Below are 70,217 nucleotides of genomic sequence, written 5' to 3'. Positions count from 1 at the left end.
ACTGTTGCTGGCCCCACTGATGGCTGTGTTCGTCCTCCTGTCCTGTCCGGTGAGTAGATGGTCAGGTGGACCTCCCAACCTCTCTGCTGCTGGGCCTCTGGACGCTGCCGACAGAGAAGAGCTGGTGACCTATCCGTCTCTCCTCCAGCCCTTTCCTCCTCGTCCCCAGGGGGTCCTAGGGACAGGAAGGTGACACAGAGCTCTGCTTGTCTTGGTCATCTGTGTGGTCGTCAGAGCCTGTGTTAAGTAAGCACCACAAACTTGGTGGCGTCAAACAAGAGATGTCGAGCCCCTCACATTCTGGAGGCCAGAAGGCCAGAGCCAAGGTGTCCACAGGCTGTGTCCCCTGAAGCCCGGAGAGAGTCCTCCCAGGCCTCTCCCAGACTCTGCCCCGGGACACTCCTGGGTTTGCTGGGCGCACGTCTCTGCTCCATGTCCCCACGGCCAGCTCCCCTTCTCTCTGGTCTCCCCTCTTCTATTCATAAGGACAAGTGTCGTTGGATTTCGGGCCCACCTGGTGGTCCCCTCTTGAGGTCCTTGACTTAATGACATCTGCAAAGACACTTTTCCAGGAAGGTCCCACTCACAGGGTCCAGGTGTTGAGACGTGGACGTGTCTTTTGGGGGCCATCGTTCAAGGTGCCGCAGGGCGTAGAAGGGCGATGCTCCAGGTTCACCTCGGGAACCAGCCGCTCCCCCTGGGCTCCTCGGACCTGCCCCTCATCTCCAGACTTCCATGTTGGTGGCTTGGTCTGTCCCATTCCCACTGAAGACCCGCATGGGGGCCCCGGCCGGTTTCTCTCGGGCACTGCCCCACGCACGTGGCAGGAAGCCGGGCCACCCAGGGCCGAGATGAAGACTCATGAAGTGATAAAGCTGCTGTTGTTCTTCAGACATCTGGAAGTCAGAGGAGAAGGTTCTCAGCCCTGTGCCACATCTGGGTGTGAGTGATTCACGAGGACACTGCCTCGTCCTGGCTCTCGTTCAAGGGATGTTTACCAGGAGTCTGAGCGGCTGCCTCTCCCAGAGTCTTCTTTAATATACGGCCGCTTGCTTCTCACAGAGCCCACTTCGCCGTTTAAAAACAGAATAACATTTTCCACAACCGTATCTTAGGAAACATTGAGAGGATTAACAGATTCCTATTTGCAAATCAGTTTCAGACCTACCGGTCTGCAAATATAAAATGTTATTTTATTTGCTAATTAAAACCATTTCCCTAAAATTTTGTTTTCCTCCCTAATTTAAATAACAAAGAGAAACAGAGATAGAACCACATCTGTTGAATCTTCTCAAATATTTCTGAGTTTGGGGTGGAGGGAAAACATGAGACACCAAGAGCGTGACGCACAGTCACTGAGGAGACGTCGGCATGCTGACTGGCAGGCCGTCCGAGCCAAATGAACAAATGTGTTTCTATTTCTGCTCTCAATTAAGCCTCAGCCCTCCAGCCTCCAGGGCAGAGTCGGACCTTTGTTCACTTTTCCTCCTTGATGACAAAAATTGAGTCCGGGTCTAGGTTCATTTTTAAATCTGCCTTCTTCCTTCTATCTGTCCCCAACCCCAATTTTCAACTCAAAAATGTTGATTACATTCAAAAAGCAAATGCAGTAAGTAGGTGAATGATTCATGTGATGTTTGATGAGAGGCCCCACATGCCATCCTCCACCATCCTGAATTCAAACCATGCAGTTTGGGGTTCTAAAGGAGCCAGTGAGGGCTCACCTGTCACTTCTCCTTGGCCACTTGGCACCTTAGACACCAGGGGCCCATCTGACTCCCAAGGTCTCCGCTCAGTCAGGCCATGGACCTGAGCGGGACCACAGCATCTTTGTTCTGGGGACACATCTTGCATGTTTGCAGCCCGGGAATCGTCCTCCCCGAGGCCGGGGACCCTGGGTAGGCTGCCCCGCATGGGGGTTGGGGCTCTGAATTGCGTGTGTGTGTGTGTGTGTGTGTGTGTGTGTGTGTGTGTGAAACTCTGGGTGAGGAGCCTCCGAGACACACCTCTAGAGGAGCCTGAAGGCTTGGGATGTGGTGACCAGGCTCAGAAGAGGAGCACCCCTGGGGCTTGGGGGACAGGGCGGAGGCTGGGGGTCGAGAGCCTGGGATGCCTGACCTTCTCCTCCCTGTCCTCAGCCCAGATGAGCTGCCTCTGCCCCACCCTGGGCATGACTGGTGCTGTGTGTCCATTTTTGATTCCCTCCTCTTCCAACCTCAAGGGCAGCTTGTCACCAGGCCCCACTGAGGCCCACCGTGGTCATCACTGCCACCCCGTTCTTGGTGGGTGCCTGTGGTATGAGGGCCACACCCATGCTCTGAACACTGGGGGACGCGTCACAGCAGGAACACGCAGCTCCCCGCAGGGAGGAGGCTGTCCTCACCCCCAGCCCTGGGGCCGCCCTCCCGTGCCCTGGCCTGCTGTGGAGCCCCAGCCGTCCTGCCCCTCTGGGTCCTCGCGTGCTGCTGCTGACCCCAGCCTGACCACCTCCCAGGGGTGTCTCCAGGACACAGAGACCCTCTGCATTTGCCACTCCCATCCTCTCGTGGCCCCGGAGGCCCCTGTGTGACGCTGCCTCTCCCCCCACTAGCCGCGACTGGCTGAGGCCAGGGCCCACGTCTGCCTCCTGGTCCCCCACAGCCCTTTCCGGCCCTTTTGCTGACTGACTAAACCCTTTCTCACCCTCTGCCGTCAGGGTCCCGGCAGCTGGCTCAGAGGAACGTCCCCATGTGAGGGGACACACTGGCTGCTCCTGGCGGGCTCATCTCTCCTTATCACTGTCCCGGGAGTTCTAGACTGTGCTCTCCGGGGGCCCGGCAGGAGGGCTGGGGCCCAGGTTGATAGGGGGTCTAGTCTCCGTGCCCACCCCCCACCCTCTGGGGCAGGAAGCCTTCTCAGCCCCCCTCAGTGAGAAGATGCCACCCCCCGCCCCGGGCACACAGCTGCTCCAGAGCTCGGCTCTGCCTCTCCCTCCACCTGGTTTTTGGGAAATAAAGTCCTCCTCTGTGATCCAGAGGGACATCAGCCCACCCCAGGGGTGCTGGGGCAAGGGAGCCAATGCACAGGGACCTCAGCTCCGGGATGGACGAGCCCGGGAGGCCCCCACCGTCCCCCCTCCTCTCAGAGCTGGGACTCTCACGGAGGCCACAGCACGTCCTTGGCCGGAGTTCTGAGCCAGCTGAGGCCAAGGCAGTGGCTTCCTTCTCCGTGGCTCTGATGATGTGTCCTGGGTCCGTGGAGACCAGCAGCGCCCCTCCCTGAGGAGGCACCTGGCCGGGGGGCAGCCTTAGGAGAGCAGAGTGAGCGCCACAGAGCCCGGCACCCAGCCCGCCACACACACCCCCTGTGAGCCAGGTGGCCCCGGAGCCTCGTGCTGTCCCCGACGAGGCCAAGGCCACTGACACAGCGACAGAATTGAGCTCCTGCCCAGCCCCTGCCTGGACCACCATGGTCTCCAGCAAGATGTTGACTTCCCCCCCGAAAAAAGGTGGAGCAGAGAGAGCGCGTGCCTCTGGCACCAGCCCCACCAGGAATCGGATGATGCGAGCCGCGAGGAGGTCAGGAGCACGCGCACAGGGTGGGGCGAGCAAGACCGCGCTCCAGCACTGGATCTTTCTTGGCATGGAAGCAAGAAGACTCAGACTCCAGCCAGAGCTCGTTGGCAGATGAAGCCAAACAGCGGAGAAGGACGATCTGACCACGGTTGGGGTTCCACTGACAAAATATGTCCGTCATCTGCCAGGAACAGGGGACAAGGCCTGAGGCAGGACCAGGGCTGCCCAGAGCAGGTGCTTGTTCAGAGGGACCTAGTCCAGGACCCTGAGGATGAATTTTTATAGTTTTTTTTTTTTTTTGCTTATTTATTTGTACCCTTTATTATTCTGTTTTCTTAAAAATTTGGAAATTTTTTTCTCTTCCAAAAGTTCTGAAAATTTTAATTCCAGCAACTTGTGTGGTCACTTTATTCTCTAAGGCTCACTTTCTCTGCTCCTTTTCTGTATCCTCTTGTTCTTGTTGCAAAGATGAGGCTATCAAGTCACTCTGAAGGGACAGGTAATTTGCTGGAATAGTCTTGTTTCTTGAATCCTCTCCATTCCTCCTCAAGAGCAGCTCAAGAGTCGCTGCTCAACGTGGGGCTCTGCCTTCCTCCTTCTCCACCACGCCTGATCTTCCAGACAACAAGTCCACATTTAAAGTCTGGGGCTTCATCATTTTGTATTCCTTATGTAGCTGGACCTAGTTCCAAAAAACGGTCTATGCCTTAGTTAATTGACACATTTCCAGGGGAGAGCCCCCTTTGTCTACAGGGGACTCGTCCTGAGACATTTCTCAAGAGCCTGGAAACCCAGAAAGGACCAGATCTATGTGCATGATGAGTGGTGAGGTCTGTGAATCAGGCTGTAAGAGGTTACAACAATAAAATGGATCAATAACTGGAATACTCTATAACTAACGTGTTGTATTATAAGACACGAAGCTAGATCAGAATGGCGGGGGAAAGAAGTGTGGAATTCCATGGAAGAAAGAGAGATCAGTGGGCTGAGGAAGGAGAGGGGGCAGGAGGGACCGGGAAAGGGAGGGCGATGGAAGGAGACTGAGCCACCTACCTACGGAGCCACACTCCTGTCTCCGGGGTCGCCCCGACTCACCTGGTTCCACCCGCCTGCCACCCTCCTCTCTCGCTGACTTTGAAGAGAATGTTTTTTGAACATCTTTATTTGCCCAAAGTGGAAAGAGTGACCTCACTGGAGCAGAGCCGTGATTTCACCCTCCCTTCAGTGGGAAGGATAAACTGGCTCCTTGGTAACAAAGCCCGTTAAACACACGTTCGCTCATGGTGGTGGACGCTGGCGGCGCCTCTGTCATTCAACTCCACGTAAACACGTCCAGGGAGCGCCTGGCACCTTCCCACCAAGGACCTGTGTCTGACCCCTCCAGGGCTGGGGTCTAATGAGCCTCTCCACGGGGTGTGTGCCTCAGCCCCCATCACAGTCCAAAAGTGTCCATGTAGAACACACGGTGTGTGAGGAGTGGGCGAGGCCCCTGCAGGGAGAGTCCAGTCTTGTGGAGAGGATGCCTCGTGTCCGGTCATCAATAGCAGTGATGGTCTTCAGCAGGCCAGCAGCTGCACTCACCAGGGCTTCCTGCCCCAGTTCTGCTGCAGGCACACTCCAAGGACACCCCAGGACCCCTCTGTGAAGGTCAGCACCACGCATCGGACTTCCCTGCTGCTCAGTGTCTGTGCAAGGGGCCTGTCCTGATTTGGCCTGGAGAAGGGGCAGCAGCTTCCACGTGGGTGGACTCCCCGTGCCCTCCCAGACTGACCTTATCACCTGGACACTTTAGCTCCCAGGGAGGGCAGCCCAGCAACACAGCCAACCTCTGTGGCCGAGCCCGTTCCCCTGAGTGTCCCTCCAGGCCCATCTGCCAGGTGCCCAGGGCCTCAGAGCAACAGGGACAGCTCAACCCCATGCGTTCAGCTTCCTGAAACGGCAGCTCGCGGATGATGGTCGGTGGGGACACCATGGGACTCCGAGACCACCTCTCTGGAACCCGACTTCAGTTCTCTCCTTGCTGTCCGCAGCTCTGCAGGAGCTGGCTTGCCCCTCCTGTGCCTTGCTTTCATATCAGACAGAAACTCTGGCTGTCAAACCAGAACAATTCAAAGTGACTTTAAATGAACATAAACCAGTCAGCTGGAGTGTCATGATTTTAGGAAAACAGTGGAATGAGGACATCATTACTCTAGCTACATATATGACTACACAGATGGTGTGACTGCATCGTGTACAACCAAAGAAACAAAAAAAGTGCTCCATTGTGTACAATGAATCGAAATGCACTCTGCTGTCATGCATAACTAATTAGAACAAATAAAAATGAATAAATCAAAAAACCCAATAAACCAGTTGGATTTCTCTGCCAGGAGAAATGTCACAGCTTCCTTTACCCCAGGTCCTAAAAGCCACTAATGTTCTCCTACATTGTTGTACCCGTGGCCCTGGGGGCTGGTAAGTTGGGAACTGGGCCACAAAAAATGTGTTAACAACGTTGAGAGAATCCCGAGTGGGACAGCGCAGCCCAGGGCACCACGCACAGGCCCCCTGCCTCCTGCTGGGGTGGGTTTTGTGGGTGGAAGGACAATTCTTGACCTCAGAAGCTCCCACACATCCATCAGGCCTGTTGTCACATCTGGTCAGAAACCTCACGCGGGCGCAGGCTGGGTGAGGCTCAGAAGGAAAACTGAGCAAGTCCGACAATTAAGCAGAATAAGCAATGAAGCAGATCCAGCTGCTGCAGACCAGACTCCTACGGCCCAGGGAAGAGGAGCGTCTTGCCCTCAGCCTCATGCCCGGCCAGAAGGAGCTGGGTCAGCTTCCTGTTGGTGCTGCGACCCTGCTGCAGGCTGGGCTGTGTAGGACAGCACGGAGGTCAGCAGTCCCAGGTGGGTCTAGGAGCCAAAGCTGGAGTGTCCACAGGGACACTGGTCTCAGAGGTCCGAGCTGAGGTCCGAGAGTCCACAGGTCTGGTGCCTTCTGGAGCACCCATGTCCTTGCCTTCTCCAGCGTCCCCCAGCGTCCCCAGGTCTTCTGTGTCCTCCAGGTCAGAGCCATGTCACATCACCCAGTCTCCATCTCTCTGTCCCTGAGCCTCCTGCCTCTCACTTTTAGGGAACCTGTAGTGACTTTGGGCCCAGCCAGGATGACCCCCCTGCAATCTCAAGACCTTTAATTCGCTCACATCTGCAAAGTCACCTGGGCCACATAGAGCCACCCATGTTCTGGGACCAGGACGTGGAAATCTCGAGAGCCAGGTTCTGCCTCCACAGGGGCACCGTCCTAGAGCCTGTGTTTCTCCACTGCACAGGCCGGGACAGGCACTGCTCTGCCCCAGTGTCCTCTAGGTGCATGATGCATGATGGGGAGCCCTGAGGGGATCAGGCTGTACAGGGGAAGGGTCACACATGGAAAACCCCAGCAGTCTCACCTTTAAGAAAGCGCACGGCCGCTGCCCTTGGAAGATGGGCATTATGACTGACGGAGACTCACGAGCTGCAAGTTCAAGTCCTAATTCCTAGTTGCTTTATTTGGCAAAATGGTCTCTGCAGAAACAATTAAACTGAAGATCTCGAAATGAGGCGCGTGAGAGGACACGGCCCTGCATCTGGTAGAAAATACCCCTGAGAGAGACAGAGACACACACATGCGAGAAGGGTGGCCTGAGGTGGCTGAGGTCAGCGGGAGGGGCCACTCACCAAGGAGGCCCGCACGCTCCAGGAGCCAGGAGAGCCGCTCTGTGGTGTGTGGCCTCCCGAGGCCTTGCTGCCAACCCCTGCCCCACAGAGCGAGAGCAGCAGCCTAGTAACTGCCCACACAGGGGCTGCGTGAGAAGCAGAATCCTGGCGATTCTAGACGCAAGGGCTGTCGCACTCACCCACCAACCGCTTTCCCTGGGCTTCTACCAAGCTCCCGCAAGAAAGATCAGAAACAGAAAAAGACTCAAGAGTCGCTGGAGGACACAGACACGAACCCCACAGCTTCTCGATCCTTCTCCCCAGTGCAGCAAACGGCATGCTGGGGAGGGCCAGGCCCAAGGACCAGGGGAAAGGCTCTGCCTCTTGGGGCTGTCCTCCCACAGAAGGGGCTGGAACCCAGCGTAGCGCCCTGCACAGAGGCAAAGCAGACGCCCACTGCCCACCGCTGGGGGATGGTCAGGAAACTCCAGCACCTCGACTTCACCTGCCCACGGAGCCGAATGTGGCTTCATGGAAGAAATGCTGAGAAGCCCCATCCTGAAGGCGCAGAGGCCCCCCAAACTGAGGCTGGAGTGAGAACTGAGAGACCTTCTCGGCCTTACCCCAGGGCACGCACCCAACAGCAGCCCATGTTAGGCCCCCTGGTGAGGCTCCAGGATGTGGAGAAGCCCCTCACTATGGTGCAGGTGCCCAGGAGCACGAGGCCCAGTGTGGCAGAGCAAGCAGAAACCTCTGTGCATTCCAGTCCAAAGCAAACCCAGGGAGCGACTCTCAGCCAGGGAGGAGACGGGAGTCCAGGGACACCAAGGTGATTCTAGCAGCAAAACTTCCCACCCACCCACAGCCCATCAGAAGTCACAGGGCCATTTCCTCCACAACCACTGTTTATAATCAGTCCCCACGGTCATCTTCTGTACAAAGGCCCATACTCAATAAATGTGCCATGAGACACACAGACTGTATTAACAGATGACCACCGTCAAGAGAGAGGACCATCAGCAAAGCCAGGCCCAGCCATGATCTGGGTTTCGGAACTCTCAGCCAGGGATTTAACCTAACTATGATCAACCGCAGATAGAGGACAAAACGAACAGAATAGGTAAACACAGAGAAATTGTAGCAGAGAAATAAAAATATGTAAAAAGAATAAAATAGAAATGCTAGAAGTATTTTTTAAAAATCAGAGATGAAGAATTCCTTCAACAAACTAATCAGATGTTTTGATACAGCAGAGTTAAAAATGTCACTGAACTTGAAGTTGGGCAATTAAAACAACCCAGGAAAAGACAAAAAGAAAAAGAGACTAGGGGGAAAAAAGAAAAACAGAAGAGTTTCCAAGAGCATGTCAGACACTGTACTGCATGTGACTGTAGTCCCAAGAGAAGAGAGGGGGTGAGGCCCTGGGCAGAGGGTCCCCCACAACACAGCCGCTGAGAGCAGACCCAGACCACCACCCCGGGGACCACAGGCTGAGACCAAATGAAAGACACTGAACACATCCTACCTGGCCAAATATTAGAAACCCAAGAAAACAACGAGACCCCGAAGGAAACAGAAGAAAGGTGTTCATTGCACACACAAAACAAGAGTCAGAGCCAACGTCTTATAGGAAACTCTGTGGGCCAGTGGGCAGTGCAGGGCGTCCATGCTGTCCACCCAGAATCCCACAGCCTGCGGAAGTGCCTTTCAAAGCAGAGCAAAAGAAAGACTTTTAAAGATGAATAAAAGCTAATTGTTTTATCCTAGGTATTAGGATGAAATACCATTACTGCAAAATATATTTAAGAAAAGTGAGTATAATTTCAGGCAGAAACAGTATGATACTCATGATAACGGAAGCATCTTTGAATCCACACAGATAAACGAGGAATGAGGAAAATCACCGAGAATCTTCACACACTCTCCTAGAACAAGTCAGTGAGGTCATGTGACCAGGGGGTGCAAGGTTAGTATGCAGACTCAGTGTAATGTTGTATACTTTCAGCAGAGTCAGAAATAAAGAAACTAAAAAGTACTATCTGAAATAGCATAAGCTAAAAACAGACAAAAGTAAAGGCCTATATCTAAATCTATCAAGACATATTCAGGATCCATATGCTTAAAACTGTAAAATACTGATGAGAAAACCGATGAAACCTTGTAACTGCAGATACACCAAGTGCATAGATTCAAAGACTCTCTATTTCTTAGATCTCGGCTTTCACCAAACTGATCTATAGAGCAATGCAATCCACAGCAAAACATCAGCAGACTTTTTTTTTTTTTTTTTTTTTTTGTAGAAATTCAGATTCTAAAATGTAAAGAAATGAAAATGCAAAGAACCTAGAGGACCAAAACGAGACCTGGAGAAGGAGATGCAGGAGATTTTTTTGAGAGTGAGACAGTCTTCTTAGATATGATATCAAAGCACAATTCATAAAAGAATAAGTGATAAATTTGACTTTATCAAAATCTAGCAAGAGCCAGATTGGAACACTCCTACTCTCTTATTCAGATTGGAACCTACGAGAGAGCTACAGAAATCTCGACTGCGGGCTATTGCTGTAGCCGGAGGTGAATACCTTAGCAGAACAGAGGGGACAGTTCAGAAATAGCCCTGACATGTATGGTCAACTGACTTTGGGCAAATTGGCAAAGAAATCCAATTGGTAAAGAATATTCTAATCCACAGAACAAAATTCTGAAGAGAGATGAACCCCAGCTCTGACTCACACTGCATGTAAACATTAGCTGGAAATTGAATTTTCAATTGAATTCAGACCTGCAGAAGAATAGGCAGGAGATCTCTCCACAGGTGAGACAGTCTTCTTAGGTATGATATAAAAGCATAGGTCATAAAAGAATAAGTGATAAATTTGACTTTATCAAAATCAAAAATTTAGTTCTTTTAAAAACACTGCTAAGGGGCTGGGGATGTGGCTCAAGTGGTAGCGCGCTCGCCTGGCATGCGTGCGGCCCGGGTTCGATCCTCAGCACCACATACAAACAAAGATGTTGTGTCCGCCGATTACTAAAAAATAAAATATTAGAAAAAAAAGACACTGCTAAAATAACAAAGTGACAAGCTGCAGCTGAAAGAAAATAATTGCAAGATTTGTACTGAATAAAGAACTTGTATAAAGAATTAATAAAGAGTGCTAATAATTCAATAAGAAGAAGACAAAGTATCCAGTTTAAAATAGACAACTATTTGAACAGACATTTCATCAAGGAGGACATAAAATAGCTACGTTAAAAGATGTTTCACAAGTCTGTGCTTGTTTAATGCCCAAGGGAAGGCAATGTTCCAAACACGTCGGGGGCATGTGGAAGGATATGGGCATCCACGTGGGGTTGGTCCCAGGGATCGAGCAGAGGCAGTGACAGCAGTAAATAATGATAGTTTTGGAATGCAACCCATCATGTAAAGTAATACTGTGTGCATAGACAGTCAAATAAATAAACTGAAGACAAAAAACCCACTCTTCCTTAGGGTAGGATTCCCACTGAATGAATGTAGAAGAAATAATGCAAAGAGAAAGATCAGCACTGGGCAAGTGCACCAGTAGTAGCTGCTCGAGGAAACCTGACTAGATAGGAAATGGGGAAGAGGAACAGGATGGGACAGGCTGTGCCTGGTCTGCAGGAACCCACAGGTTCTTATCAATGCCGGCATGGATGATCTCCTCAGTAAAGAACCCTCAACCAAGGCATCAGGGAGGCCTCCCAGGTGACAGGACAGGTCAGCACCCGGCACCCTGAGGGGACAGATGGCCTCAGAAGCATTCTCATGCAAAATGCACAACCTCAGTCTATTTATAAAGCACCAGTAAGTTCTTAAAACTGACTGACTGCAAGTCTTCAAAGGCCTGAGACTAAGACCTGTTACAGATTTGAGGAAATCAAGGACATTTGACTCTTAGAATTAGATCCTGGTCCAGAAAAAAGAAGTTGGTGGGAAACTGAGTGAAATTTCCTGAGTCTGTAAGTCAGGTCATTGCACTGGGTCAGTGTGACTTTCCATTGTACCTTGGCTTTGTAAGATTCGAGGACACTGAACGAGGTGCTTGCAGGAGCTCTCTGCACGAGTTCTGCAACACATATGAATCTAAAATCATTTCAGAATAAAAATGACACTTGGAAGAAAAATGCTAGTGTGATGAGTCATTGGGGAAATGCGTATTTAAACTACAGCAGGATGCTAGGCACCTACCCACCTACGGGAGTGGCTCGCATTGGTGACACAGTGATAGCAGAGATGACAAAGGTGGGAATAAGCTGAAGTTTCAAAGTTTCTGTATTGTGCTCAAGGCACAGAACACCCATTTACTCTTGGAGACATTCTGCACATCCGCAGGGCTGCAGCCACAACCAGCAACTGCCCAGCTCCAGGCCACCTATCAGCCCAAGGGAAGTCCCACACCCATCCAGCAGCTGCTCCCGGCTCCCCACTTTATAACCCGTGGGATTGTCCTAACCAGGCATAGCACGACACTAGGCACAGAAGTGACAGTCACAAGGAAGCTTTACAGTCACGAGTCCCTGGATCCAGCAGGCAGGGATGCCAGGCAGGACCACATGGGGAAGCCCCAGGAAGAACGGGAGGCAGAGGAAAGTGTGTCCGTCCGAGTCTGTGGTTTTCCTGGGAAAGAGCAGGGAAAGCACGGCATGCAAATGAGCAGCTAGGGTTGTGACAGTCTGGAAGATTCCGCAGGCTGGGGGAGGGTGGCCCTGCTGCAGTGCTCTGGGCTGCAGGAGCCTGATAAGCGGAGTGGGTGGGAGTCTCGGTTGGCGCATATGAGGCATGCTCTCAGGCAAGCTGTGTGCTGTCTGGAGGAATTAGCTAACTCTGGGAGGGGCAGTCCCTCCCTGGGTCTGCAACAAGCCAAGATGTCAAAGCATCATATGATACAGAATAGAAAAGCCATGATTAACACAGTCCCTTCTCCAGCTCCTGCAACCGCTAACCTGCTTTCTGTCACTTTGGATTGGCCTATTCTGGACATTTTTGTAAATGGAACCATACAGTCTGTGGTCTTCTGTGTCTGGCTTCTTGCATTAACCCAGGGTTTTCAGATCCCAGCCTCCTTGTAGCGGCATCTCTCCTGCCTTTCCATGGCAGCATAATACTCCTCTGGGCAGCTGTACCACACGTGGCTTATCCGTCCAGCCACTGGTGGGCATCTAGGGGCTTCCACATTCCTCTGTAAGGAATAATGCTGCTGTGAACGTCCCTGTGCACAGTGTTACCTGGACACCTGTTTTTGATTTGGGTGTGTGCTCCATGTTGACCTTTGAGGCACTGCCCACGGGCCACCTCGTGGCTGTTCCACTCTGCAGTCTCGCCAGCAGGTATGAGGACCCAGGTTTCCCACGTCCTTCCAGATTGGTTATGTTCTGATTTCATTTGTTTATCATTCATAGCCATCTGTGGCCATACTTTGTACATTGCTGGGAGAAGGACAAACGGTCCCGCCATGTTGGAAAATAGCTGGGTGGTTTCTTCTCAAGTTCAGCATATGCGTACCCAGGGCTGAGTAAAGGCCCTCCTAAAGAGATGAGATGAAACACACTTGAGAGGGGCCCAGCAGAGATAAAATACATGTCTACACAAAGACCCAAGTGCAGTTCTACTTAAAATCACCCCAACCTGGAAACAACCCAAACACGTCCATCAGCCAATGAAGGGGTAACAGAGCCCCGGCATCCAGATGGCACGCTCAGCCACAGAAGCCAATCAGCCTCTGCACACCAACCATGGGAGCGGGTCTCCAACATGGTTCTGAGTGTGCGAAGGAGGACCGGTGACTTGATTCTTTGGACCTTCTGGAAAAATCAAAACAGAAACAGAAATCCTATCACTGATGGCCAGTGGCTGGGGAGGAGCAGGACTGGACTGCCCAGGGGCTGGCTCAAGAGGACGGGCTGGAGTGATGGAAATTTTCTTGATCGTGGATGTGATGGTTACTTTGAATGGTCAACTCGATTGGATTAAGAGATGCCAACGGAGGCTTCTAGGTGTGTCAGTGAGGGTGTGCCTAGGCATGATGGCACGTGGGACAGGGGGTTGCAGTGGAGACCCCTGGGCTGTGCCAGGGCTGTGGAGTGTGCACTGAGGAAGGCTACGGGAATGGAGCAGAGACAAGCCAAGAGAGAGGCAAGGCTGGAGCTACCAAGCCAGAGATGCCCGACATGGAGCTACAGGACATGCTTGCCCAGCTGGGGGTCGGGCATGTTTCGCCCCAGCCCTTCTTTCTGGGCCCCTGTTTTTGTAGATGGAAATGTTCACTCAGTACCTTCTCATACTGGACCCTTGTCAGGCACTTCTGATCTTTACCGGAGCTCCCCCTGCGAGCTTGTCCTGAGTCTCAGAGACGACTTTGGACTTGAACTTTTAGGCAATCTTGGAACTGTTGAGACCACGGGGACTCTGCAAGGCACAAAATGTATTTTGCACTGTGAGATGGTTGTGAGCTTTTGGGGGCCAGGGCAGAATGTCATGGTTTGGATGTGAGGTGTCCCCCAAAGCACACATGTGGGACAATGCCAGAAGGTTCAGAGGAGAAACAGTTTGGTCATGAGAACCTTAACCCAATCAGTGAATTAATCCCCCCATGGGATTAACTGAGTGTGACTGAAGGCAGGTGGGTGTGGCTGGAGGTGGTGGGCACTGGGGCATGACTTTGGGGTACATATTTGTATCTGGCCAGTGGGTCTCTTTCTCTGCCTTCTGATCTCCGTGTGAGCTGCTTCCCTCTGCCACACTCTCCGCCATGATATCCTGCCTCACCTTGAGCCCTGAGGAATAGAGCCTGCCTTCCAGGGACCTCTGAAACTGAGCCCCTTAGAAAACTTTCCCCTCTACGGTTGTGCTGGTCAGGTCTTTTAGTAACACCAGTGAAAAAGTTGGCTTAAACAGTGGAGATAGTTCTGTGTTTATCAAAATGTACCGGATCTTAAAACGGGTGGATTTTATTGCAGGTAAACTCCCCCACAAAGGTGCAGGAGACCCAGCTCTCTATCCACACTCTGGAAGGATCTGTGCCCTGTTGCTTCTCCCAGAGGATGGGCAGCTGCTCGCTGGCCGAGGCTCTCACAGTGTCTGGAGATGTCCAGGGAGTGCAGGGACCGGGTTCTCAGGGGGAAACCGAGTTAGCGCCCACAGAGACAGCAAACACACACAAGGCTGCTTTTTAAATTTGGTGTTATGAGTCACCTTCTCCCTCCCCTCTCTTCTTCCACCTCCCTCCTCATCAAATTGACTTTTTCCCCTCTAAATCTGAACCCAAAGAAAAATGATCTAGTTGTCTGAAGATCCCCGGTAGTTGTATGGTTATTGATTATAGAGCAAAATATTATTCACGGAAACCTCCTAGAAGAAAATACAGTATTCCAGGCTCCTTACACAAACATTTTTAAAGAAGAAAGATTAGCGCAAACATTTTTCCCCTTAGGCATTTCAAGCCTCTAGACCTCCACGTATCTCCCCTGGCCAGGGTGTGTGTGGCTGTGCCCAACCGCTCGGATTAAGTACAGATGGATTAAGCCAGTGGGAGTCAGACCCGCCTACGGCCTTAGAGCCCTACGTGGCCCAGGGCGAGAAGCTGACTCTTACCCTCTGAAGCTGGGGTCCGTGAATGTTCCTGGGGGCCCGGGGTGGGGTGGGCTGGGGCAAGTATCTGTCAAAATAAATAATAAATAAATATATAAAGCTAGTTTCACTTTATTCTCAGAGTTCAGACAACATCCCCCGGGGATCAGGGTGAAGGACTTTGGAAGAGGAGGGAAGAAGAACCTCAGTGTAGACGAGGACAGAGAACTTGGGAGGAAGCCTGTGTGGCCCCTGAGGCCCTGTGCACTTCTGGCCAGATGAAACCCCGTCCCCTCGGCGGCCAGTGTGGGGGGAGCTAGGTACCCCTGAGCTGTTATTAATTCTCCCCTGGGAGACACTAAGAGGGAAAGTGGAGTAATTAAAAGATTTAAAAAATGTAAAACCTGGGGCTGGGTGTGGCTAGGCAGTAGAGGGCAGGCTCCGCCGGGCACTGGGGGAGAATGAAGAGATGAAATGAAAAGCACAGCCCGGAGACGTTGCACAACCCCACGTCTCTGCACAAGCACACATGGGCACGCGCACGCACACGCGCGCGCGCGCACACACACACACACACACACACACACGAGTGGGCAAGACACACACGCCTCCTCCAACCAGGACATCCAGTTGAGCCCTCTCTTGGTCCCTTGGGAGGGGCCTGCAGCCCGCGCCTGCCTGCCCTGGTGACCTCCATAAAAGAGAAATTTGCCATGCGTCCAGAAGGGCTCCCCGAGCAGATGTCTTTGATGTGTTTTTATATTCGAGATACAATCAGAGTTTTGACACACAAGTTTAATTCCAAGTTTATTGCTTTAAACATGTTAGGTCAGATCTGTGTGTTTATTTAGATACATGAGGAGGAATTTTCAAACCAAATTCTCAACTCATGGATTTAAAGTTTTCTGAAGAACATTTTGAAACATGTATAAAGTTTTTAATTTAAGATTTGCTAAAGCTCAAAAATTTCATGGGGAACAGAGACCACAACTTGTAGTTATAAAATATAGGGACAATAAATTCACATGACCTTTTCAGAAAGTTTTGGACGAGGTCACCAAGGAGCAGGTCCTTTATGAAGGTTGGGCATTTGTGGCCACCGAAGACCCCTGCACATGCTCAGAGCACAGAGGATCACTCTGCGTGTCCTTCAGGGTCCCTGCCTTTTAAAATGCCACCAGGCACGGGAGTGTGACAGGCACTATGTCCCTACCTCCCTGCCAGGGGCCTGGAGTGCTGAGACATCTTCCTGTTGGGGAAGGCTGAGGGTCCTCACCCAACCTCACTTCACAGTGAGAAACTGAGTGTCCCTCTGGACAGGGCCCTGCCCAGGGCCACCCTGGTAACGGCAGACACAGGACCCAGCTCTTGATGCCCATGTGTATCCCCTTTCTGCCCTGTTTGCAGACCTGCTGTGACTGGTCCTGTGAATATTTTTTTTCCTTGGGTGGTAAAACAGCGTTTAAGTTGCTTGCCTTTCTGTGCTGTGCCGGAGCCACGCTAGAGGATCTGGTCCACCACCCCGCCCAGCAGAGCTGGCCCCTGGTATGCTCTGTGCCCTGAGTTAGCGGGACCTGTAGCACCCACATCTATTCCTATCCAGTCAGTTAGTCTCCACTCTCCATCCGGAACGTTCCACAGAGGGGGCATTTTCCGCATAGCTACCCCACTACTTGAGCCATATTCAGTAAGAAAGGTTGGTGTTTGACTCTTCTCCTTCATTCGCCAGTTCTCAAAACCATGAGTCAATTTCCTAGCAACAGCAAAAAGTGACCATTAAGATTTTTATCTGATTACCATGAGAACCTGCAGATTTTACTGTTGGACACGTTCCACCCGGGCAGTTACTCTTCGCGTAGATGCTCAGCACCCCCCATCTCTTTGTGTCTCTCCTGGTCCTTCTGACGTGACCCCATAGGCACTGACCTCCGCCCTGCCCTCCCCAGGAGACAGCTGGGGTGTGTCTGGTTCAGACCTGGCCCCAGACCTTAAGCCGACCATTTCCTCCAGGAGAGAGTGGGAGCCCCACCAGAGGCGAGGTCAATGTTCAAGGTCTGCTCAGGGATCAAGACCAGGAAATCACTGTTTAATAGAAAGTGCATCCCGAGTCTAGATGGATGATCCAACACGTTTAGAATTACATTTTTACTTATTTTATGTTTGTATCCATTTTCCTTGAGCCGAAAAATCTTAATTTCCAAAGTCATGAACAAAATTACTTAGCTTACGACATCGTCTCAGAACAACTAAGACTATTTCACCTCTTTTGCAGTCACTTCTGCCTTGGGAGGGCACCCACGAGGGTCTAGATTAAGTGACAGTGCTTTAAAGCTATTTTGCAGTATTCCTATAAGTACATTTGATTTTGATTTCGACTTTTTAGGGATTCCTTTTTTTTTTTTTTTAATTTTGAACTAGTTTGTTCTGATTATGTAAAATATTCCTATGGTTCCAAAGCCAAATCCACAAAACAAAGGAGCCAGCTTCTGTTCCAAACCTCTACACCCTACTCTTCCTCCCACTGCTTAATGTCTGCTTTAATCTTTCCATTGTTAATTTTAACTGAAATCGGATAAACATTGCAAATTTAAAAATCAAATGAGTTTGTTGCAAGAGCAACTTTGATCGGATTAAAGACATGAATGTGTGTGCCCAAGGCTACTGTTTGTCCCACACTGCAAGTGGCTGTCAGTGAGGTCAAGAAATCCTTGTGGTGTGGGGGACCCTGGTATTGGCCCCGCTGACCAGGCTGTCCCCATCAGGTTCCATTACAGAAGAGCACCCATGCTGGCTAGTTCAGCAGGAGGTGACTTGGAGGACGGGAGGGAACCTTCTATGGAGTCGCACTGATCTCAGTCCTGCTGTGGAATACTGCCTTGCGCATCAGGAAAATGGTGACTCTGGACCCACTCGGGGTGGGGGAGCTTCCCTCTCCAGGAAACGGGCACCCATGCCATGCTGGCCAGTAGACACACAGTGCTGGATTCCAGCCCCCAGAAGACCAAACAGCTCTGCCCTGGGCTGGCCAAGGGCAGCTCCCCTCCCCCTTTCCACATGCCCAAGAGTGCCCCTCCCAGATCAGGGCTGCCAGGGCCCAGGAAGATCGTCCTGAGCTTCCATCTGCTGCAATTCAGGAAGAAAGGGGGAAAGAAGGATGGACAGGAGGCTGGGGCCATGGGCATGGGGGCGGGGTTTGCTGTTAAACACTTGTGATGGCAACATGAGTGGTATGATGACAGGACCCCAAGGTGAAGTCATGTCGTGTGTCCCGAGTGAACTCTGGGGGACATTTCAAGATGATCTATTTCAGGTGAGTCTTGCCTGCATGTGATGTGGGCCCTGGACACTAGGTTCTCGCCCTGGGTGAGTGCAGCTCCGTCCTGACGCTGCTCCTGCTGGGATTTAGGCAGGGGATTGGCTCTGGGTTTTGACTTCCAGAAAGTGTTCTGAGGCTTGTCACCAGGAATAAGTCGTGTTGTACACCAGACTCGAGGAGCCCCTTCATTCTTAAGCCCTGAGTTTTAGGATCGAAGACGGTTGCCTTTTCAGCCATGCCCCCCCCCCCCCACTGGTGGCTTCATGGCCCAGGGAGCACAAAGCATTGCAGAAATAGAGACGGAGAATAAGGCGGGAGCTGTTTGTCCACGCAGAAATGTGTTTCCCACATTCAGCAAAGCAACACAGGGACCCCTGCTATTAATACAGTCATGCTACAACTTCCGCACGATTCTCGAGATTCTCCACTCCTGGAACTTGGGGCTCCTGAGAATAGTGGGCCACATTCACTGTCACTGGACCTAAATAGAACAATTCAGATGAAGGTGCTCCGGTGCCTGCTGTGCACGTGTAGTGGGGCTGGGTCTGTGGGGGACTACTGCTAACAGGGAAGCAGAAGAAGGTGCCTCACTGAGGAGGGGCTGCTTGGGGTCCATCATTAGCAGCCTCTAGACACATTTATCTAGAGGACTGATTCCGTCACAGGAGTGCAGGCTTCTGTCATCAGCTGAGCTTTGCAAAGTTCTAAACTCAAGAGGAGATAACAGCCCACCAGATCATTGGGGAATGCACACTGGAGCCTTGTAAAATTCCTGACTTACGTCTCTTGGCTCCATCGAGAGCCTCATACAGCTAAACCAGACAGCGTCTGCTGGAGAGCACGGGAGCACTCACCTGGACAGGTGTTTTGACCAAAGGTAGCAGCAGTGGTATTTGAGTGGATTAACATGTGGTTTTTACATAGCTCCTGAGGTTTGTAATTATTTTTCTGATTTGATAACTACATATTTTATTATCTTCATTAAACCCAAGGGCCATGTAATCCTGTCCTAGTATTGAAGACTGTCCCTCAGTGACAACTCAAACAGTGTCACATTTTAGCACAGCAAAATTAATGCCAAGTGAATAGCTGTCAAGTTCACATGAAAGCATGCCAGCTCCTCTCCCTGCTGCTCTGCGGACGACAGGCACAGGGGGATCTTTCAGAATAACAGATCATTTTTTTTTAGAAAGTCCCATGAAATAAAGTACTTATTTGAATACATGATTTTCCACACACAATAAAGAATAAATACACCAAGAAGTGCATTTCCTCCTGAGTCCTCACTGAATGGCATTCCACACAGGTCAGAGTGAGCCTGGGTGTCCTACTATAGATATTCTCGTACAAGCACAATTTTGGTGCTCAGGTTATTAATACATCAGTTTTATTAGCCTCATCTTGATTTTTAAAAGAAAAAATCCAAACTACATCAACAACATGAGTATCATTTCCTACATTTATTACTTTTTCCTTTGCATTTCAACTCTGCCAACCCAGGAACAGGACTGAGCACTACCTCCCCTTCCCCACTGCTGGTGGCCTCCGAGGTACTCCTGAATGTCACCGCCTCATTTACTTAGGGAAGTGGTCATTGGTGTCCAGGTAAGGACCTTGAGGAGCTAACCAGCAGCAGACAAAGGCATTCTAAAATCCTCCAAGGAAGGCTTTCCCCACCTGCTCACCAGCATCCCAAACTCATGTTGTAATTTGCTGAAGTATTTAAATCTAGAAAAGATGGGACACTGAAGGTGACCAAGAGTTAGGCTGAGCTTCTGGCTATGAAAGTCACAAGGGTCCACTGAAGTCTCAGATGGAATCCTCCACATCCATGTCCCCGGGCAAAAGAGAGCACCAACCTGTTCGGAGCTCTACTCTCTAAGGCACCCCGGCCTCTGTCCCGTGGGCAGGGGACCCCTCAGCTGCTCAGGCTTCTGGGCTGGGCTGCTTTCCTTTCCTCTAACTCTGCCTGGTGGAGCTGGAGGAGAGACACAGAGCAGCACACAGAGGCAGAGGGGTGCGGTGGGGCGGGGGCGCAGCAGACCACAAGCTCAGCTCTTCCTGAAAGTGCCTTCAGTCTGGAGAGGGGAAGGTGCACCCAGCTGACTTCACCCAGGCGGACATGTGGCTCCCGGGATTCCCCAGCCTGACCGCAAGGTGGTTGGTAAAGGAGTAGCAGGTCCCTGCCCTGGGGCTCTGAGCCAGCGGGGAGAGAGGGCAGCTGGGGAGAGAGGCCAGCTGCCGAAGGTGCAGTCCCTTTCCATCCTCCGGGAGGCTGTCCCCAGCATGGGACGCTGGGGACTTGGCTGCAGCTCTTTTGTTCTTCAATTTTTTATTTGAAAAAACTGTAAAGAAAGGGAGGAGGAAAGCTACTTTGCTGCTCTGGATGAGCTGTGGAGTGGAGGAAGGAGTGCCATCAGGCCCGGTGGGGCTGGGTGGGCTACTGTAGAAGGACCCTTTAGTCAGGGGATTGTGAAGCCCTGGGTCTCCAAGAATCTGCAAATAGCGCCCTATGAGGGCCTGCTCTCCACAGAGCGCCCCTTCCTTGAGGCAAACGTCCTTACCGCTGCCCGAACCCTGGCCCTTGGAGAGGGGTGCATAGGGCCTGCACAGAGCCCTCCACAGGTTCCCTTCTGCTGGTCTCAGCCCGCGGGCCCCACCTCGCGGCCCGCTGCCCGTCCCCAGGACCCGCCTAGGCCGAGCACTCACCGGCCCGGGTTCAACCTCAATAAAAAGGCCCAGTCTGCCCTGGATCGCGCGGCTCGCCTGACAGCCCCGCTTAGGCCGGGGCCTAATTGAGCCCGGGTCACCTGGGAATAGGTTCAAAGGCATCGACGCTGTAAACCACCTCCAGGCCCCGAGCCAGAGGGCCGGCGAACAAAGAGACCCCGAACCACTTCAAAAGCGCTGGCGCTCGGCATCCAGATGGCGCGGGGCCGGGGTCCACGGTGTCGCCCTCCAAGGCAGAGCCCTCAAGCTCCGCAGCTCTGCGCTCTCTACCCAGAGCTGCCCCATGGCGCCGGCGGGCGTAGGGGACGCTGGGCCCTGGCAAAGCGTCCTCTTGCCGACAGGCGAAGTGAAGGGAGAGAGCAGAGCCAGGGCGGGTCAGGCAGGCCGGGCGGGCGCCCCAACAGCGCCCAGCACCGTGCCAAGACCCCGTGGGCCGCGGCTGCGACACCGCGCACACCCGAGACCTTCGCTGTGGCGCTCAAATTCTGAAACATTTAAGGGGGAAGCTCGGGAAGACGTCGGGGACTGATCGGGGTAAGAAACGGTCCCCAACACGTGGACTGGCCCTAGCGGATGGCGTCTCCAGGGATCCTGAAGTTCGGTCCGTGGGGGTGGGCTTCTCTGGGGGCACCCGAGTGTCCGCACCGCCCGGTGAGCTCCGCTCTATCCAGGCCCCAGTGTGCGGACCGCGGCGAGGACTCGCTGCGCGCCTGGGGGCAGCTAAGACATACTGGAATCTGGGCTCCCCACAGGCTCCGGGTGCGTCCTCACGTCCCTGGAGCGCATCTGGGGTTGGACTTGCCCCCTGAGCCTCTCACAGAACTCTCTCCACGTTAAGGGGCAGACAAAGCCAGGCCTGGCTGGGCCTAAGGCTCAGGGAGGCTGATGAGTGGCCCAGGCCCGGAGTCGGGGCGCGGGCGGTCGAAGGGGATGCCGGCAGCTTTCAGGGAGGAAAAACGGCAAAACTGAAAGTGCCGCGCCGGGGGGCGGGGAAGGCCGGCGAAGGCCCCAGGACTCGTCCTGCCCCCGGCCCTGGTGGCCAATCAGCGCGCCGCTCTTGCTCCTGACAGCTATTTAGCAACCCAGCCGGGCTAGAGTTTCCAAAAAAGTTAGAATAACTTCCTCTCCCGGAGACCTCGGTTTTGCACCAACCGGCCCGTAATCAGAGCCTTTCCAGCAACCCAGAGCGTGTGCTCGGCGGCCGCGGGCTTGGCCAGCGGCGCCCGGCGCCTCCAGCCCCACGCGCGCCGGGCGGGCGTCATGGAGGAGGGCTCCAGCTCGCCCGTGTCCCCCGTGGACAGCTTGGGCACCAGCGAGGAGGAGCTCGAGCGGCAGCCCAAGCGCTTCGGCCGGAAGCGGCGCTACAGCAAGAAGTCAAGCGAAGATGGCAGCCCGACCCCGGGCAAGCGCGGCAAGAAGGGCAGCCCGAGCGCGCAGTCCTTCGAGGAGCTCCAGAGCCAGCGCATCCTGGCCAACGTGCGCGAGCGCCAGCGCACCCAGTCGCTCAACGAGGCCTTCGCTGCACTGCGCAAGATCATCCCCACGCTGCCCTCGGACAAGCTCAGCAAGATCCAGACGCTCAAGCTGGCCGCCAGGTACATAGACTTCCTCTACCAGGTCCTGCAGAGCGACGAGATGGACAATAAGATGACCAGCTGCAGCTACGTGGCCCACGAGCGCCTCAGCTACGCCTTCTCCGTGTGGCGCATGGAAGGCGCGTGGTCCATGTCCGCCTCCCACTAGCGCCGAGCCACCCACCTCGGACCGACGCACCAGGGTAGGTGCTGCGCGCGCGATTGGGCGCCCTCCGTGGCAGGGGCGGGCGGGCCGACCCCCGGGTGTCTGGGGTCTGAGCATCCCTCCTAGTGGAGGCCCCGCGGGCCGCGGCAGCGTGAATGGGGTGCGCTTTCTCTCCTAAAGATGGATGGGGGGGGGCAGCCCAGCAGTTTCTAAGACCCAGAGGCACCCTGGAGGCCTTTTGCCAAGCGTGTCAGTTGGGGACCCACAGACTGGTGACTTCCAGCAAGGTCCAGGAGTACCTAGAGGAACTCTTGCATTTTCCATTCTTGGTGGTGTGTGTGGATGACTGTAGGGGAGACTCTTCTAGGGCCGGTCAGGGCCGGGAGATGGAGATCCTTTTCACCCCTCCGAGCCAGGGTGGCCAGCGGAGCTGCTGAGAGAGTCGTGTCGGACTTGTTGCTCTGCCCTTGTCGCATGGAGCGGCAGAGTGCGCTCTTGATGCGGACACTCAGAACTCGCTGGCTGCTCCTACGGGGAGTCCTGGCCTGCGCTTTGGGTGGCCCGTCCAGTGGGTGCGGAGATGCGGGCCTGAGGCACTGGGGTTGACCCTCGGTGGACAGGAGGACGCTGTCCTGCGCTTGCGCCTCGGGTGTCAGAGGGGCTCAGGGCGGGAGACAGGCTCTAGCCTGGAGCACAGGAGACCCGGCCTAGCGCGCAGAGCCGAGGGTGGAGCAGACCTGGCGGCTGAGAACGCACGCCCGGCCCGCGGATATGCAGGTGGAGGGGAGCTAAGAGCTGGGAGCCTCGGGGTCCGACCTTGAAATTTGGAAAGGCGGGCGGGCAGGGGATCCGTGTGTGTGGGTTCAGCGTACTGACCCGCAGGCAGGCGCTAGGGCTCCAGGCTGGGAGATGGGTCTGGGGGAAAAGAGGCAGTGTGCGCCTGCCCTGCGGGGGAGAAGACCACCGGGATCGGGGCAGAGACTCAGGTCTGGTTTCTTTGGAAGAGCGCTCAGGGCCCGCATCCGCCCCTTCTCACCAGACACCTACCTACCCAGGCCCGGCGACAGACTCCAGCCGCGGAGGCGCCGTCCTCTCGCCGAAGCTGTGAGGCAGCGGGCACCTCTTCCCAGGGCCTTCGCGGTGGAGAGGAGCAGGCTCTCTTCTTGGGGCGCGGTGGGGACGGAGAACGAGTTGAAAACCTTCTCACCTAGTGTGTCTTAGTTTTCGGCCTTTGTGATACTTTTATAAAATTCTCCGCTTCACCCAGAAAGAACTAAGACGAATCTAGAGCAGGTCATCCATTCTCCCAAAAGTATCCATTTCTTTTTCATGTGGTTTTGTAATATCAGCGGGGGTCCTGCTGTGGCAACAAAAGGGTCCAACTTTTGCAGGTTGGTTTTCTTTCTTTTTTCTTTTTCTTTTATTTCTGCATCACTGAAAATTTTCTTGACAAAATAGCCCCCTAAGACAATGACAGTTTTATCGTTTTAAAGAAGAATTTTTAACACAGAATAACTGCGGGAATCTTCTGTCTTTGTCAAAAACAGATGGAAACTGTCTCAATCGCCTATTTCTCTAGGAATGAAAGTTTGGATTGGCCAAGTACTAAATGCTACAGAAGGATAATACATTAATTCTGGTTTTTGTTGCCTAAATTATGAGCTTTCATTAGTGACTTCCATTTACCCTTTATACCATCCGCAGTTTACACCACATCTGAAATAAGAACAGACAGATGAGGAATGTCATCCTTTAAACACACACACACACACACACACACACACAGCTTTGTTTAAGGAGAATGTCAACAGCTTTATCCTTAAGACTACCCTCCAAAAATTACTGAAAAAAAAATGCCAGGAGATACTGTCCCAATGAAAAATTCTGCAGGAACATTTAAAATTTATTTAAAAATAATCTCACTCTGTAAGACGTAAGAGAGTCAATCACAGACCACAATTAAATATTAGATAAACGCAAAGCACAATACCTGTGATAAATAAGTGAAAACTGTTCAAAGCTTTTTGGACAAAAAGCCCTTCATGTATTAGATAACACACTTAGTTGGAGAGCAACCGATCTTTATGTGGGTATATTTATTTTTTATATAATTGAATGTAATGGCTAAGGCAGATAAACCCTGCTCTTTGCATAGTTGATACTTCGTACAAGAGGAGAGAAGGGTGCAAGGAACCGTCTGAACCCTGCCTGCTTATCACCAGCAGGCGAGGCAACAGCTTCGTCTTCTCTCCTTTTTTTTTCTTTTTTAACTCATTTTCTCTTTCAGCATACTCAGTACTAATTTGTTTGACTTCTGGAAATGTTGTTCAGTGGCATGTGATTTATTTGTAATATTTCCAAGAAGCATTTATTACATGTATCAGCAAAACGTGTCTGGATATTTCCATACTTGGGGGGTGATCTTATGTCTGGTGAGAGATTTTCACGCACAGGAAGGCTGTGTGACCAACAGCAGGAGCAATGAAAGCCGAGGATGGGAGAATCTGCAGGTGCCCCCTTCACCTCTCTCCTGCTGGTGCTGCCCAGTCAGCTGGACTCAGGTAATTGAAAAGTCCCCAAAGGAGTGCTGAGCGTTCTGGTGAAATGCCTGAGCCTCTGAGAGGGTCAGAGCGCCTGGCTTGGAGGGCGCGTGGAGGCCACCACTACTTACCAGGCGGAACACGCTTGTTCTCCGCTTCCTCATTACAGAAAGAGTCTTCTCTTACCTTCTGCTGAGTTAGACTTGGCAGGCTTTCAGTATGGGACGCACTCAACGAACTCATGGCTTTTCCTTTCTGACAACTCTTCTCCTTTGGAGAAAGCACCCGATCCTCTTACCACCCTCCTTGCCCTCAGACTTGGCTTTTTGGAGATGCTGGTTAACTCCTGTATTTGGGATGCTAGCTGGTCTCAAAAGAAATTTAATTCCCTGTGGAGAAGAATGGAGACGCAGATCCCAGTGGAGCTTTTGACTGGGAAGAAGTGGAGTGCACGGCCAAGCTGCTTGGGACATGAGCAGTGCTCCGCAGTGAAATGCCCAACAGTGAGGTCTGGAGGAGGGATCGGCCTCCGCTGGGTGCTTCCTGGCCCCTTAAATATCAGTAGATGTTTTCCCAGTCTGGTGTCAAGGAAGTCTTGCTACTTACACCTCTGGCCGAGTGGGAGCTGTGGGGAAGGGACCTGTGGGTGGCCGTTTGAGGCCATTTGAAATAGAAACCTTTACTGAGGTTTTTCTGAAAACACCTATTTTTCTGACACATCATGAGCCTGAAAGAACTGGTCTTGTCGGCCTTGCTCGCCTGTGTCCCGAGTTGCCGGCATGGATGCCGGATTTCTTTTGCCTGGCAAAAAGATCATAAAGTAAACTCCTTCGGTGCAGAGTACTGGAGTACTGTAACGCATAACTTGAGTTTAAATCAGGGCTTTAAAAAAAAAAAAAACAAATATTTTAATAAGCCAATTTTAAAGGCTGAGCTTTTATGACAGTTTTTGAGCTGAGTATTTATATCAATCTATTCTCACTGGTGTCTTTAAGAACTCTGGGCATGGAGGCTGGAATGTCTGTTTATGTTTGTGTCTTTCCTGGGAAAGGATAAATGTGCTGCAAAAAGCAAACCAAAAGCAAAGCTCTCCGCTAGCAAAGAGTTCACAAAAGAGGCCATAAAATTCAAAGAAGAGATGGATAAGTCACTGTAGCCAAGAAATGGAGAGAGCAATAAAGAAGAAACAGGATCTGAGAGATACACACAGGGGTGTTTTTTAAAGTAAAGCCAAGACGAAACACTAAAATCAGAAACTGCTGGCAAAGATGTTCCATGTGGTCACCTGAGTCTGCACGTGTGCTGAGAACGCATAGAACTAAGCACGCACGCACACGCACATGCACCCGCGGGACCGTGGCACCCGAGCAAGTTCTGGGAGTGTGTCAGGGGTGGGACCTTGTGCTCTAGTGTGGCGAGATGTTGTGAACACGTGAAGAGGGAAGGGATGTCTGCATTAATTTACCAGTAGCCTCAGGAGAATCTACAACCATCTCAAAATTAACATTTTTAGAAAAAATATTCCATAAAATTTTAAAACTGTATTTAAATGAGCAAATTTCACAAAGAACTGTTACTGTGCTTTATTTAAGAGTAATTAACTAAAAATCTACTTTAAGCAAAATTTCATGCTTTTTTCCCTGATAGCATTTGCATACATAACTGTACATCTCTTCAAAATGTGGGAACTCTTGATGAATTCTCAATAAGTAATCAATTAGAAGTGGTTTCTTACATTCTTAAACAAGGAGTGGCATCCCAGAAACATGGATGAAGAGGCACGGATTCCAACAGGCATACGTTTGTTCCTATTCCAATAGAGAAAGCATTCCGCAAACACATGGGGAAATACTCACCTGGAACTGATATACATTTTATTTTAGCGTATTGAACCTGTGTTCACTTTTGCCAAGTACATACAAAATTCTAAAGCAAATGGTGTGTAAAAATAATTCTCCAAGTAGCGTAGAGATTGAAGCTTTTGTATCTGGAGTCGCACAAGGTGAGAGGGAGAGGGCAGGGTGCGTGGCAGGGAGAAAGAGAACAGGCCCCGACCTCAGTCCCAGGAATGTATTCTGCACCTCTGTCCAGTAGTGAGCCTTTGAATGTGTCTTGATGGAACGTTTGCTTTGGAACGGGAACAGTGACAGTGTCAACGTGAGTTTCATGCTGATGTAAACTGAGGCACAATGGATTTCTTTTCTTCAGCGATTACTGACGGTTGTCACATCAAAGGGAGACTTGGATCTGAAACTGGAAAAGCCAGCACGTAACTTTATTCCAACAGGAGGGACATCTTTAGTGGTTAGTTGAAGGGTCGTTTGAACCCAAGCCATGTTGACATGCTTAGGGCGTCTGTGTCACCTCAGCTGGGGCTCCGCTCTTTGGAGTAGGTGAGGATCCTGTGACTACCAGTGGGAGGGACATGGTTTTGAGAGGGCTGCGGCTGCTGCTCAGGGACCCTCCCTCTGCCGTTGATGGGACGAGGCTCCGGATACCCAGGTGCTCCTGTGGAGCTGTGGCTTCCTTCTCACACCCCAAGAACACTGACTTTAAAAGTGGAGAGACTCCTCCTTTGGTGCAGCGTCTTCGCATCTGTTACTTAAGCTCAGGGCAGGGCTGAGCCCAGGGCTTCCAGCTACCAGAGTCACTGTTGTGAGAAGGGCTTCTGTCTGTCTGCTCACAGCTGGCCTTCAACGTGACTGCCAGGGTCTATCTTTGGGGGAGAAATAGTCCAGTTGGTTGCATTGCCTGCATGAGATTCCTGTTTACCGCGGTTTAATTGGACAGCAGGTTTGTCTGTGTTTGTGGATGTGTAGGTCAGGGGCGTCCCCGACAGGAGGATTTGGACAGACCCCCTGGTTTGACTGTGACCAGGTGTTAAGACCCGCCCCAGCCCAGGGCTGAAGAAGGTGTGTGGTCCAGCCTGAGCCTTCCTGCAGCACCAAGCAGGGTGGTGCAGAGAGGGGAACAGGCAGGGTTTCGCCTTTTGCTGTGAGAGGGCGGGAAGGGCAGGGAGAGGGCAGGGCCCGGGGTCACTGTGCTGCCTGCAGTGGAGAAGGCAGTGCCCAGAGTGCCCGCGGTTATGCTGTTCTCTGTCGCTACACAGACAAAAGCCCCCAGCTTCCGTTACCTCCCTGTGACGGTCCTGTTCTGCAGGCTCCAGAGAGTGCCTGCTTCTGAGGCAGGTGTGGGCTCCTGGCAGGGTGGCTCGTAAAACAAGCAGACTCCCTGGAAGGCAACTCTCCTGAGGATTTCCAGGCCATGGCTCTGCTGTGTGCAGGGTGTTTCTTTGTGTCTCACTCTGATTTAACATGCTGTAGCGGACGTGTGGGGCAGGCAGCATTTCCTTGCTATCTCAGATCTAGCAACAAATATTCCCTTAGTTCCTGTCCAGCTGATTTGGTTTGAGGGGCATGCAGAGGGGTCAGAAGCCCAAGGCTAGTTTCATCTTTGACTCTCTGACCTGGAGGTGGAAGAGCCTGCCCCTGTCATTTACTCCCTGACTCCAAGGTGGGGCGTGAGCCAGGCCAGCTACTGCAGGTGGCAAAATCACACTTCTGAGTCCCTTCCGGTAAGCGCACGTGAATTTTTTTTTTAGTTTAATATTTATTTTTAGTTTTTGGCGGACACAACATCTTTATTTGTATGTGGTGCTGAGGATCAAACCCAGTGTAGGCAAGCGCGCTACCTCTTGAGCCACATCCCCAGCCCTAGGCACGTGAATTTTAAATCTCATTCCTAAGGATTTTGTCTTAGTAAGTAAACAGTAAGGTCATCCTCGTTTCTTTGGGACATGCCTGGGTGGCTGGGATGAGAGGGGGTATGGCTGCTGTTTCTGTCTCAGGTTGGGCATCCGCGTGGCTCTGTGTCCAGCAGCGGAACCTCCTGAAGTCAAGTCCTGGTGAATCACAGGCCGTGCGTGCGCTGGTTCCTTGCTGGCCCAGACCCTCAGTGTGGGCCCAGCCTGTGTCCTGTCTCCTGGGTGTGATCTCTGCGTTGTTCCAGGGCTGGTGACTGTCTTCTTCAGCTGCGCTGTCCCTCCGTCCCCAGCCCAGCCCAGTCTGTCTCATGGGCTTTCTGCTGCTTCTCTGAGACAGCATCTGTTCGAACATTGATCTCAGAGGACCACGTGGGGTCTCCCACCCCCAAAGCCCATGGTCAGGCCCCAGAGCAGCACTCACAAGGGTCCTCAGTGCTCTGCCAGCTCTCTGAGGCACAGAGGGGTGCACCCCATGCCCCCACCTGTGTCCCCAGCCACTGCTCTCCTTAGATGTCTTCACCACTGTTTTCTAGAAAATTTGTCATTTATCCTAGAGCAAAAATACAGTGAACCAACATCTGTGTCCCGAGAAGCCTGACGTGCCCTGTGTGCAGATTTGTCCCTTGTGAAAGGACTGGCTTGGACTATGCCGAATCTGCAGGGACTTGGGTGACCTGCCAGAGCTGCCCAGGGCCGAGTCTGTGGTGCTCTCGGGTGGGGCTGGGGTTGCCGCGTGGTCTCTCTGTGTGTCCACCGGGAGCCGCGAGCAGGCCGCGATGTGGGGCGAGTTGTGGCCGGGCGTCCCACAGTGCAGGTCCGCGGACTCTGGTCTGGACCGTCTCCTGACAGCAGAGATGGTGCCGTGGTCGGGCCACAAGCGGAAGATGAGCGGGCACGGTTGGCTCCTCTGCTCCTCCCGATGTCCCAGAGCCTTCCTCACGTGTTTTGTTGCTTTTCAAGGTGGAAACTTTGTGCTGTTCCGGGGTTGGATGGTTTCGCGTCCTCGGGAGTCCCAGCAACTCCGTACACGCTGGCCTGCTCTTCATGAAGAGAAGAGCTTTTTCAGGAATGGCAAAGCAAAAGAGAATATGGGGCCATGAGCAGGAAAAGTGATCTAGGAAGAATTTCACAAGAATCTGGGGCAAGGGGGGGGGGATTGGGGCCTCTTCCTAAGGAGGCAGCAGAGTGCAGGCTTGTGTGGGGCTGGGGGCCCCTCCACTGCTGGCTATGGAATCCCGTCCTCTCTGCCCTCAGAGCTCCTCAGAGACCTAGAAGAGAAGAGTTTATCAGAACAAGCCTTCCCAGAAAAACAAGGCTTTGTAAAACTCCAACAGGGCCACCTCCATGCCGCTGCAGTGCTACGCAGGCAGAGGCCAGGCACGGCAGAGGCCAGGCACGGCAGAGGCCAGGCACGGCAGAGGCCAGGCGCAGAGGCCAGGCATGGCAGAGGCCAGGCATGGGCAGAGGCCAGGCGCAGAGGCCAGGCACGGGCAGTTCAGCAAGGCCCTGCCACGTCCGTCTCCCGTCTGCTCCAGACTTGAATGCTGCCTGTGACAGGGCATCCAAGAGACCACTGCAGTGCCTGCCTCTGGGGACCCTGCCAGGATCGTAGGGGCCTCAGGTGCCAGAGAAGGCAGAGGTCCCTGGAGCCGGGTGGGCAGGGAGGGCATCCGGGAGGAGGGTGCCGAGTGGCCTGGGCTGCTCGAGGGAGCTGCAGATCCCCTCCTGATGGTGGAGGAAGAGGAGGGACCCCGTGAGCTGCCCTGGAGCAGCTGGCACAGTCACCTCTGGTGGCGCAGTGTCTGACTGTGAGCCCAGCCTGACTGGGCCCTACTCAGGCTCAGTGTCCACCAAGGCCAACAAGAGGTCAGAGGTCACTTTAAAAGCCTCCTGGATCTGAGGTGGCTTCCAGAAGATTGGGCCCAGCCATTGCTGAGGTTTGTGGAGGAAACGAAACCAGCTCTGCTCTGAGAGCAAAGCCAGCGCCAGGGTCGGGCAGCACGGCCCGCAGAACGCAGGACTCCTGAGGGCGGCCAGACGGGCTCTTGGCAGCGGGCAGCACACAGTGAGGGGTTCAGAGATGCCTGGGCGGACAGCTGGGGCCTGCAGTTTTCTGAAACTTGCAAGTATTGTTTAGTGGTCGTTACATAACCCCAGTGTTTCTGACCAAGGAGGAAAGAGAAAGCGCGGGACGGAAGGGCGCTCCCTGGCCGCCGCTCGGGGCGCCTGCTCCCGCCCTCCTCACTCCAGCCTCTCAGTGAGGATCTGAGAACATGTAAATGCTGCGGCTGCGTCCAATCAGCAGGACTCTTCACGATGGCTTTGGCCATTAATTTAAGTCACTGTTTCCAAATCAATCATGTGTGACTCTTCCCCAGAGGGACATCTCTGACGTGGTATTTTTCTAATTTGAGAAATTTTAATTAGACAGAGACCAAAGGCCTTCGTCTCTGTAGGGGGTCCCCTGGTTCCCAAGGGCCTGTGCTGGGCAAAACCCGCAGTCTGCGTCTGGGGTCAGGCCTGGGAAGACCTCACTGCAGCCAGAGCCCCTCCTGCTCTCGGCCCTGATTCTCCGTGGGCCCAGGGAATGGCCTCTCTGGCTCTCAGCTTCCCATCTGTTCGCTGGTGGATGAGGTTTTGATGATCCACCCACTACCAGATTTCTAAGCACTGGGTGACCCCCGACACTGCTGTCCACGCACACCCAGAGCCTGAGGACGGTGTGCAAACAACCACCTGTGCACGCTCACGGTAGCACTGCTCACCGCAGCCAGCGTGCAGACACGGCAGGGTCCCCGCTGAGGACCGACAGATCAGGGGTGCTCCATGCCCGAGAGAACAAGACTGGGCCACAAAGGGCAGCACCCGTCCTGCTTCCTCATAGACAAGCCTCCAAACACTGTGCTAAGCTCGAAGCTAGTGGCAGAGAACAAGTCTTGTACGAGTCCACTCCTAGCAAGTGCCTGGAGTGTGACCTGCAAGGCTGGCAGCTGACTGGCGGCTGCCAGAGGTTGGGGGTGAGAAGGGCATCAGGTGCGGCATTTCTGGAGTGACCACGAGCACTCAGGAACTTGATAGCAGTAATGTTCTCACAAGAATGTAAAAGCACTTACTGAATCACATTCTACCAAATGGTTCAAATGATAAATTCTATATTGTGAATATTTGTGCCACCTCCACCAAAGATCTTTCTAAAAAATCCACTGACCCAGGCCGCAGGCGCCTCTGGTAACCCACAGGTCCTGAGGGTGAGGCAGGCCTTCAGCTTGGCTGCCTTCCCAGAGGCATGGCCCAGGTTACCCCGGGAGTCAGTGCTCTCCAGCGACTCTCACCTCCCCTTTCTAACTCTGCCTCCCCACGTGTTCCTTAGCGCACACACGCGCACACCAGCACCTCAAAGCTTGCCAACAGCACGTTGCTTCTTTGCCTGCCCTCTGGTTCTAGTGCCTGCCCGGTGCCTCGAAGCCCCTTGGTGGCTGGCTGAGTTCTCATCCTCCAGGGGGCCGGAGCTGAAGGACAGTGGCCCAAGGCTCCGTGCTGCTTGTGACCTACCTGCTGGACAAGAGCAGGGAGCATTTCCACATCAGTGGTGGGGTGGCTGGGACCTGTCCTGCCCGCCTCAGTGACCGGGAGGACCCCTGGGGTGGCAGGGAGCGTCATCCACACGTCCCACCCAGCAGTGAGCTCTCCAGAGCCTGTCCTTCTGGGGCTGAGATGGTCTTGGGCTGGTCCACGGGCTCAGAGACCATCCAGGGCTGGGGGCCATCACCACAGAGGTGAGATTCCTGCTGTTCTTGTGTGTAGGTGCTGGTCCCAGGAGAGAGGGACAACAGAGGGTGGCACCAAGTCATTCTGGGTGAGTGGTTGGTTTTCTCTCTTTTCATCTTTTTCTTTTCTTCCATCCCTGGTCTGTTAACCCTTCATGTGCTCTTGATCCACCTGTGTCTCCAGGACATTGTCGCAACCACCCTCAAGAGGGGCAGGCGAGGGGTTTGCTCTCAGTTTTCTTGGCCTGGATTCTACCCCGTTTCTCTTCATCATCACCGCCTTGGTGGCACCATGCGATCAGGTGCCAAGGTGCCACAGAGGCCCAGTGGTAGCGTGGGCTGCAGGAGTGTTTGGATGTGCGGATCCAGACGGAGGCTCAGGAGCTCTCAGAGCGAGTCCCAGCAAACCGCGACGGGGTGAGCCAGCAGAGGAGAGCCTTCAGTTTGGGGTGGCTGTCCCCATTCCTGGCCCTCTGCCCCCAGCTCAAAGAGAAGCCACCAGGGAGGGAAAGACAGAAGAAGCTGGTGGGAGGGCTGGAGAGAGGGGTGGCCTGGCTCCTGTCCTCTCCCCTGGCAAGCTGTGCAGACTGCTGGACCAGGCTGGGCCCCCCACAAGCCAGACAGGGCCTGGTCTCTCGGCCTCTACCTTCCCGTGGCCTGGGCTCCTCCCCTGCCGTGCAGCATAGAGCCTCCAGCAGAGCACGCCGCCCAGATCCGTTAGCTACTCACACATCAGCACAGCACCCGACTTTCCCTGGGGACCCTGCTCTGCTTTCTGACCACCTTTGCTCCCTCATAACTGAACCAGAGGCTCTGCCATGTCCTCCCACTGGCAGAGAGGACAGAAGGGATTTCTATCCTGTGACGTTCCCACTGGTTTTCAGAAACACCCTCCAGGGAGCGTGAGCTAAGTCGGTGCCTTGGGCTCAGAGCGCCCCTGCTCCCCTCTGTTCCCTGCTCCCAGTCCTTCTCCCTGTCCCCAAAGCAGGGACATTTGCCTCCACAGAACAAATAGCGAAGTCCTGCTTCTGGGCAGATCCCCGAGGCATGCATTAATTATGTCCCTTTGAGGTCCCATGGCTCTGTCCAGCACTGATGGCCACCTACAACTGTGGCCACACTGTGGACAGAATGCAGAAGCAGAACATGGACCACTGTCCTACAGGTCCTGACAGTGACCTCCATGAACTGAGTGGTGTGGGCTGAAGTGGACTCTGCTTCCGGTTTCCCGAGTATGGCGAGGGCGAATCCACAAGGAAACAGTGACTCCAACCCAGTTAAAATCTGAGCTTCTCTGTGCGGAGATCCCATACTCTGAGACTTTTCATGAACTGGGAAGAAAGTGTTTGCAACCTATTTTACAGCAATGATTTTCATAGACTAAAGAGACCTGAAAATTTTTTCAGAAAACAGTTACATAGTAGCCTACACGGGCAGAGAGTGTGAATTCACAAAAGAAGAGAATCCTTTGGCCTTGAAACATGAGAAGTGTTGAACTTAACAACAAAAACAAAACCGAAACAGGAGGACACTCTGTTACCCAGTGTTGAGGGCGGGGAGCCATCGTATCCCTGCCAGTAGGAAGATAAACTAAGACTTTTCTAAAAACACTTCCACAATAGATAAGAGAAGGTCTTAAATTGGAAATGCCCTGTGAGTGGGCAGCTGTCTCCAGGAGGCCCCTGAAGTGAGTCTGGCAGGTTCAGCAACAGGGAAGCTCATGTCCACTCCCTGAGGTCAAGGGGGATTTGCAGTGTCCAGGAAGCGCTGCGTCCCCGCACTGGGGCCAGGCAGCAACTGCTGGAGGAGCAGGCCTCACCACGGGGCAGTGGCCGCAGCACCCGCCTCACCTGCTCCAGGTGGAAAGGGAAGGGCAGGTGCTTCCGGGGTCGGGGTGGGGGTTGGGGGCGGGTCCAGGGGAAACCGAACTGCCAGGGAGGGCTTCCTGTCTTCTCCGTGTGTCACTGCAGCGCCTCCCTCATCTGTAGGGGACACGCCCAAGACCCCAGCCGATTCCTAGAACTGCGAGCTCCTAACCCCACACACACCATATGTATTCCTGTGCCCAGGACAAGTGTACTTTAGAAACTAGACACCGGAGGGGGTTAACAACAACATCCTTAGCAAAAACAATGATTCATTGACATGAAGGTCGCCTGAATGTGGTCTCTCTGCCTGTCTCAGAACACAGGTAGCTCTCCTCTTGGCCCACGGCACAGAGGGGTACCAAGGCGCAGAGTAGTGTCATTGTCCAACCGCGGTTGACTGCGGGTGACTAAACTGTGGAGACTGAAGTCCAGGATAAAGGACTGCCATCTTTTCTAGATTTTTCACAAATGCCTTGCAAACTTTTGCAACTTGACAAGACAAACGCAGAGGTGGCCCGTGCATTTTAGAGGTGGAGGGGCACAGGCACATGCTAGTGCCCATCTCCAGGCCCACCTCCACCTGCACAAGTGCGCCCGCGAGCCCTGGGAGTGCCCCTGGAACTTTCACTCAGTGTCACACTCTGGATTCGCCTGAAGCAGCACAGGAGGGTGGCTCGGTGGCAGGGCACCTGTCACATGCGGAGGCCCTGGGTTGAAGCCCAGCACTGCAAAGAAAAGAAAGGTCCTCACAGAGCACGCCCTGGCACCTTCTGCAGTCCTCTGCCACACGCCCGGGCCCGGTCCTCCTGCGGGGCCTTTCCTGCCAAGGTAGGGGCATGTGTCGTCCAGAGGGTCCCAGCAGGGCCTGCTCAGCTCCCTGGTGGAAACTGTGGGCCCCCTTTGGCCACGAGGGCCATGCATCTTCCAGCCCTTGCGATGGGAAACTGCTCAGGTGCAGGACTGAGCTGACCATCGCTCCCAGCACGCGCGTCCCGGCAGAACTCAGCGCCTCCCTTTGTCTGTCTCTGACCCTCTGTGTATTTGGGGACAGGTGTCTTTGATGATAAGCCAGTCCAGACCTGTGGAAGCAAGGGGCGAGAGTGCAGTGAACTCACCAACTCTCCTCTTGACTGGAACCTGGAAGAGGTGCCTTCATGCCGACTCCCTTGCGGGAGCAGGAGAGGAGTCTCTCACCTTCTGCGGGGACCCTGTTGACTCTGTACTGCCCCCCGTGATGCTCAGAGAATGCTCAGGCCTGAGGAGAGGCTGGCCAGGCGCGGACCAGGCATCCTATCCTGCCCTTCTCCAGGACCTGGTCGGGTCGGCTGTTTGCAGCCTCCTTCTCATGGAGTGAGTCACCAGCTGCGCCTCTCTAGGGGCTGTGGACCAACCCGGCTCTGCGTTCCCCACTTCCTTCAGATTCTTAGCCATAATCTAATTTCTGTTAGGCCTTGTCTTCTTTCACACTCTGGGCTACATCTGACACATATTCTGGCAAGTTCTGGGACCACACTTGCCAAATGACCAAGTCCTTTTCAGAGTGATGCCTGACACATTTCTGGTGGGAGTGGCCAAAGGTGAGGGAGTCCGGCACACTCCAGCCCCCTCTTCTCGGCAGCCACCGCAAACACACCGGCTCGGCTGATCTGCACGTCAGCCCCAGCTCCAGAGCACAGAGGCCTTCTGCTGCGGAGACATCAAGAGACCAAGAGGTTAACAGCCCAGGGTCAGTCCCCACATCGGGCCTCCATGAATCAGAGCCGGCTGGGAGCAGGGGTGACTCAGAGCAGGGCTTTTTGTCTCTTGGCTGTGTGGATAAACAAAGCAGGAAAGTTTGAATGGGTCACCCTGAGCACAGGAGGGAGGCGCTCCCAGCTCCAAGGGCGCCCACCCCACCCAGGGCAGGGCCCCTCTGGGGAGGGGAGAGGGAACCAAGGCTGGCCTCACTGGGTCCAAGCCGGCAGGACAGGGCAGAGAGGCTGGTGCCCAACGGGTGCTGCAGGCTGAGAAGATGGAGTGGGCCGTGTGCGGCCTCGGGTGCTCAGGGGAAACCGACCATGGGGTCCCCCTGCGCTGTGGCCTGCCCAGGTCAGACTGCATGGACGGGGCAGGAACCACCCTGGGAAAGGCCCCTCCAGGATGCCCCCTTCCTTGAGCACAGGCCTTGGGACCCACTGAGGAGCAGAGGGCTCCTAAAGACAGGCACAGAGGTGTGAGGCTCCGGGGCCTGGCTTCCCCCAGCTGGCCACAAGGTCCTGTGCACCCTGATGGGGAGTGTTGGGGGAACCGGGTGAAGGGCCCCTTTTCTGCTGAGGGAAGTGTGCTGAGCAGCCGGACGTGAGGCCTGAGCACAGCAGGGCATTGTCCCCTAGGCTGCTGCTGCTCCTGTTCCACAGGAGGCCCCGGGTCCCCCACTACGTGCACAAAGTGGGCAATGGGCAGGGCAGGAAGGGACCCAGGCAGTCTCTGCCTTAGCCATTGTCTAAAGGTGACGCTCCCTTGACGTGGAGCATGGCCAGCCTCTATTAAGGCACCTTGCTGTCTCAAACATCAGACAGCCATCCCCAACAGGGCAGGGGCTCCCCGAGGGATGCGGAGAGGACAGGTCCCAGCCACCTGCTGGCATTTCCTGTACTTTTACCAATTACTTCCAGGTGGCCAGGCTTGCACACCGCCGGGTGGAGGCTGGCCCCGCGTCCTGGCCTCTGCTGGGATCCACCTGGGCAGGACAAGCAGGCGTCAGCCCAGGCATGGGAGGCTCCCGGTCTAGAAATGGGCAGAGAACCCCCACCTCCCCTCTTGGCCTGGAGTCCCCCGATGCCTGCACACTGAGCCCTCAGTGGGGGACTCCAGGGCTGGAGAGGCCTGGCGTGTCACAGGTGGTCTGCTGTTGCCTGCTGTGGTCAGTATGCCCTCCTAAAGCCCTCGCTTCCCTCGATGGCAGGCCGTGGAAATGAGTGGTGTCAATAAAGGGGCAGATTTCCATCCCTCAGTTGGTAGAGGACACTTCCCATGGCGTATGTCACATCCGCTTTGGTGATCAAGATGTCCTTCTCAGGCAGGGAACATTCCGTTTCCGCAGCATCCTGCAGAGCCCAGCAGGGCACAGAGGGGCCTTGTCCCTGGGCCCTACTCTTGCTGTTCTCGGAATAGTCAGCCAGGGTCCCTGTCCAAACGCCACTCTATCACTTAAGCCGTCAGTGCAGTACCATGTGTCACACGCCCCGAGTGTCGGGCGTTACCTGGGCCTGCCAAGTGCCTGCTCCCTTACGCCCTCTATCCTGCGTGGCCCTCGGCTCTCCTGCTCTGCCGCTCAGTGGCAGCTGAGGCCTGGCTTCCAGCTCTGTGGTGCGCTCCTGGGCCAGCAGCGTGTCTGCCCCCTGCCCAGCTGCTCTCTGGAGCAGGAGCTGGCATGGCCAGGTGCCAGGGACGGGAGGTGGTGGGCAGACCCAAGGGCTTGCCACTCCAACATGACCGTCTCACCTTCTGTGTGTCTGAACTGCTGTGCCTCGGCAACACGCTCCCCCAACCCTCCTTCTGCACCCGCCTTTGGGGCTGCCTCCTGGGGCAGCCTGGTGCCATTCCTCCTGGTGACATTTGTGGTGGCCGTCCCCTGTTCCCTATAAATCCCCTAGTCACGGGTTGTTAGCCATGATGTCTGGTGACCTCCTCTGAGCCCACCACCTCTGAGCACCGTCAGGACCTGTCTTGGCCACACCTGGCATGTCCTCTGCATGTGGGAGTATTTGTTAGGATGTGAAAATTCAGGGGTGGAGATCCCAGGGACCCTCTGTTCCCTGCCAAGTACACAAGGAGACTGCACGGCACTCAGGATGAGAAAGCACGTCCTGTCTGATTTATAACTCCCTGGCTGCTTCCGAGGAGAGCAGGGGCCTTGTCCATTCTACACACCAGTGACCACGGGAGGGTGGAGGCTGCAGAGGTGGAGGACCGCAGTTCCTGAGTTTTTCTCTACAGAGAGGAGGGGGAGGCCACAGTCGGCCCAGCAGGGGGCAGTGTGTGGGGAGGTGAGGCGTTTGGGCCCGGGGACACAGAGAGTGAGGCACTGTGGGAGGTGTGACATTATCTCCCCTGCCCCCTTTCTCACACATCGTCCTCAGCCAAACACGGCTTCTCAGCAGGCTTTGTGCATTGGTGGCTTCGGGGCTGTGGGCCCCACTCTGGGCAGTGTGGGCTGAGGGAGAGGCTGTGGAGGGAGCGGCTGTGGCTGGGCACTCTTCCAGGCTGCAGAGTGCCCACCCGAGTCCTGCTTAGGCCTGGCACCAAAGGAGCCACCAGCTGATGTGCATCTGAAGGTTGGCTGCGGGTGCGAAGGTCGGCTGCGTGTGCGGAGGGCAGCCGAGTGTCCCACACAGGCCGGCCACCAGGCATAGGCTGCATGTGACCTCCCACAACCAGGAACCAGAACGCAGTGCCCCTTTCCTAAGTGTGAGCTGGGAGGGCAGGACGGAGGCTGTTAGCCTCCCCATGGCCTGGCCGTCCTGAGAGGAAGACGCAGGGAAACCAGAAGGCAGGGCAGGGCCAGGTGGTGCTGGCACCAGAGGAGGCTCAGCAGAGGCTGCTGGGGACATTGGGCCAGAGATGCTGGTCAGCATCAGAGGGCCTACCAGAGGAGACTGCGCAGGTGTGTGGAATGAGTGGATGGTGGGAGAAACGGCCTGTAATGGAGTGCCCAGCCTGGGGAGATGGCCGGCATTCCTGAGTCACCAACGAAGACTGAGCCCCATGGACACCAGGCCCCAGGCCCCCTAGGGTCATCCGCCCAGTGCTGGGCTTCTTGCACACGTCTCTGCAGGCCCCCGTACCTTCTAGGGGTGGGGCTGGAGCTGGTGGCCTCTAGCCTCCAACCTTCCCACACCCAGAGTCACCCCATGGGCTCCGGTTCCCATTGGGCTTCCACCCATAGTCCGCAGTCAGGCAGGACTTGAAACCTAGAAGACACAAGCTGTCTTCTTTGATGGGGGTGGGCAGTGAGTCTCAGGGGGGGCAGGAGCCATCTCCGTCACCACACCTAGGAGCACACTCCAGCAGACCTGGATCTCCCCGACTGCACCTTGGGAAGCAGAGCCAAAGGGTGCCATTTGCTGGGTGGCCTTCAGGGAACACTGGCTGTGACTGTCTGTGGGGTGAGCCACATTCTGAGGCTGGGGACCCTCCGGGATCACCCCCACGCACCCAGTCATCGCTGGAGGGCACTGCTGGTGGGGGAGGGAGGCCCATGCAGCACGGAGGGCACATTCCCACGTTCCCACGTCGGCCAGGTGCAGTGCAAGGCTGGCAGCCACGACCCCACATTCCAGTCAGGGGGCAGGTGATTGGCGGCATTTTCTAGAGGCAGGACATGACTCAGAGGGGTCAACAGGCATCAGGCAGTGGACTGCAAGCCCGTCTGCACACAAGGACCCCAAGTGGTGCCTCTTTCCAGCCTGGAGTCTCCCGTGCTCGGGGAGGAGAAGGCTCACTGTCCTGCGGCCCAACCAGCTGTCTGATGTCCTATGACCCCAGTGATTTGGGGGTGTCAGGGATAAAGAGGGAACAATCTCAGCAGCTCCACCTGGCCTTGGCTGAGTGATCAGGTGGGAGTGGCACCCCTGGGGCTGGCCCTGAGGACTGAGTGGCCGAGTGGTCAGGATGACCCTGTCACCTGCGGCAGTGGCTGCTATAGATGGGCACAGGGAAGATGAGCTTGCGTTGTTTCCTTGCAGAGGACCCCACAGAGGGGGACACCAACCTGGGCCCGTCCAGAAGTGAGCCAGAGGGCTGGTGTGCACAGAGGAGTCTGTTCTGAGCGTGCGGGCATTTCAAGGAAGGGGTTTCACAAGGTGGCTACCACGGGACGGAACTTCATACTTCCAAAAAGAACAATTGGAATCTCTTGATGAGACTTTCAGGGGACCGTAGGAGGACGCCAAGCCTGGGAACTTCTGTGCCCCGAAGGCCGCACCAGCCTGAAGGGGCAGCCATGGAGCAGAGTAAGTGCCGCAGTCGCCGGTCTGGTCAGGGGTCCACACCCAGAATGTGGAAGGCCTCCAAGAATTCAACAATAAAACGGTCACCTGAATTGTAAAAATGGGCCAGACTCGTAAGACGTTTCTGCACAGAAGGCAGCAGGCCCATAGCAAGAGGCTGGGCTCGATCTCACTCCTCCCTAGAGAAATGCAAGCCGGAGCCCCACCAGGAGCCGCCTCACCCCCTCAGAATGGCCACCATCAAAACCAGCAGAACTTGGCAGGCGTAGTGCACACCTGTGATCCCAGGGCTCGGGAGGCTGAGGCAGGAGGATCGCGAGTTCAAAGCCAGCCTCAGCAAAAGCGAGGTGCTCAGCAACTCAGTAAGACCCTGTCTGTAAATAAAATACAAAATAGGGCTGGGGACGTGGCTCAGTGGTCAGGTGCCTCTGAGTTCAATTCCACGTACACCACCCCCAAAAAAAAAAAACAAAAACAAAAACAAAAAAACCAGCAGAACAAACAGCGAGTGTTAGTGAGGAGGACCTGGCCCGGGGAGCCCAGGAGTTCCCAGGACAGTGGCAAACACCAAGGTGCCGACTTCAGGAAGACACTGGCTGGCTGTTGGAGTGACAGGGAGGTGTCTGGCAGGGAGAAAAGGTCCCACAGATGCGCCAGTCCCTTTGGAAGACGCCAGGGTCACAGGCCTCCTCCGCCTGCCTCTTCTTTTGCAAAGAAAGAACATGCAGTAACCAGACTGGACTCTCCGCGACCCAGAGAGGTGGGACCAGGGAGGAAGTCGGTGTGCGAGACCAGGAGGCCCTCCAGATCTCCAGGCTCTGACCTCGATGGCACAGGACGGCATGAAGGGGTCCGCTTTGTGCCCAGCTGAGCTGCCTTGCACAGGGCGGTGTGGCCCCCTGAGTCCCTGCCCTGCCCAGTCCCCTCATCCTGTCCTCGCCCATCGTTCGGGAGGATTGTGGCCTGAATGAGTTCTGTGGGCTCAGGGTCCTGCCTTCCGACCAGCTGTTGCCCTCAGGATGCCGCGGCCAGGGGCAGATCTGCAGCAAACTGTGCTCTTCCTTGATGACATGGGGCCAGGCGTTCAGAAGGGCCGGCCCCTGGTTTTGAGCGGAAGCCCCGCAGTGTCCGCATTCCCAGGCTGGGCGGGGTGGGCTGGATGGCAGGCCAGGAAGCGCTTCCCAGTCTCCAGAGCCAGACGGGGCCACCTCCTCACTGCTTTCTTTCTGGCACCGAGACGTCTCAGAACGTCCCGACAGGCCCACTTCCCAGACCTTCCAGAGACAGTGACCCGTGACCCCGTGCTGCCCATCTGGGTGACACCCCCAGGTCAGGCCTAGGCCTTCTGCCCCTGTGCACCTGGCTGGCCCTGTCCTCAGTGGGACACTGTGCATGTCCCCAGCTCCCTCCTGGGCCCCAGCGATGGCACTGCCTCCCTCCTCCGCGCCCCTGCACCCCCAGGCTTACAACCACCCCTGTACCTGGGACTGTGTGCCCACCACTCCTGGCCCTATCTCACCAATCCTGAGTGGTCTGCCTTCCAGTTGGATGGTTTTTTTAAATTATAAAATACATGTAACATTAAATTTTGCCGCAGTCCGGCTGGGCAAAATAACTGGGGGGTGACAAGCAACTTGAAGGTTGAAGCGGGAACTGCTTTATTGCGGGACAGCAGAGGTATATATACCTAACTGATTACACACAGCTTGACTCGATCAGCATCACCAGATACAGCAGTCAGCCAGTAAGGAATCCCTCCATCTTAACGGCTCCGTGGCGTTGCCTCACAAACCACTCCTCCTGGCAAACCGCCAGGCGCCATCTTGACTTGATTGCGGCCCCCAACAAAATTTGCCATCCTGGCCACTCTGGTGCCCACGCCCGCGGCACTGGGTACACCACACTGGTGCAGCCGTCACCACCATGGTTGCCAGAACTTCCGCAGTGGGCTCCCCCCGGGGGCACCTGTCCTCATCCAGGTCTGTGGATGACTAAACGTAGGACGCATGATGGAGGAGAACCAGATGCAGCCAGCGGAGGAGGCGCTGGTCGGAGGCCTTGGGAGAACAAGGGCACGTGTTCAGCTTGAATCAGTTTTTTCTCTTGCCACCAGAAGTCTCGGAACCACGCAGAAAGCGTGGAATACGTTCACTGGCATTCCTGCCTCTTGCGTGGCTTGATCCAACAGGGCAGCACTTCTGGTCAGTCACCTTCTGGGGCCACAGAGGGCACAGCTCTGCTGTTCTGCTGGGCATGAGACGTGATGGACACTTGGCCTCTCAAGGAGCCCGGACTGCAGAAGAGAGGGAAGGTCCAGCAGAGGAGAGGGCAGCTTCTGAGACTCCTGTGCAGTGCTGCCCGCTGGGATAGACGCATGACTGTGCTTCCAGCCGCTCCCTCTCTGGGGAAATGGATTTGGCCAAAACATCAAAGAAGAGGAAATTTGAAAGTATATGTGACTCTGGCCAAGCCTCCTCTACAGGGTCCCTGTTGCTCTGTTTCCCATGTCACTGCAACAGGCTGTTTGTGTGGAAGTGTGCACAGCTCCGGCACCTTGTACCAGGGCCACCCTCCAGGGGGCTGGAAGTTCACCAAGACAGAGGAGCTGAGAAATGCTATGAGCTATGGATCCCTGATGAGGTCACAGGCGTGCCACCATCAGACCAGAAAAATGCCACGAGGCCCATCACTTGGCTGAGTTTCTGGGGCTTGCAGGTCTCTGTGTCTTTTCTCCCCCATACTGGAATACCCCAAATAAGTGAATAGTTGAAAAGGTTACCTCACAAATCCTTGGCAAAGAGCCCTGGGAGAGCACCGCCCTGTCCTGAGCCACAGTTTACTTCAGAAGATTCCGATGCAAGAGGAAAAATAAATAAAGTCAAGGGGGGGCAGCTGCTTGTGGGCTCCACTGTTGTCAGTTGCAGGGAGCCCTGGGATCCGGGAGCCAGGCCGGGTTCAAGTCCTCAGCCACACACCAGCTGCAGGCAGAAGGAACATCTGTGGAGTGGATAGCTGTGCTGGCTCGAGACCCTCTGAGCCCTTGGGGAGGTGTGTGCAGAAGGCCAGGGGCCATGGGGATTTGGTGACAGGGAGCCCCCAGAGTGGAATCAAGTCAGCAGAAGGCAGGTCTGTGGTGGCCCTGGGGACCTCAGCCACTCGTCACTCTCCTTACTTACTCCTAGGTGGTTCAGGACTGGGATGCACAAAGCCTGGGAGAGCTGATGACCAAAGGCTTCAAGAAGGGCATCCAACGGACGTCCAGCTCAGGCCTGCATCTGATGGAAGCCCCTCTCCTCTCCAGGCTCATTCACCTGACCACTGGCTGTCAGCTGAAGGTGCAGCAGTGGGAGAGACCAGGACCTTCTGAACCGACCGAAACCAGATGGGGAGAGGACTGCAAACCTGGGCAAGGATCTCTCCCCCCAAGCTGCTAATGCCCGCCCAGGATAGAATAATCATCTCACTGGGAGTGTAGCAAATCCTAGATATAAGAAAAATAAATTCAGCAATACTTGAATAGAATAAGTAACCATGAACAAGAAGGGTTTATTTATGGAATAAGGAGAGTCTAACATTCAGATACCTTCGCTGGTTTTGGACACACTTCGGCAATGTTTATTAATAGCATTCAAGTTGTTCATGTTCCTAAGTGATGACAATTTTTTAAAATGCTCTCATGTACACAAGCAATAACTTACTAGTCTATGTAATGAAATAAACATAACGATATGTGCCACCTTATACACATTAATGAGAAATGTGGAGACATCCCTGACCCTCTCTCGGCCGGGCAATCCACAGGATGCATTTTGAATGAGTACCTGTACTTGCAGTGAGGCCGTTGGGAACACATGTCTTTGTGAATGTGTCATTTCCTAGGCCCCAAATCACATATTTAATGAAAATGTTCAGTTCAACAAGGTTATTCTCCGGTGTGCGTGGAGGCCTGTCCTGGGCAGCAGACCTCTCAGGGCATTCACAAGGGACGAAGGTGACGGGGGGAGAGGCTGCAGAGACCGCCCTCCAGAGCACCAGAGTAAACTCCCGGGGGTCGAGCTGGGAGCAGGCGGGAGAGGGGATGAGGTGAGCTCAGAGCTCGGGGGAACCTCGTGTTTGTCGTCTCAGGGACTAGGTAAAGGGGACAGTACGCTGGGGTGGGGAGGGGGCAGATTATTCCTATTATAATTTTGAAAAGGCTGGTGCTCAGCAGACCAAGGCAAAGTCAGGTTGTTAACGAGGTGGGGTTCTCCGTTGGCTGGTAAACCACCATGGCCAGCCCTCAGGTCGCCCACCCCTGCTGCCCCCATCCCTGGTCCACCATCCAGGATGGGTGAGTCAGGTCCTGGCCTCCTTGTGGGCCTGGTCCCTCTGTCGGAGCTGTTGCTAGCCTGCACCTTCCCTGCAGGCCTCCAATCCAGAGCTAAATAGCCAAAGAGCAGAAGCCTCAGAGAATCACAGGGAGGAGCCTGCAGCTCCTCAGCCAGCCCAGCAGGGCCTCTGAGCTCATTAAGGCCATGGGAATCCGCAGACCCGCTCAGCGTCCTGGGTCCTGGTGATGGTCAGAGACCAGCCAGCGGGGCTGGGGTCACTCCTGGCCCTCACTGTTGAGCTCTGACACAGCACAGGTAGCAGGATGGGCTTATCTTTTTCCCACTATGATGCGGGGTCTACTCCTTCAATGGATAATGCAGAATGAGCACATTTCAGGATAGCCACTGCACGCATTTCCTTCTGAGACACAGATGCTGGAGAATGGGGAAGGGGTTCGCATATTGAACTCACCAAACGCGGGCACAGGAGCACGTAGCCGAGGGCCAGAAGACCCAATACAAAAAATGAGACCACAGTTAGAAACAGGAAATATCTGAGTCTATAATGTCAGGTTGCAGCGTGTGCTTCGTGCAGAGGAGGACTGCAGACATGGAGGGCAAGAGGAGTCTCGTCCCATCTGGGTGCACGTGGTCTCCTGGCTGTGTCCCCACTGAGACTGCCCCTCCATAGTGGACTGACCTGGCTTTACCCTGACGCAGGCACCCTGGAGAGGCTTGGGGTCAGAACTCTCTTGTGAGGTCAGTGACCTGGCCCTGTTGGATGGAGTGCCAGTGGAGGGGTGGAACTGGCCGCACTGTCAGTGAGGGTGGCCCCTGCCCATCTCCCCAGGCCTGTCCCTCTTGTTCTCCAAGGGTGCCGATTATGGGTGCCCTTACCCCCTTGACTTGCTTTACGTGATGAGCCAGGTGGCCATTCTGTCCGGCACACGTGTGCGCACGTACCCTCCCTTCCCAGCACCTGTGCGTTCAGAAGGCTGTGGGGTTTTCTAAAATGCCCCTTCCTCCCTGCCCTGCTGAAGCAGCTTCGACCCAACGTGCCCATCAGGAAGGCGGGTGCGACAGCCACACGGCCTGCAGTGCCTGGTGCAGATGGGGGTCAGGAGGGGCTTGCTAGAGAGGGCGGCTCTCAGAGTTGGAAGGGCAGAAATAGCTACCGGAGGGCCAGTGAGTGCCGGTAGACAGGCTTGGCTGACCGCTGCTTGTCCAGTGGAGGCAGGGCTGGCTCTCTTCCTCCTGGACCCCCAACACCCCTGCACTCTGACTCCTTCACACCCATGTCCTCAGTCTGCCTGGTGCAGGGAGCCGCTCCACAGTGAGGGTTCCAGGCTTCTCCATGGGGTTGGGAGGACGCTGCTCATTGGAGAGGAGCAGGCAGGGTGGGGGCTGGGGTCTCTGCCCAGTTCAGCTCAGCAACCCTAGGTCCTGAGGCCCTAGCAGCCCGTGGTGCTGTCCCACACATCCCGTGTAGGGAAGTGCCTCTGGGAGGAGCCAGCTGGCGTTGAGATGCCAACACTGGGCATGGTGGGCTGCAGGGAGCAGGTGCCGTCCTCCGGTGCCAAGCTCCCCAGCCAGCGAGCTCCACGGCGAGCTGCCGACTCTGCGCTCCCTGTCCCCCACACTCTCCCACCTCCTCTCATGGAGGGTCTCGCAGCGAGTCAGGATCTAAGGCAGGGCCTCTGGCTCCTGGGCCCTGTCCCTGCTCCAGGCCCCACTCTGTCCCCTTCTTGGGGACTCTTTTCCTTCCTTTCTCAGCAGCAGCAGCATGGGTCCTTGTCCTGGGGACACCGTCTTGGTGGACAGGGCTGTGTACATTTCCTGCTGGTGCCGGCCCTTCTCTGGCCCTGGGGCAGGGGCGGCCTGTGCTGACTGGCCTTCTCAGCCCCTCGCAGGCTGCTGACACGGAGGTGGCTGGAAGACACAGCACTAGGTTTTCCACTCTTAGGCTTCGGGGCCGACAGAATGCCAACGCCTGGGGTCCTTGCCCGTGCCAGGTCTGCTGCCTACAGAGCGGCCCTCACCTGGGGGTTGACTCTCATGCCCTTGAAGCCCCCTCCTGCCTGATGCCAGTGACACTCAATGCCCCCTCCGTGCCCTGGCCTCCCAGCCAGGAGAGACGACCTGTAGAAACACTTCCCCAAGGGGAGACGCATCGTTGCAGCTTAGAGATCAGTTTTGTTCCGTGATGAGGGATTCACTAGGAGCCAAGCTATTTGGAGCCCCAGTGCTGAGAACTCTAAATTAGGAAGTTCTCCAAGAACAAAGCTTGTCTCTTTTCTTTTCTTTTTTCTTCCTTTCTTTCTTTTTTTTTTTTTTTTTAATAAAATGGAATGATCATTTGGAGTTGATCTTCCTGGGAGCCGGGGCACTGAGGCTGAGGAGCAGGCCAGATTTCCTGGCCTATCGCACCCAGGACAGGGGAGATGGGGTGCCAGGGTCCAGGGCGCGGACTCCAAGTCCTCAGGGTTCACAGGCTCCTGACAGCAGTCCTTCCGCTTTGGATGGGATGGGCAGGCACGTTCCTTTCAGGACCCTTTCCCCAGGTTTTATATATATATATATATATATATATATATATATATATATATATATATATATATATATATATTTTTTTTTTTTTTTTTTTTTTTTTTTTTTTGCTAATTTTTCTAGAAATCTGAGAAAGGCCTTAGTGTTCTGAGTCTTCATTTCCTTTTTTTTTTTATGGTGCTGAGCACAAAACCTGAAGCCTCCTGCATGCCAGGCGGGTGCTCTGCCACTGAGCTACACCCACCTCCTCTTGCCACTATGATACTCCCTAGGGGACTTTGAAGCACTTGGAGGAGGCCAGAGTATGAGCACGGCCCTTGTTTTTCTGCTTGGACGGGGCTGGTGGTGACTCTCCCTCCACTGCAGGCCACCCTCGTGGCCTGACATCTCTCCAGGAGTGCAGGACCCCTGTGCCGTGGAGCCGCAGAGCCCCAGCCTCGCACATGGGGGTGTGCACATGACTCATTTTTAAAATTCTCTGCTGATTTAAAATCCACTTGCACTCACTTCTGCAGCTGCACATCCCTGAGGAGCTGGGCTGGTTTACTTGACATTAAACAGGGAAATAGGGAGAGAGAAAAAACAGAGAAGGGAGAGGATGGCCCGAGCCCAGGCTTTATCACTCCCTGTCCTTCAATCCCAACAGAAAGAGAAGGACTGGGATTTTGAAGGAGATCAGGGAAAGCACTTAGCATTCAAGCAAAAGAATTTTCTAGAAGCCTGGCCAGGGAGGAGCTCTGAGCACACAGAGGGAGTTGGGTAAAATGCATTCCCAGCTCCAAGGGCCTTGAGAGGACCCTGGGGAGAGGCCCTTGATTCTGTGCCTTGCCGGGGAGGGAGCTGCAGGCTCTGCTCTGGTCCCAGCTGGAGGGCATGACTGTGATGTCTGCTCCTGCCTCTGGAGGCTTCAGTAACTGATGGCCATAAGGCTGCTCGGGTGGGCGGGCCAAGCACAGGGCTCTGGTTTCAGCCCACCAGCCTCCTCTGGTGTTTATCTCAACCCCCAGCACCCCCCCCACCCCAGGAATCTCTCGGTCCCTCCTCCAGGCACTGAGTGCTCCGGCTGCCCAGCACTTCGGGGGGAACACAAGAGCTCACTCCACTCCGGCTGTTCTTGGGAACACATTTGTGGGGTGACTGTGTCTGGACTCCCCACGTGAGCGTGCCTGCCTCTCCCGTGGGTTCCAGAATGCAGGGCCCTGAGCACGAGACCCTCAGGCAGGCTCCCTACCTCCACCTGGAGACATGAGGCCCCCAGCAGCAGGTGACAGAGGGGAGCTGGGAGGGCATCTCCCAGGATGTCCAGCTGAGCCCGGGAAGATTCTAGGTCTGGACTGATTTGTGAGCAGACTCAGATGTGGTCCCTGGCACAGGCCTCCAGGCAGGATCTGCTGCAAAGGCCAGGGCTGTAGGAGGGCCTCTTACTGCTGGTGAGGGTTGAGTTGAAGGGTCCAGTTCTGCCTGTCCCACTGCCCAGCACACCTTTCTCTAGCCAGCTGCTCATGGCTCCCAAGGGAAGATTCCAGTGCTGACTGGCATGTGCCATTCACTCTTCCCCAGCCACTGGCCACCAAGCCAGTCCGGCTCTCCTGGTGGCAAGCGTAATAGGGAGGCTGGGCCTGGTCAGGGAAGCTGCCTCCCCACGGGAGAAACCAGTCTCTCTGAAGCTGCAGAACCGCTCTGTGTTTCAGGGCCTGTGGGGATCTTCTGACATCCCAGTCCCAGGCTGCTAGTGACATTATTGCCCAAGTGCTGTGGACGCGGGAGGCCCGGTTCTGCTCAGCACCGAGTAGGCCTTCCACGCAGCAGTGAAAACACTGAGACTCAAGGTAGACGATTTGGGGGAAAAGCCATTTTTTTCCCACATCATTTTGGTTCATTAAAAAGTTTCATCTTTGAAACTTGAATGGAACCATCATTTGACTCAGCTATCCCACTCCTCAGTTTCTACCCAAAGGGCTTCAAGACGGAATACCACAGGAACACAGCCATATTGATGTTTATAGCAGCACAACTCACAATAGCCAACCTGTGGGGCCAACCTAGATGCCCTTCAGTAGGTGAGTGGGTAGGGGAACTGTGGCATATACACAATGGAACGTTACTCAGCAATGAAAGAGAATAAAATCATGGCATTCGCAGGTAAATGGATGGAGTTGAAGAATCTCATGCTAAGTGAAGCAAGCCAATCCCCAAAACCAAAGGCTGAATGTTTTCTTTGATATGAGGATGCTGACTCGTAATGGTGATTGGGGGGAGCGTGGGAGGAATGGAGGAGCTTCAGATAGGACAAAGGGGAGGGAGGGGCAAGGGGGGGCAAGGGGATAGGAATGATGGTGGAATGAGTTAGACATCATTACCCTAAGAGCAGGTATGAAGACACGAATGGTGTGAAAATACTTTGTGTACAATCAGTGACTTGAAAAAATGTGTTCTATTTGTGTAATATGAAATGGATTGCATTCTGCCATCATGTATAACAAATTAGAATAAATACATAGTTTAACTTTAAAAAGTGGGGAAAAAGGATAACTGGGTGGGTGCACTACCTGGTTTCCATAGTAACGTCCTTGGTGTGAGAGGCTCTGTGTTCACATGAACCTGGACCTTATCTCAGTTAGCTAGCACCCAGGGTGAAAGGAACACTGGTTAGAGTGCAGTCACTGTGGTGGGGAATACGTGATCTTTTTTGGGTGAATAAAGATGACAACAAAGAGGGGTAGGCATCCTTTGGTCTTCCATCCTTCTTTCTGTCTGCACTTTCAAAAAAAAAAAAAAAGTTTCATTTATGGGTCTCTAATCCATGGTACAGAGCTTGAGGGAGAATTCAAATTCATCTCGAAGATGTTAGTGGTTGCAATGTTTTAAAGATGAGCTCACACCTAAGTGATAGTCCCTATCCTGATTATGAGCTCACCTTACCCAAAACCTGAGGGGGTACTTCTGGGCAGCCTTCTGGAAACTCAGGGATGGTGGGTGCCTGGGAGGCTCCAAGCCACCATCTTGGTGTGGCAGAAATTCACTTCAAGGAGAGCGGAGATGAGAGTGCAGCCTCTGTCCAGTGGGGCGGCCCAGGGAGGCCAGCATTATGGTAAGAACATGCTTGAACCCTGTGATGACCCATGGCAGAGAGGCTCCGAGGACAGCAGTGATGGCCTCCCTGTTGGTGTGTCTTGGAGTTGTGTTGTGGGTGCAGAAGGGGCATCTGCACCAGAGCCTGAGCCCCTCACCTGGACCCTGCGGCTCCCTCCAGCACCGTGAGCCCCCCCCCGGGCATTGGTGCCCAGGAACCCTTCAAGTGAGTAACACTAGCACCAGTTGTTCTGAGCACCAGGTGGCCCATCCCTCTCCCCAGGAAGAGCCCACACTCCCTCTTCCACACCACTCTCATCTCAATAAAGCACAGCAGTGATTTAATGAGTCCCACACCATTTTATCTATTTAAGACGTCTAAATGTCGCCTTACTGTCTGTTTTGCCCTTATTGTGATGTTAACAAATACTTTTGGTAGGTTAAGATCTTTCACAGGCTCACTCATATCCTGATATCCACACCTCTCTCCCTGATGCTCGGACTTCCCCAGCCATGATTCTGCTACATTAATTTTCTGGAATGGAATCTTGGCATTTGGCAGAGATTATTGTAATTAAATCACCAGACAGTTTCTCAAATTCCATCTATAAATTACTTTTTTTGTTTGTTTTAGACAATCCTTTGTTTAAAACTCTTGCTTTGGCACTTGGGCAGACTCCATGGTACACCCCTAAGTTGAGTCTCTTCTTCTAACTCCTGGGAACCACTGTGGTCAGGCAGGACCTGGTGGCTGGGTGCAGCCAACGGACTTTGAGAGGAAGCGACCTCAGGCCTTCCCAGTTAAGTATGGAAGAACCACTGGGCACCATTTTGGTCTCTCTTCTATCATCCTTAGTGCCTGGAAAGGCAAGGGGTTCTGAATAGTGCAACCCTAAGGCCACGGAGATTGGGAGCCTGAGTCCCTTTATGACATGAGGACCAGAGCCCCTGACAACCTGAATGAGCCAGTGGTAAATGACGGTGGCATTAAGCCACTGGGACGGCTTGTTGTTGCAGTGAAGCCTGCCCTGCCCTGACTAAAGGTTCTGTGCTGTGTTCTGTGAGGTCCTGGAAAAGCTTGTGCAGGTGGACTTTGCTTTGTGAAATGAGTATTTTCTGGGGAAAGTTGTTTAAAACAAGTCACTTAATATTGACATTAAAGGAGCTCAGTTTCTAAAGGCACTTTTCACTAAAGCTTTTACAAATTCGAAGACTTTCTCAAGGTGTAGCCATAACTTCCATTGTTTGTTTGTTAAACATAAGTCTCTGAATATCAGATTTCCTTAAAGTGACTTGCACTAGAAAGTTGAAAGGTTTAGATCATTTTGCACTTTCCCTAACTGTGATTTGGACCTTTACCTTCGGTTCAGGCTCCATTTGCTTATTTTCAGAGTCCTCCTCCACTAGGGTTTTGTTGGATTTTCTTCTCTCTACTGACTTTCATCCTTTTTATTTGATTGCAGGGTAGAGTTTTGTTTTAAAGTGAATCCAACCTGGATTCTTTAAAGCTACACCAAACATCTGCATTGCATCTATTTATTGACCAAGCGTGATTAAAGAGGGCCGAGAGGGGAAGGTGGTTTCTGGATTAGGGGTCTAAAGTAGATGCCTGCATTCACTTACAGACTTGCACGATGAAGCCATTTTGCATATCCATGGGTCTGTCTTGACAAACTGAGTCACCGTCGGGTGTTCAGGCAGAGGACAACTCTCAACTAAGTGCATTAAACATGGGCAGCTACGGGAGGAACGCTTCCCACAGAAGGAATGACAGCCTTGGATCTGTGGAAATGTTACAGATATCTGCAGCGTTAGTTTGCTAATTCAAGGCTTGTTTTGCATCCTGGATCTTCACTCTGCCGTCCTTCATATAAACCTATCACTTCTGACCCCCCAGCCCCGGGATACTGTCACAGTCCATGGAAGATGCTCTCACCTGCTCCCCCCCGCACCGGGCTGCCTGGGCTGCTCTCCAGAGGGGAGAAACTGGAGGGTCTTCAGGTGGTCTAGATGCTCTTGTGGGCGTCCAGTGTTCTCCCCGGGCACCTCTCACCTCCCGGGGCTGCCGCCAGCTCTGTCGTGCAAAGTCTCCGTCTCCTGGCTCTCGGGCTGGTGGCCCTCCCTGGAGTCCTGGATCCAGCAGAGACGCTATGGTGGCCGGTGGAGACAGCCGGTCTGCCTGGACTGACTCAGGTCCCTGCACTCACACCGGCTTCCGGACGGTGGGCTTCACACACAGCACGAGTGTGAAGTCCCCACCCAACCTCGAGTTCAGGAGGTCAGGATTCAGTGACAGACAAAGGAGGAGAGATGCCGTGTGTAGGGCACACGCACACACGCTCTGTCTACATATGGCCTGTGAACGCGGTGCACGTGTGCATACAGGGCCCACACACACATGCATACACATACACATGTGTGTATAGTGTGTGTTCCACAGCTGTGAATTCTACCAACCTAGGATTGAAAACATTTGAGAAAAAAAAAAAAAACTTTTATCTGTCCTGAACATATACAGACCTTTCCTTTATAATTATTCCGAAACAAAAAAAAAAAAATATGACGACTGTTTGTGCAGTGTGTGCACACACCCTGTGGTCACCCAGGGGCAGCTGGCAGATGCCAAATGCACAGGGACACCAGACACACCTGAGCCCCTGCCCATCTGCTCTCGGGGAGACCAACTCTCTGTCCCTGTTTTCTGGTCCCAGAACAGCGATGTGCACACTCTGTGTGGAACATGTTCACTGTAGGGTGGCTGTGTCTCTAGGGACACTCCAGGTGGATGTCTGCCTTTAGGTTGCTTAAGCTGTTTGACTGCAGCAAAGGGTCACAGAAAATTCCAGTGAAGGTAGCATGTGGGACATGGAGTGGCTGTCAGTCCCTGGGGCCCATGGCCCCACCTGTTATTGATGGCTCTGAGGCTCATGGGCACTGGGAAGTCTTCTCAACAGGAAGTGAGCACTGCCATGTGTCAGGTGACCCTGCTGCAGGGCAGGTGGTACTGGCCACATTGCCGACAAGGAGAGGTTGCAGAGGAGACCTGGCCAGTGTGAGACCTGCCTGCTCTGGAGGGCATGCAAGAGTGGACAGCAGCCTCCTGGGAGGCTGGCCCGGCCCAGCCTGGCCTTCACAGAGGGAGTGCCGCCCTCCTGGGCTCACTGTGGCGGCAGCCTTGTGGCAGCAGAGAGCTGGCCCTCCCCAGCCCAGAGCCGCTCTCTCTCCTACGCAGGAAGTGAGTGTATGCACAGTTTCAAGGGTGGCTACTTTTACCTGGTTCATTTGGGAAAAAAAAAAAAAGACTGCTCAGTGAAATCGACGCAGGTGAAGTCATTTCTGTCAACAGTCTGGCGTTTTTTAGATTGCCGGTTTTACTGAGAATTAATTTTGGGAAACAAAAGCTGTCACTAGTGATGGCCAGTTCACTGTCAGTTGCGTCGTTACTCAAAGAGGGCAGGTGGCCTCAGACCCCCTTTCTCACTCAGTGTCCCACGGCGGTGTGAGGAGCGCCTGGACACCTGGTTCCACTTCCTGGCTGATTGTCCCTCCACTCTGTGCCGGGGCAGCTCACTGCCTCGCAGATGCTGGGTGCCCTGTTCCATGAGCTTGTGGAGCGTACCTACGCTGGGCCCAGCAGGCCGTCTGCCAGCCACCGGAGGCCTCCCTCCTGGAGGCCCAGTCCTGGGTTCCAGGGGGCGCTGCCCACCAGCCCTCCCTCCTGACTCCCACCTGCCTCCCCGCACCCACGGCCCTCAGTAGCCACATCCTCTGGTTCTTTCATGGCAGGAAGCGCAGGGCTGGGGATGAGCCTGCTGTTGCAGTCCCGGGCCTGGAAGCAGATCATGGGGAGCAGTTACCAGCTCTCCTGGGAGGTCACAGAGCCCTCACCAGCCTGTCTCGGGCCCTCGGCTGAACGAATGCCAAGCTCCACAAGGCCCCCCCGGGATCTTGTCATTGCCCCAGAGGGCTGCTCCGTGTTAGACCACCCAGCTGCCCAACCCCACCTCTCACCACACGGCAGCTATCTAACCAGCTCTCCACCTCCTAGGCCACTGTGGGGACCCACCCCTGGGGTCTTTCCCTCCTGACCCAGGTTTTCCCTGGGCTGCAGATCTGGCCACACTCCACACTGCCTCCCTTCACACTGCGTGCCCATCTCTGGCCCAGACTGACCTCTCCCTAACCCAGCTTCCCCTCTCTGCCTGTGCGCCCCCCTGGGTGTCCACAGTCTTGATGCTTGATCCTTGATTTGTTGAAGAGCTCCCCAAACCCCAGAAACCAACTGCCCCGTTCCCTGGACTCTTGTCATGGGCCTTTCCATACCTGTCCCAGACCTCACCACCCCCGCTGCGATCACTTACGTCGTGACATGCACGTGTGTGTCGCAGTGAGAGCCTGTGGCGCTGCGGCCCTCTTACTAGACCTCCACTGGACACTGACGGCGGTTTCCCTTAGTCTGTGGTGCTGTCTGTCCCCACGTGAGCGGAGCTGGTGGAGGACAGGGCCCGGCTGCAGTGGTGTCTGCGTGTCACTGTCCCCTGGGCGCCTGTCTCCAGCCTCCTGCAGGCTCTCCCGAGCACCTGGCTCTCCAGGCCTGCACTTTCCTTTGGAAGACAGGTACCAGGTGGGCCCTGGTTTGGGCTCCTGTGTCGGGTGCTGCGGATACCAATAGGGCTTCCACCCAGGGTTGATTCTGCACCTGTCCTGTGGCCGGGGGCCCTGGTCTCTCCATCTCTGCAGTAACGTCACTTGACTGGATGGTCTCTGGAGGAGTTTTTGCACCACCAACTTTAAATCACCTGCAGGGGGACCCCCAACTTGTGGGTCTGTTTGGGAACTGCCTGGGGAACCCTGGGGAACCCTGGGGAAGAAGTCCTCCTGGTGTGGAGGCCTAGGAGCAGGGAGAGGTCGGCGCCCCCCAGCCTGTCCCTGGCTCACCAGCCCTGCCATTTCTGAAGCTCAGGAGGGCCCCTTGCAGCCTTCCCATGGTCATGGGGGGAAATGCAAAGTCCTCCTCAGCAGGAGGCTGGACTGGTCAGCGTGCATGGTGTTATGGTTTGGAGGTGAGGTGTCCCCAAAGCTCACATGTGAGACCATGCAAGAAGGTTCAGAGGAACAACGACTGGGCTGTGAGAACCTTAACCCAGTCAGTGAGTTAAACCCTGATGGGATTAACTGGTGGCTGAGGGCAGGTGGGGTGTGGATGGAGGTGGGCACTGGGGCATGGCTTGGGGTATAGATTTGTGCCTGGAGTCTCTCTCTGCTTTCTGATCATGTGAGCTGCTTCCCTTCACCCTCTTCCGCCCCAATGTCCCGCCTCACCTGGAGCCTGAGGAATGGAGCCTGCTGTCTAGGGACCGAGACCGCTGAAACCCTGAGCCCCCAAATAAACTTTTCCTCCTCCGCAATTGTTCTGGCTGGGTCTTCTAGTCACAGCAGCAACAGAAGCTGAGTGATATACCCGGCCACTGTGTGTGGCTCTCACTGGAAAGGAGGGGCCAGCCTTGGGAGCCTTGGGGCTTCGGGGCGGGGGGCTGGCGGGCATCTCCAAGGCCAAGACAAAGGCCCAGAGCAGAGGCAAGCTGCCCTCTCCCCTGGCGGCCTGCAGGCTGGCTTCTCCTCACCAGACAGGCCCTTCCAAACATCGGCCTGCATCCCCAGAGCCAAGCCCCAGGGGAGGGACGGCTGCTTCCAGTTGGCACGGAGGTCTGTCTTCCCTGAAGAAGTTCGGCCGATGGTCCAGCTCTGGGCCACTCGGGGTGGTAGGCACCAGCCAGTGCCACAGATGCAGCCCTTCCCAGCAGGACTCCTTTCTCATACATGGCCAGCCAGCCAAGGTGGACGCATGCGTCACGGAGCCAGAGAGAGGGACAGGGATGGGGAAGACGGATACAACTGCCGGCCCAGCTTCAGCCTGAGCCCAGCTGAGAAGTCCCCCCAGTGGTGTCCAGAAGCACTGGGACGTCTCGAGGGTGTAGAGGGCTCAGAGGGCCCAGGCAACGTCAGCCTCAGGGAGCACAAACAGGACACTGTCCCCAGGAACACACGGGGCTGCACCAGTGTCAGAGCAGCAGGTCCCTAACCCTCGCTGGTCCCAGCCACTGGCACTGGAGATCCCCGAGGTCAGCGCGTGGTGCAGAGAGCAGGCGGTGTCCGGCCCATTTCTCTGCATGGCTGGGAGGCGCTGGGAGTCTGCTGGCGCCCTGGGAGCTTTATGGGTGCAGGGGGAGGTGGACTGCCACCCACCCAGTCATTCCTGGTCCGGCCTGACTCCCCAAGGGGAAGGGGCCCACACCTCCCCATAGGCACAGGGGGCAGCTCCCGGGTCTTCAGTCTGGCCCTGTGTGCAGGGCGCCGTGGCCAGCGTGTGGACTCCTCACACTCGCTGGCCTAACAAGAAGCACATGGCTGTGGCTCCCATTTGGCCCAAGAGCCTGCAAAGGGACCCCCGAGGGTCCTGCAGAGCAGCAGGTTGACAGAGTGCTTCAACAGCCCTTTAAAGGGTAGGGATCCCCCAGGCAAGGGATCAGGGGCCCAGGCACAGCCTTCCAAAGAAATGATATAAAAGCAAATTAATCTGAGAAGTCCCGTTGCGCCTTGATCTGTGTTTGCCTGGGAGAGAACAGTCTGCCTTTGTCCCTTCCTCCTGGCCCTGCCGTCATCCCCTGGTAATGGTCACATCTCACCCTCCTCCTGGGGAAGGTAAGGGGTCCACAGCAGAGGCCCACCTGCAGTGGAGTGCCCCATACAGCCCTGCTCCCTGAGTCCCCAGCTTCAGAAGCCGATTACTGCACGGTGTGTAGTCCTCCTCATGGGGCTGGGGTCCCTCGTTCTGCTTGCCATGTGACTGCCTGTCCTGCTGTCCCGGGCATCCAGGGCCTACTCAGAGTGGGGAGAGGTGCAGGGAGGTTGGTGGGACTGGAGGGAACTTCAGCTTTATCCAGGAGTGGACCCATCCCAGCACCCTACGGGGGGCTGGACCTCTGGCTCCTCACTTGCCAGGGCCCCGCCCCCCCCCGACCCACTAAGGCCTCCCAGGCTGCTGAGTGAGAGACCCTGCTCAACCAGGCCCCGGCACTCCCTGCACGCCTGCCCTGGGCAGAGCTGGCCATGAGGCTCCAAGGTCTCCTTTGACAGTGAAAACCTGTTTCCTCCTTTCTGCACAAGGCGTTTGTCCAAAGGCTGCGTAGGGGAGCGGCTCTGGGCTGGGGAGGGCCAGCTCTATGCTGGCAGCAGGCGTGGCTGCCCACAGCTGGCCCGCACTCGCCCAGTGGAGTCTTTGAAGCCCTCAGCCAAGTGGGAATGACGCTCCCCAGGCCTCTCTGTACCAGTGGCTGGGGACCAGCGAGGGTCAGGGGACCTGCTGCTCTGACACTGGTGCCGTCGCTGGCACCTGACGCCTGCCTGTTCAGATGGGTGGTCAGTGGGGTGTGGCCAGCAAGGTCCATTATGTGTGGGCCTGCCCCTAGGCCCTCCTGCCCCCTGAGGCTGTCCCAAAGGCTCCCACGGCTCCTTGCCTGGACTGTCAAGGCCTCAGCGCCAGGGCCCACGGTGAGGCCAGGGTCACCCAGGGAGCAGCACCAGGCCCACATTCTTGCTCCTGCCTTGGCTGTAAGCAGCGTGTGACATGGGACCTCCCGGCCTGTTTCCTTCTCTGAGCAGGGCTGAGGCAGCTGGGTGTGGCTGGTAACTGGCATCTCCGCCAGCACCTTCTGCCTAGGAGACGTCGAGGGGAGCTGGGGCCTAGATGCAGGTGCTGGCCCAGGTCAGGCAAGGGCAGGGCAGGGCAGTGCTGGTGGGCTCCCTGGTCCTGCTGCTGCTGGCCAGGGCCACCCTCCCCACGGCAGGACCTGGGAGAGCATGTGACTCAGAGTCTGTTCTGAATGATACAGATAGCCCAGGCCTGGGTGTGCTGAGACGCAGCTCTCTGCAGGTGGTGGCTGGGGTGAGCTCCTGGGTTCCGGGGGGGGGGTCCCCGCTGGTGCTCTTCCTCCTTCCTCTCTGCACAGGTGGGGGCGAGTGCTCTGTCCACCAGCTGGGAGTAGGCGTCCTACTGGCCCAGCCTTATAGGCTACTCTTGCAGCCTGTGTCCCCCTTGGGGTGGCTAGGGGGAGGGGCTGGACTGACAAAGCCTGGGAGGTCCCTGCAGCCCTCCACTGCCCAGGCTTGGTCAGCCGCACCTCGTTACTTGGGAGCCCTTGGTCAGGTGGTCCAGCAGCCCCTCCCTCCCAGTGGCCTCCCCCATGGTGACTGCTGGGTTCTTTGACAGACCTTTTGCTTGACCCTCTTCAAGCAGAAGCACCTGGGTCAGAAGGCAGGGGGTGCCCTGCCTGTGCCCTCCATGTCCTGTGGGCACCAGCACAGTTGGCCACCTCCCTGCTGTGGGTCATCCTCTCTCTGACCCATAGTCCCCTGCTGGGTCTGCAAGGTCTCGAGAGCCAGGGTGCTGCACTCCAGGTGGACGGGCCTCTCCTCTGTGGTTCGTCTCCCAGCACTTGCTGAGCACCTGCGTGTGCCAGGTGCTGTCTGAGACCACAGGAAGCAGCTGGGAAGAAGCACCTGCCCTCCAGCTCCCTGTGGTGCCAACCAGGGCCCAGCGTTTCCACGGGGCACAGCGACTAGCCCTCACTGCACCCCGCAGTAGGTGCTATTGTGTTTCAGACGAGGAGGCTGAGACCTGGAGAAGCCAGGCATTTTCCCTCGGCCCTGTGCGGTGGGTTCTACCCCGGCCAGCCTGCAGGCCTGTGCTCCAGCTCCTGTCTTACCAAGACTGGGGGCTGCTCTTGGGGTCCAACAGGTGTGCGTGGCCCACCTTGCAGCAAATCCCAGGGTGCTCACCTCTGCCTTCCTGTAGCTCAGATTTCTTGGTCACCTGGAATCGATTCTTTAAAACGGTGGCTTGATTGGCTGATGTCTCTTAGGACGCTGCTGTTCAGACCCTCTGGCCACGCCTGTCCTTTGTCCTGGGGCCACCTGGCAGCAGTTGGTGCTGCGCTGGTGTTTCATGGGGGAGTCTGTATGGTGGGGAAGGGGAAAGGGGTTGTTCCCAGCAGGTGCTGTCTGATGCCCTGTTGCCGCCTGGGGCCATGATCTTTGTGGGACGTGCGCCCTCCGCCACCTGGCCAGTTTATCTGGCGGTTGATGCTCCTGGTTTCTGCCTCTCCTTGGGTTTGGGTGACTGGACACCACAGGAATTGAGAGAACCGTGCACAGGTGGGGCTGGCTGCTCAGGTCTTGCTGGTGTTCCTTCCCCATGGTGTGACCTGGGCCAACTTGGGGGATGGGGAGCCATGATGTGCCCGGTGGGGCCTGTGCCCAGGGCCTCTTGCTTCCCCACTTCCTGCTCTCACGTGGCCTGTGGTCTCCCTGCTGGACACGCGCCCGTCTTGCTGTGGAGGTGGTTGGGTGTCTGGCCCTGGCGGTGGCTCAGCCGCGTCCTGTTTTGACGGGCATCTTCCACCAGCGTTTCCTCAGGGTGCCCGGTGCCCCTCCACATGGTGAGTTCCCCCATGTGCCTGCTCTTGGCACAGGAGGACGCCAGGGTGGCCCCGCATTTCCATCAGCACCAGGGACATCCTGGGGTGGTTGTTGGTGGATGGGGGCAGCTGCAGAAGCCATCGCAAGGCAGGATGCTCTCGTGTCTTTCTCTGAAGTCCTGTAGGAGGTCTGCCTATTCCAAGAATCCAGAAATTCCCTTGTGATGTGGCTCACTTTTCCTTCCAGAACTCAAACTCCCCTTTAATAGGGAAGACGCACTCTTTCTGGAACCTGGGATGCCCCGTGCTCTGCCTGGAGGCCTCTGCCCGCTCTGAGTGCTGGGAGACCCCGTGAGGGTCTGACCACGGCTTGCTCACCAGCCTGCTCTGTGGGGGTTCTTCTGTGCTCAGGAGACCTTCCATTTTCTGTGCCTTGTCTCTTCCGAGAGTCGGTCCTCCTCCGTGGGAGCTGCCACGGCACCTCGTCCTCACGTCTCCCGAGGGGACTGCAGTATGAGGGCTTGACCCCTTCCCCGGGGAAGGGCAGGGCACCAAAGGCCTCCTGGAGGACAGTGCTTATGGGATGCCCTGGAGAGCAGAAGGCTGGCCACCAAGACCCCTGCAGGCCACAGTGGCTTCAGCTTCTCCATCAGTGTGCCCAGAGTCCCTGCAGCCCGGCACTGCAACCCCAGGAGTGGAGGGACATTGGTAGTGGGGCCACAGAAGGCCAGGCAGAGCGCAGGGCAGCACTGTTGGAGGGGACCAGGCAACTCCAGGCCCCGAGACGGCCAGGCCTCTCCTCCTCCCGCCAGGAGTTGAGAAGCAGGTAGAGGTGGAGTGGCATCCAGGGTGTCTGTGGGGCAGGCACTGAGGTGACAGTCACAGCCCACAGTCTGTGGTCAGCTCCCGCCTCCTGCCCTTCCTCAGGCTGCAACTCTGTGTGTGTGTGTGTGTGTGCGTACGCGCGCTTTGCCCTTCTCTCCCTTTGCAGAGTCCTGCTGGTGCCTCCTTTAGTCAAGCATCCGCTCTGCACTCTAGCTGTTTCACTTTCCCTACCTGCTCGGCTTCTCTGATTCATTTTGACTTTTTTCACATTCAGTGCAAAATAGATGGACAATGTATGTGGAGAGAGGGATGGATGGATGTTTACATGGAGGTGTTTGGATGGATGGATGATGGATGGGTGCATGGATGAGTTTGCCTGTGTGGAAGGATGGATGGAGGATGGAGGATGAGAGGGAGGGAGGGAAGGATGGAGGGAGGGAAAGATGGAGGGAATGATATGTGGTTGCATGTGTTGAAGGATGGATGGAGGGGGGATGGATGGAGGGATGGAGGGAAGAAAGGAGGGATGGAGGGAGGAAAGGAGGGATGGAGGGAGGGATGGAGGGAGGGAAAGGAGAGAGGAAAGGAGGAATGGAGGGAGGGATGGAGGGAGGAAAAAAGGGATGGATGGAGGGAGGGAGGGAGGAATGGAGGGAGGGAGCGAGGAATGGAGGGAGATAAGGAGGGAGGGAAGGAGGGATGGAGGGAGGGAGGGAGAGAAGGAGGGAGGGAGGGATGGAAGGAAGAATGGAGGGAGGGAAGGAGGGAGGGAGGGAGGGAGGGAGGGATGGCTGCCTGGACCTGTGGTGGCATGTGTGGAAGGATGGATGGGTGGTGGGTGGGCGGATGGGAAGGACAGGCAGGGTACAGCCTCAGGGGGGTGGATGGAGGGCTTCATGACAAAGCTCCTCTTCCTTAAACCCCGTCCCACTTTCTGGAGACTCTTCATTGGCCTCTCATCTTTGGTTGTTCCCTGGGATATGGAGTTGAGCAAGACCCTTGCAGCTTCTTTGTGCCCATGGTCTGGTGGGGGACAGGGGATTGAAGGTGCCCTCTCGGTCCAGCTGCTGCTCTGAGCTCCTTCCACCACCCCTCCTGGGCCAGGCAGGCAGAGGAAGAGCAAGCTGCGTGCGGGATGCTGCCCTCGGCTCAGGTGGCGTTTCGGTGCAGGAGGCAGACTTGGGCCCAGATGTTTCACATTTGTTGCAGAGAATGCCGTCCATGTCGGGAGACGTGGCCGGGGTCAGGGTGACATCGAGGGGGCCAGGGTCTCGGTCAGGAAGACTAATGAACCTGCCTGAGCCTGGGCCCCGCGGGCACATGAAGCAAACCCACCGCTGGTTGGAGACAGCCCCTGTCATTTCTGGCTTTTCATGGATGATACTGTATTTCCCCTTGGAGAGCTGGCTCGGCTCATATATCAAAAGCTGATGTAATTATTTCCTCCCACTGAGGAAGGCTTCCATTTAGCTCTCTCCAACCCCCCCCCATTAATTATCTAATTACAACCACATTCTCCAAAAGAGAGCAGCCTTTGACTTTCTGCCCAGGACCACTTAAAAAGGCTTAAATATTTGTACTACTCTGAACTTGAAAAAAATAAGTGTGTGTGTGCCCATGCACACGTGTGTGCACACACATGTGTGCACTAAGTGTGCATGTGTGTTTGCATGTGCATGTGTGTGCAAGTGTGTGTGAGTGTGTGTCTATGCACATGAGTTTTAGGGAAAACCTCTCAGCCTTGTCAGACCTCTGTCTTGATTCAGTAGGGAAATGGCACCTGGGAGCCTGTGAAAGTCCCCCGCAGAGCTCAGGTCCCCTGGAAGGACAAGGCCATAACTCTGGATCATGGTACAGTGACCTGGAAGGGTGTGTGCTGACACTCAGCAACACGTGGCAGACAGACATGACCTTGGCCACGGCCACAGCCTGGGGCCGGTGCTGGGTGGGCTGGGCTCGTGCGCCAGGGCTTCAGCCTTCACCTGGAGCACATCCCCAGCACGCTCACGGGTCCCCGCACCGCGGTGCCGGGGCGCCCCTCCTGCCCCCGTGCCCCTCACACTGTGGCTCGCACTGTGGGCCTGCAGCAGCTCACCTGCAGACGTCTGGGAGGCGGTCAGCCCGTCATCTTGCCAGCACATCTTCAGTGAGCAGGGGAGGGTGCAGCTGAAGGCCTCGGGGTCCCGGATTCTGGGTCATCCCTCTGCCTGGGTCCCCTCTCCTTGGGGCCCACCATTCGGTCACAAGCACACTCAAGCAGACCTTCGCTGTGGAGCGCAGGTGTTGTGTCTGTGTGTGCACATGTGTGTATCGTGGGTGAGGAGCGTGTGACATGGCCTGTCCCTGGCTGGTTTCCCACCTGCTGCCCATGCAGCTGGGGAGAGAGGCTCCTGTAGCTCCCCAGAGGGGTCCTCACCAGGACGTCAGGGACCCCCAGGCATGAAGCAGGTCAGGCCCTGCCCACTGCGACTGGCCCTGTGCGTGTTTAAAGACCAGTTGTGGCACGAGGGGACTTTGCGGTGATGGGAGAGTTGGGTGTGCAAGAATCCGCACATGTGATGAAACTGCCTGGAGCCCCCGCCCCGCCCTCTCACACACACACCAGGCACATGATAAGCTCTTGCACAGCGCCAGCGTGACCTCCTGGTTGTGCCTGTGGCGGGTGCACGTGATGGTGCCGTCAGGGCAGTTGTGAGACGCATCGCCTCTCCCGTCCTGTCCCCACCCCTTCTCCTGCATGTGGGATCATTCCGACAGTGCAGCTAGCGCTGTCCCGTTCCTCTGTGTCCTCATCCCCTGACCCCAGCCCTGGACGCCCATCACTACAGGAAGTGCCAGCCGCTGCCTCCAGGCTGCCCAGTGTGTCCACCCAGAGTAGCCCTTTCCCACGCGCAGCCAGCTGAGGGAGGCTGTGGAGCCGGAGGGCTGCGGCGGCCCCAGGAGTCGGGTGGGGGTCAGTCTGTAGGAGGTCTGGGAGCTCTGGCCTGGGCTGGACCGTGGGGGCAGCAGGGTGTTGCAGGGGCCACCTGTTAAGTCTCATCCAGAGGAGGCCTGGGGCAGGACAGCCATCGGTGGGCTCCCTGACGTGAGGCTGTGCTGCTCCCCAGGACGCGGGACGCTGAGCAGGGCCCCTGCAGCTGATCCCCTCTCTGTCTTCCAGACCACCGCGTGTCTGAGGCCCAGTGGAACTGGGGGGTCCACACCTGCGGCTTCTGAAACCTGGACAGCACCGGGTCGGCCCCTGCGCTCCAGCGGTGTGCAGAGGGGGACAGCAGGGGCAAGGCCGGAGCCCCTCCTCCCAGAGACCCCCGCCTGGGAGGCCACCCCGCCCTCCTGCCGCGACCTCGGACTTGTCATCTCATCACCGTCTGGAACTTTCTTCTGGGTTTAGTTTTGGGGGGTGGACTTATTTTTTCTGGAAATTCAGGAATGAGCTTATGAGTACCTGGATTTTGATTTGTATTTCTCTCTAAGTGCCTTTTTTAATGTATATTTTTTTAATAAAACAGAAATGCATTCTCGTACAATCTGTAAACTGGACCAAGGCTCTCAGAAAAGGAACCTCAAGTTGCCTCTGACCCCCGCCCTCTGCGTGACCTTCAGGAAGCCCGGAGCCCTTCTCACCTCTCTGCCCTGCTCCGTGACTTGCTCAGCTAGCCATTTTTTATATTCCCCGTTTCAGTGTATATGTTGCTTATTTGTTTATTTATTGAGATATTTTTACAGCCTCAGTGACTGCACTGTGCTGTGTATACTGCTCCCCGCCAGGAACAATAAAGATGCCGCACAGCCCTGGTCTCTGCCTCTCTTCTTGCAGCTCAAGGGACGGCCTGAGAAAGCCGGTCACAGAAACGACCGCTGCTTCACCCTAAAGGGAATGAGAGAGGATGGGAGAAGTCTATGCTGTACGAGCCATAGAAATTTCTAGAAGCTACCAACTCTAGTGTGGTTGTGAGTGTTAACAGACCCAGGCCTGGGCAGCAGTGGTTAACCACTTTCCACCTCTGTGACAAAGTACCTGAAATCGACCCATGAGAAGGAGACTCATTTTGGCTCACGGTTCCAGAGTTTCAGGCCACGGTCGGCCAGCTCCACGGCTTTGGGCCTGTGATGAGGCAGGACACCAGGGCGGGAGCCGGTGATGCAGCCCAGATGTACCTCATGGTGCCTGGGAAGCAGAGAAGGAGAGGGCAGGGAGGGGCCGTCCCTGTCCCCCCTTGAGGGCACACCCAGGATGCCCGTTCCTCCCCTGGCCCCTCCTCCAGGCTCCCACCTCCCGTGGCCCTTGAGGCTGTGAACCCTCAACACCTGGCCTCTGGGGCAGAGTTAGGGTTCCGTCCACCACAGGGGTGAGGTCCCCAGCCCGGCCACGGCCCTATCCTGGCTGCGCTCCCAGCAGCCTCAGCAGCAAGACACAGCACTCCCTGGCCACTCCTGCTCTTCATTTCCACTATCCGAGGTCAGCACCGGCCAGTGCCTACCCCCCACAGCCTTCCCCACATCTCCGAGTCCACCCTCCCCAGACACGGTGCCCAAGCCTCTCTGCCCCCTTCTCCGGGTGGAGCATGGTGTCTTTAAACACATCACCCTCTGTCGACTCCAAGGACCGCGGGCACTGCCCAGCTCTCCAGAGCTGGACAGGTTCCAGGTGTGGTTAGGAGTGGAATATCCGCAGTGCAGGCCGGGAAGGTGCCTGCCGGGCATCTCACAAGGCCACCACCCGAAGCCAGGAAGGAGAATCTAGCTGGGGTCTGGTCCAGGTGGCCTCTCCATGAGAGGGACAAGGAGTCCCACACCCTGCCTGCTGGCCATGTGACTCTGACCATACCTGTGGGCAGCAGTGGGGAGTGCAGATGGCCCCCAGGGTGGGGGCTTCCAACTCTGGCATTACACATCCCCTGGTCACCATCCTGAGCCATCAGAATTGTGTCTTCTGGATGACACCTAGTGCCAGGGTCTGCTGGGCAGGACTGCCCACAGACCAGAGGACACACAGACCCCAGGTAACTCCCAGATAGCAACCTTGGGAGTGAGGGTCTCTGGCAGGACCATAGTGGCCTGCAGCCCCACCCACCCCTGCTCCCAGATCTGCCAGAGGGCAGGAGCCCCAGAACCTGAGCCCAACTGTGTCACTTGGCTTGTTCCTAATAGTGACCATGGGACAGCACAGCTTCCTTGGAGAGGGGTCCTGGGCACCTGTCGGGGGCTGGTGCCTGCAGCCTGAGCCCCTGTGTCCCCTGCACTGTGACCAACAGCATAGACCTTCTGGGTGTACACCCTTGCATTCACACATGAGCACACACCTCACACACATGTATGTACATATGTGTGTACATGCCTCACACACCCATGCATGCACACATGTATGCACATACCCATGTACACATATGCCTCTCATACACATGGAAACACATGTGTTGCACATGCCTCACACCTGTGCATGCACACACCTCATACATACGTGTGCACTGTGTGCACAAGCACATGCAGCAGGAGGCTTGTGCACATATGCTCATATGTCCACTCACTCCACAGCACAAGCATGAACACACGTGAGCATGCAACCAGCTCACATACAGACACATGCACACCTGGTGCACACACCTAAACCCTTGGAGGGGCTCTAGGGAGACGAAGAGGGAATCTAGCCCTGCGGTTCTACGGAGCCTCCGGAGGATCCCAGTGTTGGGTGGCCATGAAGCCTGAAAGGCCTCTCCCCTAGTGACCCCAGACAGGCCTCTGGCCACGTAGGACAGAACGAGAGATGGGAGGTGGGACTCCCACTGTGGCTTCCCCACTCCCGAGCTCACACTGCCCCAGCCTGAGCCCTGCCTGGTCTGCCTGCTGAGTAACCACGTCTCACATGAGGCCTGGCCCTGGGAGCCACCCACCCCAGGGGCTGGGTCAGGGGACACCCATGGGGTGAGTGGACACCCTGGGCCACCTGGGAGGGTCAGGAGTGGAGTCCACTGGGCCTCAGAGTCCAAGAAGAGACCTGAGAGGGCATCCCCAGTCTGGAGCACCCTCCACCTCCACAGCCCCCGTCCCCAGCCAGACAGGAGTCCACTCCTGGGCAGCCCCTCAGACTGTCCCTGTTCACAGCCTCCCAGAGGCGGCCTCTCTGGGCCTGCAGGCTGCACCCTGCCCGCTGCCGCACACCCAGTCAGCACAGGAGAGCCTCGCTGTCCCCAGGCCTCCCAGGGTCTCTCCCAAGGCCCAGCTCAAACTCTGGGAGTCCCTGGAGATGTGCAGGGTGATGAGCAGGGTCACATGGAGATGCGCAGCCGTGATCACTGGGTTCCTGTCCTCTTCCCACCCATCCGCATCCTGATGAGGACCCTGGAGGACAGGCGCTCTGTTGGGGGTGTGCACGCTCCCAGGGCTCCGTGTATGTCCGAGTGTGCTGTGCCCCGCTGTCGGCTCCCGGGGTGCGGCTCCGGCCCCAGCAGATGTGTGTCCCGGAGGTCACTGCTCCATGATGGTGCTTGCTTTGAAGCCCTGTGGCTGCTCTCCAGGGCAGTTAGCAGCCTGTCAGCCATGGCTTGAGGACAGGCCTGGAACAGGCCACAGGGCAAACGTGCCCAGGACATGGCTCCGCTGTGGCCTGAGTCCCTGGAACGGGAGGTGCCCAAGCCACAGGAGCTCTCCACGGAAAGCCTGCCCCAAACACCCCACCTCATACCTGGGTTCAGGGAGAGTCCAGAGGAAGCCCTCAGAGCAAAGAGCTGGTGGGGCACCAGGCAGAACCAGGCCGCCATGCCGAGCGGGGACCTGTGGGGACAGTGGGCACTGGCAGACCCCCACCCTGGGCCCAGTCACACTAGCATTGCAAACAGCCTAGCAAAGGGGCCCTGGCCCGGAGCAGGAGGAACTTGGGTTTGGATTCCATTCAGGGGCAGGACCACACTGGGGGACGTCCCCGTAGGATCAAGGCCCAGACACTGCCTCAGGCAGGAGCGCTGGCCAAAGCCCACAAGACCAAATGCAGAAGTTCAGCTCTTTGCTTTTAAAAGCAGCTGCACAGGCAGGGAGACATCCAGGGCCTTGCTGCCTGCACGCCCGCTCCGTGGGGCAGGAGCCTCGCGAGGCTGACGAGCCCAGGGAGGCCCACCGAGTCCACAGGGCGTGGCCAGAGAAAGATCAGCGTGTGCCTGGAGCTGCCAGGCCCTCTGCAGGACGTGCTTGACCCTAAGAGGCAGGTTGCGATTTGGTTGAGCACCCAGAGTGGGTAGGTAGCCTCCCGGAGCACGAGGCCATCTCTAAATGAATGGGCAGAGCCAGGATGCTGGCTCCGGAAAGGGAGGCCCAGGAAGAGCCCCCACTATCCCACACTGCCCACCCCACATGCAGTCTGCATTTAGTCCCCCCTCTCCTCTGTGGTCTCAAGAGAGGACGTGTCTGTAGTAGGACCGCACCGGTGGACGCTGTACTCGTCACCACAGCGTGAACGTGCCCACAGCAGCCAGGTGTGGAGGCCCAGCTTGGACCTGGGGGCTCTGGCTGCACAGCTGCCTCCAAGCCACAGACCCAAATGAGGGCATTGCGTTCTCTGCAGTCAGGGCCATTGGCAAGGGGGGACCTGAACAATCTCTGGTCAGAAAGAAAGAGCAGGACACGGCCCTGCCCAGGCCCCATGCATCCTGGACCCTGCTGAGTTTCACCCTCACTTCTGCTGCCACACAGGCCCTGAGCGTGGGGTAAGATGAGTCTGGCTATTACAGAGCCCAGGGCCCTCTGCATGAGGCACCATTTCACTGCCCACCACCCTGGCCATCTGTGCTGCAGGAGCCACAGCTGGGCAGGTGCAGGCATGGCGCACACACCGCCGTGGGACAATCCCGTGGAACTGAGGGCTAGCCCCTGGTGCACCAACGCACAGATCTCAGGACCCAGGAGGCAGACAGACCCCTGACCACAGCCAGCAGGAAGACTGCCCGTGTCCTTGACCAGAAGGAAGCCTAGCCACGGGGGAGGTCCCCTGCCCCAGATTCCATGCTGCCCGCTCCTGGAGACCTGCACCCTGTGGCCTTGGCCTCCCGGGACTAGGACCGGCTCCTGTCTCTGCACACACTGCTGCCGACGGACAGGTGGCTCCATGCTCACTGGGGGACTCCTCTCCCTGGCCTGGCTGGATTTGGGGGTGGCCTCTGCCTGCTCCCTCCAAGACTGCGCAGATGGGTCCAAGGCTGATTCAGGACACAGGACACAGGACCCAAGAAAGGGAGCAATGAGGAGACCCCAGAAGAAAAGGGGGCTGGGAGGGGCTGCTGGGGGACATCGGCCAGGAACATGACAGGTCGGGTCGGCCCCAGGGCACCAAGGAATCAGGAGTGGAGGGGGCAGGGCGGGGCATTCTGTTCATTAACCTACTTTGCAGGACACCACGGCCCGTGGGCATGCCTGTGTGTCAGTGTCCCTGACCCTTGGTGGCTTCGTGCTGGAACTTGGCCCTGCACAGGGACCTTATTTGCAGAGTCTCTGCGGATGTCACTCAGTCAAGAAGCTCAGGAAGAGCGCACCTCACTCTAAAGCCCAGTGACAGCCACACTTCTGAGAGAAAGGGGACAGGAGAGGAGGCCCTGTGGGGACAGAGGAGCCACACCAGAGCTGGGGAGGCAGGATCGGATCCTCCCGCGCAGTCCTTAGGTCAGTTGCCCTGCGGGCCCCGGACCTTGGCATTTCTGCTATTTGGGGCACCTGTGGCTGGTGGACGGTGGCAGGAAGCCGGGGCAGCCTCCTGCACTGACGGCGGCCATGAGGAGGGAGGAGACTGGAAAGATGCCAGACAGGACGTGAGAGGTGAGCACAGGGCCACTCACTCGGGGCCCCTGGCGGGCAGTCAAGTGGCCCCTGCAGGAGTGGAGCTGGTGAGGCAGGCTGCCCCAGAGGGGCTGGGACTGCAGGTGACAGAGTCTCAATGCTGATGTGCAGGGCTGGTGGCGGGTCTGGTCTGGGGGAGGCGCCAGGGGACCGCGGCCACAGAGCAGCCCCTGCCCTCCCCCTGGCTCCACCGCTCAGCCTGGCCTCCCCGGGAAGGCTGGAGAGCCCTCCTGCTCCCCCATGAATGGACAGCCCCGAGGAAGGCCGGGCCAGGACGAGCAGAAGAGGAACACAGAGGAGGGTAGAGAACCTTCTAAAGCTCTCCTGTGTCCCCGGAGAGGGGAGACCCTGCACCTGGGGACACGCTGAGAGCTCCTGGGGAGGCAGAGTCAGCCCGGGGCCCGCCCCCAGGGCTCTTCAGGTGAAGACAGAGCTGCCGTGCTGGGGACAGAGTGCGGGGTCCCACACAGCAAAGACAGAGGAGACCGGCAGCAGGGGACTCAAGCCACAGACCAGGAGTCCCAACAAGAGACAGCAGAGTGGAGGGTCTTAGGGGAAGGACCCAGGGTGGGGCCAGCAGGAACCTCGAGTGCAGAAGACCCGCCCTGGCCAGCCTCCCCGCACTCCT

At 55.8% G+C, this 70,217-nt stretch overlaps 1 protein-coding gene across 1 annotated transcript; it reads left to right on the top strand.

The window, feature by feature from the left end:
* Positions 1-22,131: 22,131 nt before the first annotated feature.
* On the top strand, positions 22,132-64,010 carry Twist2 (twist family bHLH transcription factor 2). The gene is made up of 2 exons (XM_076866519.1): positions 22,132-22,648; positions 63,930-64,010. Exon 1 carries the CDS (start codon positions 22,132-22,134, stop codon positions 22,612-22,614), a length of 483 nt encoding a protein of 160 aa, XP_076722634.1. The 3' UTR covers positions 22,615-22,648; positions 63,930-64,010.
* The last annotated feature ends 6,207 nt before the right edge of the window (positions 64,011-70,217 follow it).

This window comes from Callospermophilus lateralis, chromosome 9 (assembly GCF_048772815.1).
Source record: "Callospermophilus lateralis isolate mCalLat2 chromosome 9, mCalLat2.hap1, whole genome shotgun sequence".
Taxonomy (NCBI): Eukaryota; Metazoa; Chordata; class Mammalia; order Rodentia; family Sciuridae; genus Callospermophilus; species Callospermophilus lateralis.
The sequence above is the reverse complement of the archived record's forward strand: the minus strand, read 5'-3'. Positions and strand labels throughout refer to the sequence as shown.

Coding starts and splice junctions, on each gene's coding strand:
- Twist2 (XM_076866519.1), top strand. CDS start 22,132: ATGGAGGAGGGCTCCAGCTCGCCCGTGTCCCCCGTGGACAGCTTGGGC.